General features: G+C 42.3%; 2 protein-coding genes and 1 pseudogene across 6 annotated transcripts; 1 reads left to right on the forward strand and 2 right to left on the reverse strand.

The window, feature by feature from the left end:
* Positions 1–8,230: 8,230 nt before the first annotated feature.
* On the reverse strand, positions 8,231–9,804 carry LOC133709785 (glutaredoxin-C4). Its single transcript, XM_062135654.1, has 4 exons — positions 9,465–9,804; positions 9,284–9,357; positions 8,541–8,639; positions 8,231–8,431 (listed from the first exon to the last, which is right to left on the reverse strand). Exons 1-4 carry the CDS (start codon positions 9,632–9,634, stop codon positions 8,355–8,357), a joined length of 420 nt encoding a protein of 139 aa, XP_061991638.1. The 5' UTR covers positions 9,635–9,804; the 3' UTR covers positions 8,231–8,354.
* A 14,853-nt stretch (positions 9,805–24,657) lies between these two features.
* LOC133711048 (putative glucose-6-phosphate 1-epimerase) lies at positions 24,658–28,648 on the reverse strand. Of its 5 annotated transcripts, XM_062137220.1 has the most exons (6): positions 28,543–28,646; positions 28,199–28,427; positions 27,746–28,014; positions 27,471–27,611; positions 25,018–25,120; positions 24,658–24,928 (listed from the first exon to the last, which is right to left on the reverse strand). In XM_062137220.1, the coding sequence occupies exons 3-6, from the start codon at positions 27,886–27,888 to the stop codon at positions 24,818–24,820; spliced, it is 498 nt and encodes a 165-aa protein (XP_061993204.1). In that variant the 5' UTR covers positions 27,889–28,014; positions 28,199–28,427; positions 28,543–28,646; the 3' UTR covers positions 24,658–24,817. The 5 variants fall into 5 exon arrangements, 1 of the variants encoding a protein (XP_061993204.1); XR_009847041.1 differs by lacking the exon at positions 27,746–28,014 and adding an exon at positions 26,273–26,390 and having other exon boundaries at positions 24,682–24,928; positions 28,199–28,648; XR_009847042.1 differs by lacking the exons at positions 24,658–24,928; positions 25,018–25,120; positions 27,746–28,014 and adding exons at positions 25,378–25,396; positions 26,273–26,390 and having other exon boundaries at positions 28,199–28,648.
* A 3,121-nt stretch (positions 28,649–31,769) lies between these two features.
* LOC133711723 (serine carboxypeptidase-like 3) lies at positions 31,770–38,788 on the forward strand (annotated as a pseudogene).
* The last annotated feature ends 26,541 nt before the right edge of the window (positions 38,789–65,329 follow it).

Consider the following 65,329-nt stretch of genomic DNA (forward strand, 5'->3'; position numbering starts at 1 on the left):
CAAACTTTTTCTTCAGCTTTGTTCCTCTCTTCTTCTGTCAGGTACCCATAAAGGAGGCTCAAATGTGGCCTAACATCTGTGGACGACAGACATTAATTTTGCTCCATCAGAAATCAAAAGGCTGAACTGCAGAAAAAGTAGCAACATTTGATATCTAATCTTTTTTCTCTAAATGCAATGCAAACATGGCCAAGAATTGGCTTCTGTGATATCTTCTTTACACAGGAGTTCCTTTAATTGATTCATTCATACTTCAGGGCATATGAATATGATCTTCCTAAATTAACAGCATTTGTGCTTCAATCTAAAGAAAGTGATAAGTCTGTCGATCATTTTGAAGAGACCAAGATCCACAGCAGAAAGATCCTCATTTTTGTTATAGTCCTAAGATTTTAAATTGCTTGACAACAAATAACCAACGTCAGTGCTTGTAGCCGCTGGTTATAATTGCGTATGCCAAAAATTCCAATACAGAAGTTCTCAAGGATAATGTAACAGACTTGAAAAGTACGTAGAAAGCATGAAGATTATTTTTAATCAATAGATTAATTGTCTCACTCTCACAGGACAAAGTTATATATCTACCCAAACTTACAAAATAGGGAAATTCGTCCAAACAGTGTCTGAACTTTTCCAGACTATTAATTTTCATACCTATACTTTGAAAAATGTCATAATGGTACCTGAAGTTTTGGCCCCGACTCAATTTCCATACCTGGCAACAGTAAAAACGTTAACTCTGTTAACTTTTAAAGGGTATTTTCGTCATTTTACTATTCATCCTCGTATCTTATCTGAAACCATCCTCTTCTTCTCCTCCACCGAAACCATCTCAAAGTTTCAGTCTTTGCACACAAAATCCAAAAAAGTTTTCAGCATTCCCTTACATTTCCCATATACTAATTAGCTCACCATAACAAATTAACAATGCACTAAAGCCAATTTCTCTTACTTTCAACTCAAACCGATTAGCTCATTCATATACATTCCTCCCAAACATACATTATGCATCATAAAGCTTCAAACTTTTTGCAAAATTACACAAAATCAACAACTTTCAGCTATCCCAACACACCCACCAAGCCAAATCCACCTAAAACACCATAAATTCTTCAATTTCTACCAAACAAATACAAAATTGAGCAACTACACAAGTCAAGGTAGCCTGCCGTCACCTCGGCTTCCCCAGACTGGCCTGCCACCCTCCATGCCTGCAGTAGACTCGCGTCCGGCAGCCCGCGCCTTGCACACCCCGCCTCCTCACCTGCAACGGCGCTGCTGCACCTGTACGCATGGCCCAACTCTCGCCTAGCCGCGCACGGCCGGCTGCCCACCTCGCCTAGCCTCGCACGACCCGAGAAGGCCACTGCTCGCCGGCGCTCTCCATCGTCGTAGCACCCAGATCGGATTCGTCAGCTCCCCACCGTCGCAGCACCCAGATCGGCGACGACGTAGCAGCTCACTCATCCCCAGTCCCCGCCAGCCCACACAGGCCTCAGCCTTGTCCAGCGCTGCACCCCAGGCCTCCGCGGCCCCGCGCACGCCTCCCTGCCTGACAGCATCCAAGCTCGCCCGACCTCGCCTCCCTGCAAACCATCCATCGCTGCAGACCAGAAGGAAGGAGAAGGGAGAAAAGAAAGAAGAAGATGGAGATGAGGATGGAGATGGTTTCGGTGGAGGAGAAGAAGAGGATGGTTTCAGATAAGATAGGAGGATGAATAGTAAAATGACGAAAATACCCTTTAAAAGTTAACAGAGTTAACGTTTTTACTGTTGCCAGGTATGGAAATTGGGTCGAGGCCAAAACTTCAGGTACCATTATGACATTTTTCAAAGTATAGGTATGAAAATTAATAGTCTGGAAAAGTTCAGACACTGTTTGGACGAATTTCCCTACAAAATATTGATTCGAATAGCTTATGGCTAAGTATATCAAAGTTACAGTTTGAACAGATAAAACATCTCAAATTCATAAACAAACCAGCTCTAGCTACAATGAAAAGAACTTACCGTTCTAGAAATTAAATTCTGCAGCACAGACTCCAGTTGCAAACGATAACTGAGAAAAAGAAAATTTGATACACGTGAATTACTCTAAATAGTTTAATAAATATGAAGAGTAATTTAATACTAGGCTCAACTAATAGATAAAAGCAAAACTGAGATGCCATAAACGAAAGGTGCATAAATTCTCCAAGAGAAATTTCACTTGCTTGATACTACATTAATCAGCATATATCTATCCGAAGCCAACAACCAAAAGAGAAGTGGAAAATTGATATGTTAGGTTCAGGTCCTAAGACAAAATAGTGAGCAAGGAGCATTTGTCATCGTAACCGGTCTTAAAGTCATTGCAATGTTTGATACCGATGGCGTAGGTGGCCTAAGGCGAGACCCTGATCCTCTACTTTTGGGGAAAAAGAAAAATAAAAACCTTAAATAAGCTTAATCATCAAATATCTAACATAAGTGATAAAGTTGTGATTGATCTAGCTAATCTGAATAGAAAGAGAAAAAAAATTTGACTTAATTACTTTATCAATACAGCACTCACCTTTAATCTTATATAAAATTTTCTTATATCATGAATACACTAATCAAATTAATACAATTTCTATGCTTATTATCATCTCTGAATTCTATTTAGTACATTCAAAATAGTATAATGGCCTTTGAATTTACATATTACAAGGAAATGCTTCTATAATTTTGTTTTGAGTAAAACCCACCACTAGGGTCAAAACTTTTCTTCACTGGACAAAATGATACCCAACTTTCAAAAGTTATCAAAATGATACCTAAATTTTTAAAAGTGATCAAAATGATACCTAAATTTTTAAAAACAAATCAACTTGATACCCAACTTTCAAAAGTAATCAAAATGATACCTAAAGTTTCAAAAACAAATCAATTTGATACCTCGGTTTAATTTTTTGTAACTTTTTGTTAAAATTGATCATGTGTGGTGCAGTATTTTATGGGGTTATAATAATATTTTACACAAAAAAAAAACTATTTTTCAATTATTTTTTATTTTACTTTGTTAATTCTCTTCTTCTTCTTCTATCTCTGCCTCTCTCTCTCTTCCCATTTTTCTTTGTTTCTTTAGAAGTTGGGAAACATCCGAACTTTATTTGTTTCTACGATTGATGGTAGAATTGAAATTGAATGGAAGATTTTTTTTTTAATTCTATAGAAGAAGAAGATTGGGTTATAGATGATTGATGACCCTCTGATCACAAATCACTACAATTTTTGTGCTTGATTTTGCATTTGATTTAACAAAGAAGTTAAAAAAAAAAGGGCTAAATACTGACTACTACGTAGTTGGGGTCCAAAATTAATTCAGTCCTTAAACTTCTAATTTCATCAAGAACACCCCTGCACTTTCAATTTTGATCTAATAGGTCCAATTTGTTAGTCTTCCGACAATTGAGTCATTTAACTTGTTGACGTGGCTCATATATGGCCTATGTTTTATGATGTGGTGTTGAGGTGGCCTGCATAGTCAATTTTGGAGTGAGTCCCACTATTAGAAATCTATCAAATAAATAGTTTTTCAACAAATAATCCAACTATAACTTGAACCCATAACAGAATATTAATGAATTGGACCTATTAGATCAAAATTGAAAGTACATGGGTGATTTTGATGAAATTAGAAGTCCAGGGACTGAATTGATTTTGGACCTAAACCACAGAGTAGTAACCAATATTTAGCCCTAAAAAAAATAAACTGAGGTATCAAATTGATTTGTTTTTAAAACTTTAGGTATCATTTTGATCACTTTTGAAAGTTGGGTATCAAGTTGATTTGTTTTTAAAAATTTAGGTATCATTTTGATCACTTTTAAAAATTTAGGTATCATTTTGTCCGGTGGAGAAAATTTTTGACCCTAGTGGTGGGTTTTACTCTTTTGTTTTTGTATAAGTTTTGTCCTCCTCGAGGAGATATCTATCACGTCACTCACCGGTTGATAGACGAGCTATTCACAAGCTTTACGAGCCAAATATCTGAAATAACTTTGAACTTTTGTTGTATCTATATGGAAATAGCTTTCATGAGAATGCAAGGGAAATCATGATGGGCTCTATCATCAGTTATTTTGTTCACTCGGGGTCACTTCACTCCGTTAGTACCAAAGTGACTGCGGTTGATGTGGTCTCCACTCCAGAACAGAACAAAAACTACTGATGATCCTTGGCCTAGAGCAGCCAGTTATGTCATCAAAAAACTAGAGTAACATAAGCTGGGGGGTCGACTGTTGAAGAAGGTGCCAATAGCATTAGGGTATTGGCACCATGCTCTTCTTTTATCCCAGAGGATCCTTTTCTTTAAAAAACAAGAAACATAAAATGTTACGCCGCAACATAACAGTGTCCATATATTGACCGAGGATCCCTCCCCTCTTTTGTTATACTTGCGGTATTACTTTAAAAATTCAAAAGATGCAAATACTTGTAAGGGAAAATCGTCCAAACAGTGTCTGAACTTTTCCAGACTATTAATTTTCATGCCTATACTTTGAAAAACATCAAAATGGTACCTGAAGATTTAAGCCCGACCCAATTTCCGTACCTAGCAACAGTAAAATCGTTAACCCCGTTAACTTTTCAAGGGTATTTTTGTCATTTCACTATTCATCTTCTCTGAAATGATGGGCCACCACTTGTCTCCATCCTTTTCTTATCTCCACCGAAACCATCACCAAGACCAAACAACAAAAGTCCAATTTTTTTCTCAGTACCCAATCTAAGGCCCACTAGTAATTTCTATACCCAAGGTTTCGAAACTATCACTTTGGTACCCCAAATACGGACCCCGACCCAACTTTAGTACCTGGAGCCGTTATCTCAGTAACGACGTCTGACAGGTGGCATATATTGAAGGACAAATTCATCCTTTCATATTTAATTCATTATTTTTTATATATATCCTATATATATATATATATATATTTTACCTCTGCTCTCTCTCTCTCTCTCTTCCCTTAACCATCATCAACGACCACCACCACCGCCATCAGAACCGTCATTCCTCTTGCCGGCGCTTCTGCCCCGCGCCTCCTCCTCTTTAGCCCCACCCGCCTTGCAGCAGCCCTTGCCTTGAAGCCCCACAACTGGCCAGACCAGCACACTAGGCCGAGCGCTGCCCAGCCACGCCCAGTCGCCTGCCTTGCCTGGTCGCTGCCCAACCTCGCCCAGCGCATCGCTGCCCAACCTCGCCCAGCGCATCGCCTAGCCCCCCCCCCCCTCTGCGGTCACATCGCCCTCCGCGCTGCTGCCCCGCGTCCCTAGCCTGCGCAGCCCACCCAGCGCAGCAAGCCTGCAACCTGCCCACACTCGATCACGTACATGGGTGATGCAATAAGGGCGCATCCAAGAAGTGAAATTAATTTGCCCTAATTCTGGGTTTCATTCTTTTGGCAATGGTCTGGAGAAGATGATGGGAGAGTTGGGAGGAAGAAGAAAACGAAGAGAGCTTGAGGAAGAAGAAGAAATCTAGTGAAAGGACGAGAATACCCCTCAAAGTTTGACAGTTGACTAAGGCTGTAACGGCCAACAGTGTTTTAGGTACTAAAGTTGGGTCGGGCAAGGTATTTGGGGTACCAAAGTGATAGTTTCGAAACCTTGGGTATAGAAATTCGGAGTGGGCCTTAGGTTGGGTACTGTTTGTATTTTTTTCCCTTTTTTTTAACATGAATTCAAAAGATGAATGTTCATCGTCACTTCCTCCTTGCTTATCAGTTCTTCTTTCTTACTTCTTCATTTCAATCATCTCTATCTTACCCCACTTCATCAAATTTCAAACCTCATCTTTCTAGGTTTCTTTCCACCTTTGCTTTTCTGGGTTTTCTTCCCCAATTTGATTCCAATCTCGTCCCACCTAGCTGACTTGAAACTAAAGAAAAATCAAACCCTTCATTGATCTAACCAAACCCAAAAAGTTTACAAAATCCAAGTTGGACCCAGAAGCACCAGAATCCCGCTCAAAACCAAGAAGTACGACAAGTTTGGCACCGCGCCGAAGGAGCGCCGAATCCAGTGGCCGGAGCACCAATCCCAGCTCGCAAAGCCCAAACCCGACTCCACCACTCTTCTTCTTCTTCCCAACGCAACAATCTCAGCCCCACTGCTTCACGAATACGTCAATCCACACAGCTCCGGTCAGAGAGAGAGAATTAGAGAGACCATCTTCTTGATTAAATTGTCCTTGTCCTCGTCCTCTGGCTGCTGCTGCGTTTCAAAGCCATAAACATCCCAGTATCAATTTTATCAATTGGCTATCAACAAATTGGACTCTTTCTCTCTCAAATTTTTGGGATTGCAACTTAGACTTTGATGACAGAAGGCCAAAAATTAATGCCTTTGGATTGGGATTTGAACTACCGCTCCATTTACCATCCACAAACACATAATTATCAAGGAGTATAGCTTGTCTGTGTTGCTTCTACAACAACTTCTCTTTCCTCTACACATGCAGCAAATTAAACAATGGAAGTTTAGGAGATGAAGTTCTTGCTACAGAGCAACCAACATAACTGTAACTATTCGAAAGAATCCTAGAACCACGTACAAAAAAGTCAACCCAAGAAAGCAGAGAGCAATTAGTCAAGAATCACTACTTACCTTGTGAACCTTCTCAAATGAGGAACACCAACAGAATTATCAAAGAAGAGCGCCATACGGGTCCATAAACCCCAGAACCTGAAACCAAACGCCACTGGCACAAATTGGACCCTCCAGCCTTCCCATTCTGGCCCGAATCAAACACACTCAAACACTCTACGAAGCTTCTCTGAAGAAACTGAGACCACAGACACCATCAAGACGAAACCATCCATACCGGTGAGATGCCTCGACTTGGCCGGAATCGGTAACTACATCGGAAAACCCGAGAAGCTTTCGGGCTTCACTCTGCCACCGTCGCCGGTCATTCGAAGTCAGAACGACTGGGTCGCCCTTCGCCCCGCCGAGATGAGTCCAACGGTGCCGGTCCGACGTCCAGGCGAGGCCGGAAAATGAAGGTCAAGACACCCAGAGACATTTGGGTGTCCAAATCAATTTCTGGAAATGGGAAGATCTTGGCCTCCACACTCGCTCCTCCTCCGCTCTGCATCAAAATCAATTTCTCGTTCTTTCTTTCTTCCTCTAAAGAGCACTGTTGTGAATAGGGGTGGGCGCGGGTCGGGTCGGACCGGTTTTGGGCCAAAACCGCATCCGACCCGTATTCTTCGGTGGGCTGAATATTAGGACCGGCAACTGAATGTTAATGGACTGGGCCGAAAATTCGGGTGACCCGAACTTTCAAGTCGCCCTGGTTCGGTTTCGGTTGATCGGCGTCGTCGCTCATCGTCGTTGGAGAGTCGGGATCGTCGTTGCAGATCGAAGGTTGAAGAGTCGGGCTTGGCGTTGTGCAGATCGAAGGCGTCGGCAGGCGGCGTTGGTAGGCTGAGGATCGAGCTCGACGTTGTGCAGATCAAAGGCGTTGGTAGGTGGCGCGGCGTGGTAGTTGTTGGTCGGCGGCTGTGAGAGACAGAGAGAGTGTTGGTCGAGAGAGATGAGAGGCCGAGAGAGATGAGAGAGAGAGAGAGAACGGCTAGCCTCGAATAGGTTAGGGTTTTCTTTATGATCAGGTAAGGTCAAGTTCACATGAAACCCAATCAGAAGCCAATCAGAAGTTGACACGTATTAAAAATAATAAAAATTAATATTTTATATAAATTCGGCCGGTTCGGTTTATTCCGGTCGGGTCAGAGTAAGAACCCGGTTCAAGCCCGGTTCTATCCGGTCCGGTCCGGTTTGATGCATTTTCCTTAACTGTTTCTTCCGGTTCGGTAATCGGAACCCATTTTCCGGGCCGGTTCGGCCGGTTTTCTGCTCCCGGTTCGGTTTCTGCCCACCCCTAGTTGTGAAGTTCATCAATCATTCAGAGTGAGAGAGAGAGAAGAATCGAAAGCATTGGGAAGGGAGGGTTAACTCCAAAAAAAAAAAATTGTTTCGGAAGTACCGGTTTTATCCCTCAACAGTTAACGGAGTTAAAGTTTTTACTGTTGCTAGATACGAAAATTGGGTCGGGCTTAGATCGTCAGGTACCATTTTGATATTTTTCAAAGTATATGTATGAAAATTAATAGTCTGGAAAAGTTCAGACACTGTTTGGACGATTTTCCCTACTTGTAAACTACCACAAATAATATCCCAATAGTACATGAAGTAATCTTAAAAATGAAGAATGAAGCATCCTCTGTAATTTACCATACCCCAATCGATAGAGAAGGAGTTATTTTACAACAATGCATTCAAATTTGATAAGAAATAAGTTGCGAGTTTCTGGTTATTGGTGATTCAGTTTACAGATCATCCTTATGCCTGACCTCAAGGCCTAGAAGCTTAGCCAGTTCTCCACTTTCATATGCTGCAACAGTATCTACAAAAACAGCACAGGATTTATTAGAAATTTTTCCGCCCAATCACATTCCCCAGAAACAAATATAGGAAGCACAAATATTGAAAGGGGAAAGCAGTTACCAACTTACCATCAGATCCCCCAATGTACTTTCCATTTACAAACACCTGTGGAACAGTACGCCTCCCAATAACCTCACTTAGAGCATCTTGGATGTCCCGACCATCAGCTGAAAGACACAGTGCCAACTCCAATCAATACTTTGTAGAAGTAGTACATGTACAGCCACAGAGGCACATGCACTCTTAATTTAACGGAAACAGTTTTCAGTTGCCAAAATTTTTCTCCTGAGCATGCTTTCAAGCTACCATGTTACATTCCCAGAATGCAATCCTGGAAAGTTAATCCTATGAACAAAATCCTGGAGCTAATGCTAGCTGTAATATTGGAACATAAGATTGAAGAATGCACATTCATAGAACTCATTAGCACATTTACTTCAAGTAAAAAGTGTCGAAAGGGTTGTTCTACGACTACAGGAAGCATTTGTAGCTGCCAATTATCCACCTGAATGCAAATGCAAAGCTACTATATTACATTCCTAACCTGGAATTCTTAAAGCAAATCCTAAGATATCAAGGGACTTTGTACCATTGGGTATTTAAAGAACAAATATTTCGTACACATTCATGGAACTCAAGGAGTAAGTTCACTACCTCTGCCCTGAAGTCTCATTTGCTCATTTCTCCAAATTGGTCTCAACCCAGTACTTTTAATCCCACTAATCTCATATTTTAGCAACAAGATCCATACTTTCAATCAATCCATGCACAATATACCAAAATCAGTAAGGTCTAAGTTTAACATACATACCTCTCTCATCAAGCTCAACCACATAGGGCACTTGTTTCAACTCTTTGAAAACAGCCTTTGCCCTTCTACAGTATCTGCAAATCACCCAACATTTCACAAATCACAAAAATTGAATCCGAATTAGGTCAAAAGAGATTCAGATTCAATCGAAATCAGAAGAAGGGTGAGTGGAAGAGAGTACGGGCAATAGGACTTGGAGAAGATGGCGATCTTGTTGGAGGAGATGGTCTTCTTGATGAAATCGATAGACTCGGCGGAAGAAGATGAGGATGAAGATGTGAGTTTCCAGAGAAGAGAGGTGAGTAACACAGTTGCTGCAATTACCGATAACACCGTCTTGGCTGAAGCCATTGATGATGATGGTGGTGGTGATTGGGATCTCACGCGCGGCGAGGTTAGCGCAGTTCGCAAGGCAATTCAGAATTCGATTGAGACTCTTCCTTCACCTTTGGCTGTAATTGAAGCTTGTCGGACTATTCGCCCACAAGGAGGCGGCATGAAAACAAGGTATTGGATCTAGAGTCCAAGTTGAAGCCCACGTAGCACGTAAGTCCAATAATACATTTATGCTCAGAGTAGTTTCTGTCTTACCTGCACTCTATTTTATCTAACCTTAAACGCGGGTCCACAAAACTCATAGAGACATTCTTACTAGCATAGACAATCAAAACTAGGATCATCTACAAGCAACTATAGGTTCCTTCCCCTTAGACGGGTTAGGACCATTGACAACCTCAACTAAAGTAAATTTCGGCAAATCATTCACTAACTTTTCCGCTTTTCTTGGAGACTTTTTACTCTTCTTTGACGGGGACTTTTTCATAGGAGAAGCTTGAACAACCTTGAGCTCCTTGGCTTTGTTTTTTGTACCTTTCGGTCTGCCTCTCTTCTTGTATACCTGCTCGGCCGACTTCACATTGCACAAACCCATGGTCATAGCATCCATGTTAGTTCTGTTTGGACCCAAAATGAACATTTTGGCCTGACAAGGCATGTGTTGGAGAAATTGAGCCAATATCAGTGGCTCAAGCTATATATTGTCGACAAGCTCGAAATATATATTTAGAGGCTAAATAAAGCCTACTATGGAAGCATGGAAGCATGAAAAGTTAACTTTAGCACATTTTCCTACTTCGGCTAGGAGAAACCGAGCTAAACAAGGAAGGAGGGGCGGCCGCCTGACCAAATGAACTTGAAATGAGCTGAAACTCTGCAGATACATTCTAGACAGCCCAAGGATCATTTCTTATGAAGAGTGCAAGAGCTTTTTTTGAGTGGAAGGCCTTCAAACAATCAGCCCAATTTTCTACAGAAGCAAAACTGGAAAACTGGACCTGTAAGAGGTCCAGCAGCATTTTCGGCCCAACCACATGGAATAAAAATCTGAAAATTTGTCAGGATGATCTACACTCATAGTGGAACATTTCATATGAAGAAGTCGAAGGCATATAATGAAGTCTTTTTGGAGAAATAATTGAAGGAATAAAGGGGCAGAAACTGACCTAAAACCAGCTCAATATTCACATGTTCATGTTTCCTACCCACATGAAGAAAGCTAGATGTTTTTCTCTTTTTCCTTGGATATATTTTTCTTCTACAATCTCTTTAATAGATCATCACCACTTCCATGTTGCTGCACCTTCATGCTTTGCTTTCATTCCATCTTTTCTCTATCTTTTCCATATTTTACAAGTGAACTTAGATCTACTTTCATTATTTGTCTTCCACTCATCATTTCACTCTTCTTTTTCTTCCCTATATAAACACCTTCTCCTCTCATTCTAAAAGACACATTCACATTCAACAACAACATCTCTAAGATGATCTAAGTTCTCTCTAGAGCAAACCTCTCTAAGAGCAACTCCTCTCCCTCTCCTTCTCTTTCTCTTACCGGTGATCACACTCCTAGTCCTAGTCTTCTCAGAAGCCGACTTTCAGTGCCACCAAACCCTCTGTCAACGTACTTCGGTCCTAGTCTCCTCGAGAGCCGATTGTAGTACCACGACCAAACACCAACACCAAGACACATTCACATTCAACAACAACATCTCTAAGATGATCTAAGTTCTCTCTAGAGAAAACCTCTCTAAGAGCAACTCCTCTCCCTCTCTTTCTCTTTCTCTTAGCGGTGATCACACTCCTAGTCCTAGTCTTCTCAGAAGCCGACTTTCAGTGCCACCAAACCCTCTGTCAACGTGCTTCGGTCCTAGTCTCCTCGAGAGCCGACGGTAGTGCCGCGACCACAACGGTTACAGAACCAGCCAAGCAAGGGTAACGCCCTAGCAACCCAGCCAAGCTAAAGTCACGCTTTAGCAAGATCTCAACATTTCCCGGTGATGTCGCTCTGCTCGATCTACAATATTGAGTATCGATTGTGTTAACAAGAAGAAACTTCAGCAAAGTCCTCACCACGAGGCACAAAGAATCCCCATGACGAGGTTGGTGCTCTCCTCGTCTACAATCGCTTGAAAAGAAGTCAGGTCAAGGGACATCCCCGACGACCGCACCCGAACGGTGCTGGCACGCCCGCGCAGAAAAGAGACTGTTGACCAGCTGCAGCAAAATTGGAGCCAAACAAGTTCTTCCAACTACCAAGCTCAATCTCATCTTCTTTGGAGAAATCTCATCCTCATCCACATGCTTACGACGCATTCCACAACTAGGAGAATGTATTGCATGATTTGGTGCATGTTCTGTCGAACTGTCTGCTCCGACTGTCTCCTTACCCGAGCTTTCAGACTTTGGCTCACTACCACCATCCTGCTCCGTCGCATTTGAGTCTGTCTGCACCCCAAAGCTACCCTCTCTACTACCAACAAAAGGCCTCCGACGTATTTCTTTCCTCACCTTAGGTTTAGCAGTCGACATAAACCTCTCTAACCCAACCTGGGGGGTATTCTGTGCCCCAAACACCAACATTAGTCCAGTCGGCTGTATCACATCCACCTGGTTCAAGGCACGCTTCAAATTTCGACGTGCTAAAAGAGTATAATAGGATCGTATCATATTAAGCTGTTAAACGTGTTACGATATATATATATATATATTATAAGAAGGAGGTCAGTTTATATTAGAATTCAGCAAGCAGTACAAAAACGTCACTCTTACGGGTCATCAGAAAGAGTTGTTTACAGAGTACACCAAATTAATCAATTCTAGAGCAGAACAAGCTACCCAACACACTTTTTACCACAATATATCCCAGCATATAAAAAGTACGAAATCACATCAATATTCACAAAAGACTTCCACATTATCAAAAAGCGATGGTGCTACTACCTTAACACCAGCATTTTGGCATTGTCGCACTGTATCTCTGACTCCTGGCTGACAACGATCCTGCATTTTATTTTCTACATAAGCTAAACAAACTAAAACAAAGATGATATAAAAAGAAAATAAGCATGTTAAATTGACCGAAGTATCTGCTGGTATGTACATCCGCTATGGCTTACTTCCAGCATTTACAGATTCAGAAGGCGAAGCTAAACTTGGTGCTGCCTAAAAAAGAGCTAGCTACACTGGCGATCAATGGTTTGGAATAGAGCCAGTGTACGAAGCAGCATGGGAGTCTGTTTAACTCCATAGGAGAGCTCATCACAGAGGTAGGTAGCTTTGAACACCTCCTCAGAGAAACTGATGCGAGGAAAAATGCCTCTAAGGGGACATACGTTCCTGGGAAGCACAAGATAGTGGCTGTCATGAGTTATTAGCCAGCCACCTTTGATCCCTATTACCAGGGCCAAGAGGCAATCCTAGAAGAGGACGAGGTTGAGGAAGGCGACGTTTCCACTTTCGAGCTGACTCGAAAGAAAGGCTCTGCGCTCAAGTAATTGAAACTCACCAAAGAACCTGTCAAGCTCAAGTTAGTAGCATTCACCAAGCCTGAATTTGTGACCTATACATATGATGCGAACAAAGCTCATGAGATATTGGATGAGATGATAGCCATGAGGATGATCAAAACTGACTTTCGTCCTTTCCCCATAGCAGATCAGCTGAAAGGGAAGAAGTATTGCAAGTTCCACAATATATGGAATCATAATACAGCTGAATGCGTAAAGTTGAAGGACCAAATCCAGGTTTGGTTGAATTATGGAAGCCTACAGGTAGAGTCACCGACAACCGCAGCTGCGTTGGTTGATTTGAACCTTTTTCCTGACACTGGGGTAACATGGTGGATGTGGCCTGGAACAAGAAGGGCCAACGAAGACAAACTCTTGACCTTACCACTAAGGGTCAGGAGGAGGAGGGGAAGGAACAGCCAGCGAAGAAGAAACCCAATCCTATCAAAGAGGCTTAGCCTGTTGTCCTTTGCTTGCGGTGTAAGGAAGAGTGTGGCATCCAGGTGTCTCATGAAGAGGTCGAGCAAACCTTTCGCTTTGGCTCGTTCCAGCCAATAAAGTTAGGCTCGCCTTCCAGAAACTTCCAGCCATTCAGCCCTAAAGAAAGAAGCAGATCAGAAGAATCTTCCTCTCCAAGAGATTCTAAGTTTCTAACTTGTTCAAGAAGTTGATGGTCGCAGAGGAGGAAAAGACGAAGGAGCTCCTGGATAAGGGCAAGCAAAGGGATATCCTTACCTAGCCATATATTCCTCCAGCCTCGACTTCCATCATCAAGGAAGGACAATGGTATATGAGGGAGAGGGGAAAGGCTGTGGAAATCAGCCCTTTAAAGAAGAGAAAGCTCCAACACCGGTTTAAGAAGGTGAAGCGAACACTGGAGGCCCTAGATCAGGGCCTGATTAAGCCTTTGCAGCTAGTCAAATCCCTAGAACAATATCAGAGACAGATGGAGGCCTTAGGGGCCAAACCCCTCGTTACACCTAGAGCTTTTCAGAAGCACCCTAAATCTGCACCAGGGGTTCCTAAGCCCAATGTGTTTTGCAGAATCACAGAGGGTAGGAAAGATACTCCTCTACCAGCTGCAAAGAAAGAGGCCTCACCGGCAAGGAAGCCTAGCGCCCGGCGCATATTGATCTGCGAAGAGTCAGACCCTAAACCCTCTATTTTTAATAGACTAAGGGGCAAGGGAAATACTGCTGAGAGCCTACAGTGGAGCCCAAGAAGATTCAAAGCATAGTGGTTAAAGCTTCAGAACATACTCTGACGTCGGAGCAGAGGCAGAACCCAATGCGAGCGACCCTTACCCCTAAAGCTCTCGAGCAATACCAAACCACGGCTCTCATGGAGGAGGAGTCATTGGTAGCGTATGTCGCCAAAAAGTTCAGTGAAGAACCTGATTTGAACATCTCAGCGGATGAGCCCAAGTTGGACCTCGGCGATGACATGGAAGAAGAAGAGGTGGTGGATACCACTTGAGGCATGGTGTATGCTTTACCAGCGAAATACGGCTTGCGGGTTGCAGCTCAAGAGTGCCAAGCAGTGGAAATTGAGGAGTCATGCGAAAAGGCACTTGAGATCACTTCAGCAGCTTTAGCACCAGTGGAGGAAGCTGTTTTCCTGGAAACCGAAGACGCCAATAGTAAAGGCTTCTTTATGAGCTTCATTAGACCAACACTAGTAATAGTCCAGCATATAAGGCCTTTGTACATTACAACTGAAGTCAATGGCGTCAAGGTCAGCAAGATCATGGTATACACAGGTGCAGCAGCTAATGTCATTACTATAAGAACCATGCACTTGCTAGGGATCAAGAAAGAAAAGATCCAGTCCACCTCTCTCACAGTCAAGAACTTTGCTGGAATGGTGACCAAAACCTTGGGTCTGCTCTTCTTGCGAATTAAGGTTGACCCGGCAGAAGGCGTTTATGCCTTCTTTGTGACATATTGCTATGCTGCTTATGACTTAATTTTGGGTCGCGACTGGATCCACAGGAGCTATTGTGTTCCTTCAACTCTTCATCAAGAGTTTATCCTTTGGAACAGGGTCACTGACAAGGCAGAGGTGATCAAGGTAGATCCTCGCACTTTCCCTGTCTTCGCAAATTCTGTAGATGCCAGGTATTATTTGGAGCCAATCTCTCTATTGCAGGTTAGTGACAAAACAACAAGGGCCGCCCCACAGGGGCGACGACCTATGACTTGGCACAGTGGGCCTCCCTGAGGAAGAGTTAGAGGTCTTTCAATCCTTGTACCACAGATTATCTTCGATTCTTCGTACTTGGTTGAGAAAAAGGCCTATGATCTAGTGGCCACAATAGAGTTTATCAATGAAGAATTCTCTGATCACGAGGAGGATGAAGACCCAATTTTGCTAGCTCCTGCTGCATTGGATGATACTCCCCCTAAAGTCAGAGACCCTACTGAAAAAGTAAACTTGGGGATAGAAGCTTAGCCAGTGGAAGTGGCTATTAGTGTGAATCTAGAGCCTAGAGAGAAACAGAGGCTCATTGACTTGTTGCGAGAATACAAGGATTGTTTCACTGAGAAGTATGAAGACATGCCGGGCCTATCACCTGATTTGGTATGCCACAAGCTCCTAATCATACCTAATAAGAGGCTAGTGAAACAGGAACCCCGGCGGATGAATTTTGAGACCCAAGTGTTGGTCAAAGAAGAAGTTGAAAGATGCACAAGTCAAGAATCATCAGGGTGGCCAAGTACAATAAGTGGTTATCCAATATTGTGCATGTTCGCAAGAAAAATAGCAAGATGCGAGTCTGCGTGGACTAGACCTCAATAACGCTACTCCTAAAGATGTTTACCCCATGCCGGTTGTGGAAATATCAGTAGACGCAGTAGCTGGTCAAGAGCTTTTATCCTTCATGGATGGGACTGCAGGCTATCATCAGATCCCGGTAGTAGAAGAGGATAGGCACAAGACTGTCTTTCGCTGTCTTGGTTTCGCGGAAGTTTTCAAATACGTGGTTATGCCCTTTGGCTTAATGAATGCAGGGGCCACGTATCAGCGAACAATGAACCTAATCTTCCATGACATTCTGGGGAAGATTCTAGAGGTTTACATTGATGATGTGGTCATCAAATCAAAGAAGCGGGGATACCATATCACGGACCTGAGAAAAGTCTTTGAACGCATGCGCCTTCACAAGTTATGAATGAATCCAGCGAAATGCGTATTTGGCGTTCAGGCAGGTGACTTCTTGTGTTTCATTTTCCATCAGAGAGGCATTGAAGTACCTGAAGACAAGGCTAATGTGATCATCAATGCATCACCCCCGAGGACAAAGAAGAAGTTACAGAGGCTGTTGGGCAAAATCAATTTCTTACGCTTGTTCATCTCTAATTCTGCCGGGATGATCCAGCCTTTCTCCTTGCTGCTCAAGCTTCAAGGGCAAAAAGAGTTTGTATGGGAGCCTACGCATCAAGAGGCCTTCGACAGAATTAAGGCCTATCTTGCAAGCCCACCGGTCCTCGTTCCCCAAAAACCAGGATTCTCACTCAAGCTCTATATCTCAGCCGCAGAAGCTTCTATTGGCAGTCTGTTAGCACAAGATGATGAAGAAGGGGTAGAGCATGCTATTTTCTACCTTAGCATAGACAGATTGCGAGACCAGGTACAACCCTATGGAAAAGCTCTGTTTGACGCTATACTTCTCTGCATATAAACTACGCCACTACATGCTATCCTTTACCACATGCATCATCGCGCAAACAGACCTGGTCAAGTATATGCTTTCACAGCCTATACTCAGAGGCCGGATAGGCAAGTGGGTGCTGGCCCTCTCAGAGTTTTCCTTACAGTACGTTCCCTAAAAAGCTGTTAAGGGCCAGGCCATCGCAGACTTCCTCAAGTATCATCCTATGTTGGATGTGCCAGAGGTCTGAGATCTGGAGGTTGCAGCAGGTTCGCTAGAGAGACCTGATTTGGTGTGTATTCCTGAGTTTGCTCACTCATACTAAGCAACAATTTTGCTGCAACCTTGGGTTTTGTACTTCGACGACTCCAGAACAGAGACAATGGCAGAGGCCGGAATCGTCCTGGAAAACCCATCCGGGGATCATTTCTCGTACTCCTTCCAGTTGGAATTCTGGTGCACGAATAACCAAGCAGAATATGAGGCTTTCATTATAGGCCTAGAAGTGCTACTGGAACTTGGGGTCAGAGATGTACAAGTCATTCGGGACTCGCTACTCGTCATCAATCAACTGCGTGAGAAGTTCAAATGCACAAGTTTCCTACTCACACCTTACTTAGATAGAGCACTAGAACTACTTGTTCGGTTTGATGATGTGGACCTCAAGCACATACCCCGGGAACCCAACTTTTCAGCTAATGAGCTCGCTCAAGTTGCCATAGGGATCACCTTGAAGTATGGGGTTCGCAAGCGACTATTGAAGGTAGAATGTCGAACCTTACCTTTCTGGATGGCTCGAGCATATCCTCCAGATAGATGACACCACAGTGGCAGTCTTGGATCCCATCAATGTGGACTGGCGTGTTCCTTTGATTGACTACCTAAAATAGCCAGACCAATCTTCTGATAAAAAGATTCGCTACCTCGCGCTCAACTACTTTCTGAGGAATAATGAACTGCGCAGGTGAGGCGAGGATAGCATAGACTTTAAATGCATCTATGGCATGGAGGCGAAACGCTTGATGAGAGAAACTCATGCTGGCGTCTGCGGAGCTCATCAAGCCCAACCCAAGATGCGGTGCTTGCTTTAAAGACATGGCTACTACTGGCCAAGTATCTTGAAGGACGGTATCGCATTCGCGAAGGGATGTTTGGACTGTCAAGCTCATGGGCCTATCCACCACGTTCCCAATATTCCTATGCAGCCCATAATCAAGCCCTAGCCTGCGAGAGGCTGGGCATTGGACTTGATAGGGATGATTCACCCTCACTCATCTTTGCAGCATAAGTTCATCATTGCGGCCACCGACTTCTTCACAAAGTGGGTTGAGGGTGAACCTTTGAAGGAGGCTTCCGCTGCCATGATCAGGCAGTTTATTTTTCAGAATATCATCAGCAGGTTTGGCATCCCTGAAGTTTTGGTCTCGGACAGGGGGAAGTTTTTATGGCTGGCGAGGTTAAAAAACACATCAATGATCTGGGTATCCAATTCATACATTCTACTCCTTACTATGCTCAGTCTAATGGCCAAGCTAAGGCCAGCAATAAGATTATTATCACCCTCCTAAAGAAGATGCTTGAGGAGAACCCTCGCGAATGGCATAATACGCTATACGAGACGCTTTAGGCCTATCGTACATCTAAGCGCAATCCTACTGCTACAACCCTTTATGCTCTGATGTTTTGCCATGATGTTATCCTGCCTTTGGAAATCAACGTCCATTCTCTGCGAGTGCAAGAACAACACCAACTCATTGGCGAGGATTATGTCCAAACCATGTGGCAGGAACATGAAGATCTTAGCGAGAGGCGCTTGGAAGCTTTGGACAATCTGGTGATGGAGAAAATGAGGGTGGCTCGGGCCTATGACAAGCACACACGTGACCGCAGCTACAAGGAAAGCGACTTGGTTGGAAGACTGTCCTCCCAGTAGGCGAGAAGCTTGAAGGATAAGGCAAGTGGACCTCGAGATGGGAAGGCCCTTATGTTATTTACAAGATATTGGAGAAAGGGGCTTTTCATCTCAAGGACTTAGATGGAGAAATTCATTGCAACCCCATCAATGGCATGTACTTGAAAAAGTATTATCCCAGTGTTTAGGAGTTCGAGGACCCACCAGCTACTCTTTCGCCAGGGTCTGGGGGGCAAACTTAGCCTTCCTAAGCTCGCCTAGCTCCATTCGCTAGGGTCTATTCCTGAGGCCCCACTCTATTGTATTTGCCTCGCTTAGCAAGACTAGGGGGCAACACTATACCACACTGGGCCTTCAATTTTGTGGCCTTTAAGTTCGATTACAGTTTGTAATTTTTTGTTTTTCAAGCATAATTTTTGTAAACAAATCAGAGTAGTGGCCTAATTTATAAGGGCCAGAACTAAAAGAAGTTATTTGTGCAATTCATTCAAGTTCATTTATTTGACAAAGGTGTTGAATAATTAGTTAAGGCCTATATCTGAGGCTTTATTGTAGTCAAATAACATTCAGAAGGCTCAAAATTAAAAGAAAAATACAATTGTATTCATAAAGTGGCATTGCGGCCAAGAGCAATACAATTCACGAAATTACAAGGCCAAAAGTGGCCAAAATTACAAACATTTAAGTCTTCTGAATCTTCAAGGGGAGGCAGCGAAGGAACCGAACATCGGATTCAGCCACTGTAGCCTCTTGAAACTTGGCAGCTACTATCGTCTGTACGTGAAGTATGGGAAAGGCCATGCTTGAACCCACCTTCTCGGCTTTTGCGACTTCCTTGAGATCACTCTTTTGCTGAGATTTTGTCCCAAGGAAGGACTTCAGAAAATCGCATCCGCCAAGCTACTCTTCCATGAAGGGGACAAAACGAAAGTTCGACCCCTGATGAAGAGCAGTCGACCCTTGGGGGATCTCCCACGCTTTTCCGGGTTGCTCAGCATGAGGGATCCCAAAGAAGGCCTGCACCTAAGAGGGGTTTCCCCATGCGTGAGCGGCTCTTGTTCTTTAGCATCAAGCAAAGTCGAATACATTCCATCCAAACTTTCGTAAGCCAAAGACACAAGGTTGCCTGAGATTAAGCCATAAGGCCTAGAATCTAGAGGCTGAGGGTGATTTCGTGGGGAGAAGATTTCTGGAAAAGAAGGAAGAGAAGCAAGATTTGGAATGCCATTTTTCTTTATTAGGTTTCTACTGATTTTCTCATCCCCAAAGGCACTCATTTATAAGGCCAGCATGAGTGGCCTCAACCCTTGGATGGACATGACGAGACGAGATCAACGCCATCAATAAGCATAAATGCCATAATCTCATAAATGAAGGCGGATTAAAGATGCGTGGAAGACTGAGCGGTTTTCAATGGGGTAACCGCTTAATTTCGAGGTTATCATTTTCAAAACCGTTTCATGCGCAGTTAATGCAAATAAGTTTAAATTTTTTAATGACTGTGAAGAAGAAAAGGATCATTGGGCCAGTAAGTGGACCATAAGAAATAAACTATAATAATTATATATATTAATGGATAGAGGGGCCTAATATCTATGGGCCTAAAGCCTCTTTGCTGCGTAACTTAACCTAAGACAGAGATCATACATGCGGTAGGAGGTGAGTGGGCAGCAGTCTGGGCCTGTCGGGCTTGATCTTGGGCATGGGCCAGGTTTTGTCTCAAGACTTCAGAATCAGCCAAGGGTTGCTCCAATTGGGCCTCTTCTTGCACAATCTCGCCCTGCACAGTGACCAATTGGGCCTGGAAAGTCTGGATCTGAGACTCAATGTGCACCTTCTCGAGTTCCAGTTCGTGCAGTCTAGAGGCTTGATCATCGAGTGAGCCCCGCAACTCATCCATCTGTCGAGCGAGAGCCTAATGTTGTAAGGTAGCGACCCTAGCCTGCGCGAAAGAGACCATTCTTTGTTCATGGAGGTCAGGAAGGGCCCCCAGTATGTCTTCAAGCGAGCCAAGTTGGGCGTCACTGATGGCAGCGTCCGGCAAAGCACTCGAACAGCTTCCCATGCTTGAGCGAGCGCACCGGCCTCTAGCAGATTATAAACAAAAGCTTGCGAATGACTTCCTTGGCATCTTTAACGGCTCCAAGAGGCGACACATCTAGGACCCGAGCTAACCTTTCTAGCCTAGAGAGCCTAGTAGGAGGGGCCTGAGGTTGAGCAGCCGGCCCAACGACCGAAATTATCGGAGGATGAACAGGGACCATCTTCTTGATCGCTTGGTCATGGCCAACTTCAGCCTCAGCCTCATTCACATGGGGGGCATGGTTGCTGGTTGCCTCATCAACCAAGTTTGGATCAGGAAGACCTTTGCCAGCGGTTTCCTCAGCATGTATGGCTACCTCTTCAGTGCGAACATGACTTTGTCCCTGAAAAGAACAAGGTCAGAATAAAATTAAAGGATCTAAAGTAGGAAAAGCTAGTGAGCAAATGAAAGTTACCTCAGCGGTTAGCTGCTCTTTGGCTTTAACCGGTTCATTCTGAGCCTCCGGCTCCCCTTGTTCCTAACCTTTGACCTCAACATGGCCTAATTCCGGGGTCCTTGTGGATTCCTCCTCGTCTTCGCTCACAAGCGGACTGTAGCCAAAAGCGTGGCTCACAGTCGCCACGACTGGAAAAGGCTGAGCGAAGGGAACCTCTGGTTCTTGAAGTACTTAGGCCTGCAAAGAGGCCATTTCCCCCACAGCATGGGAAGGACCAGCTCCGCCTCGGTGAGATGGGTCAGCTCTCCTCTAGCGAACCTAAATGACAAGGCGGTATAAGTTATATTTGAAGAAGAGTAATCTGACAAGCATGGAGGATGAAAGATGAAACTTACCAATCGTGATTCTGCTGGTTCATCATCTTCATAGCTTTCTCTGGTTGGGTCAGGCCGGCTTCTTTTCCTGGCTTGGACTGCAGCGGCTTCCAAAAAATTGAGTCAGGATTCGAAATCATGGGGGTTTTAAAAGTTTGTGAAAAGTGTAAAACTTTATTTCAGCAGGATCCTCATCATCAGATGATTCCTCAACAGCAGACGCCTCCACTATAGTTTTCTGCTTCGCAGCCTGGCCAGTGGCCGCAGTCAAAGGACGACCTTATCTACCGCCAGGTGGTGGTGGCGCACTCCTACTTCTGGTATTAACTCGCTGCAAAAGCGTTGGGTAAGAGCCAAATTCGAAAGAAGGAAATATACCGAAACAACGAAACAAGTTAAAGAACTTACCACTAGGTGAGACTCGTCGAGAATTATCACTCCAGTTTGCGCAGGTCGCGCAGGCCGCACCTTGCGAGCAAAGAATTGAGCGAGTATTACATGAGGAAGTAGGATTAACCATAAGCTATTAACTTTAACAATAAGAATGGTTTTTAACGTCAATGATAACCACTGCAAGTGGCCTAGTGGTTCTTGCCTAGTTGGGTGTGCTCCCCAACCTAGGTTCGAACCCCGAAGCTGTCAAAGTGGCGAGGCACTGTGCTGCAATGCACAGTTGGAGCATTTCACATGCGCCGAAGGGGTTTATCTTGGGCCTAGGAAGCCTTTGGGTTCCCCTTGACAAAGTCAAAAAAAAAAAAAAAAAAAAACGTCAATGATTATCATTTTGATGAGAAAATATAGAGAAAGAAAGAGAAAAGACTAGTTATAAATGGCTGAAACATGTAAATATACCATCTACTATCTTTTGTACAACCATCGGAACTATTAAGCCACTGAAGGATTGATCACCACTAATGTAGAGAAGATTTTCCACATATGCATGCAGGGTGTGCCTCCAGCCACTGTACAGCACCAGAATTTGTCAAATTTAGCCGCTACATGTCACTTTCTGTAAAAGATAAGGTTTAACACATATACCTTTTGGAGGAATTCATAGCCTTCTGCCGCATATTTATATTCGTCCGCATAGTAACAGCTTTGGGTTGTTGAATAGGAGAATACAGTACCGGCTAGTGCATCCAAGAATCATAGTCCCTGAGAAAAATAATGATCCAAACTATCGAAAGGGTATTGTATAAAATTTTTTTTTTTTAATTTTTAATTAATTAATTTTTTTTTTTTTTACAAATTAATACACAAGGACATAGAGCACAAAAAAGCATATATGATCCATAGTAGCTTTGTCCATGAATAAGGGTTATCATCAAGTGTTGGTAGGCTCCCGTTGTAATGTGCAGAATTGAAAGATAATGGACCTATTCAAAGCAGAGTACTTATGTCAAGAACATTCTAATCGAAATAAAACCAAGTCCAATTTTAGTGGAGAGATACAATGCCTCTCTAACCAAATTACTGTCTAAGGTGAGAATAGGAAATAGTAAAATTTGGTTTTCCTTGCTATGTGAAAAAGGAATAAATAATTAAATATTGAGGATGAGAAAAGTACCACTCTCAAAGAAAAAGCCATGAGACCAGACTCACCAGAGCAACCCAGATCTGCACAAAACCGCAACACAAGTGGATCTTGTGCAGGGTTTCTCTCAGACTTGACAAAAATGTAAAATAGCTGGACTTCTTCATTGTCACCAACACCAATATATCTAATCCACAAAAGATGATCAAAATTCTTAAATTCCTAGAAACACAGTAGATTTCTCATGCATTACATAGATATATACACTGGAGTCAGGAAGTACATTTCTCATCAATTAACAATTGTTTCATCTTAAGATAGATACACACACAAAGAATACTTTTACATAATGTAATTTCTGGTATTTACACTTACATTAATACAAATTGTATGTCACTAACACTAAAATTCAGCCCTTCAATCTGTTAAACAGCGACAAGCGTGGCCCGTGGCCCACCATTATACCGATACTGTCCCAACTTAACCACCCGATAGGTGTTGGGTTTTAATCACAAAAGGGTGAGATCCACCCACTTATAAGTTATATTTTATTTGTCACTTTTCCAATGTGGGATCTTTTCTCTCCAACACGCCCCCTCACGTGCAACCTAGCTCTAGGTATGCACGTGGAATTAATTGACAAACCCAATTCCACATTGGAAATCGGGTCACAAGTCTCACATTAGAGACTTGACCAATCACATAACAATCCAAGGCCCACATCGGACACTTGGCAATAATCCAATCGGAGACTTCCGATGGCCAATTTAATGAACCCAAACTAGGTCCATGATTGGAGAGGAGATTGGTGAATCAATTAATGAATGAACCCATATCCGGGTCCATGATGGCGACGTATTGAAGAGCGACCCGCTCTGATACCATGTTAAACAGCGACAAGCGTGGCCCGTGGCCCACCATTATACCGATACTGTCCCAACTTAACCACCCGTTGTGTTGGGTTTTAATCACAAAAGGCCTCGGTACAATTGGGTGAGATCCACCCACTTATAAGTTATATTTTATTTGTCACTTTTCCAATGTGGGATCTTTTCTCTCCAACACAATCTTTATGGCTTTCTCCTAATATAGACTTATACATTACAGTATTACACTAACAACAAATAACAGGTTTTCATCAACAGAGACTCCATAATCCATTCATCTAAAAAGTAGCATGTCATATATTAAACAACTTTTGACTTGGTATTGCCTAAAGCTTGATGAAACTCCTTTGAAACATTTCATCGAACAGGTTGTGCTGACCCCGAAACATCACAATTTTAGCAGTGATGTTTGAAGCTGAAGTGATTAAACCCAATAATGTCACAAGTAGACTCAAACCCATAAACATATTCATTTTGGGCAACATTCAAAAAGCTCTCTCTGTCTCACTACATCTGGAAGCTGCTGCCCTGTAAATTTGGTTAAACTCCAACCCTACATGGTTTATATAGTTTGAATAAACCATGTTTTCCCACCAAATCTTCTTTTTATTTTAATCTAAATCAATATCCGGAAGAAGAGAAGATCTTGTGTGGCAAACTAACCAAACTGTAGAAAACGTGCCTGAACCCGATGGAATTAGTATATAAATTGTCAGCATGACATTTACAATACCCAGAAACTCATTATTTTCATATTAGAAAAACCGCCAACTTTGGTTGTAGCTGCAACTCAAATATTGACAATGTGGTCAAGTTCACAGCCCCTGCCATTTTATATATTTCAGTTGCATTATTTCCCCCCTCCAACAACTCTAGTCACACAAAAGACTCTTTGCTCTTCTCGCTTCTCATGATCCAGAATTGCAATCTTTGTAGGAGTTCTAAGATATATCTTGTCCACCTGATCAGAGTTACATAAATGATAAATAAATAATTAGAACCATATTAACCAATGCAAAAACTAGAAAATAAATAGCCTAGTAGACTTACCTCCGATTCAAATGTTATAGCATCTCCTTGCTCAGTACTACTTTTCCTGTTCTGCATGTTGTCCAGATAATCGAGGGTCTCCAAGCCTTCTACATGAACTTCACTGTAGAGCGAACACCAGCACTAATCAACTTTAAATACCATCCAGAATGAACTTATGTTATAATGAAAATGGCTTGGAAGTTGAGGACAGGCACAAAATAACTGAAATTCCTGGTGGTAGAATAATGACTAATAGAAAAAGCTCTTTTCTTGTGTTACAGTCACGTTGCAAAAGATTTACAGTACTCATCTGATCATAAAATGGAATGGGGCAGGCCATAAACTGATATATTCAGTTTAGGGATTATGATAGGAAACAGCACAACTTATATATGCTCTACAAAATACGGAACAATGGTGATAATCAGGCCCACATCGAAAGTCACAGGCATGTACATCTCAGTTCATTCATCTTGTGCAGAAGGCCCTAGTTAGGATTTTGCTTATTACACATCTACCAAAAAGAACGAATAGATGCTGCAGATCTTCAGAGTATATTAAACGCTCACGTAAGATGTAGAGGTCACATAAATCTATAAATCTAGAAGGTCTAGAGGCTTGACCAATCATTCAATTTGGAATCAAAGATTGATGTTCAGATAACCAAGAATAGCTTATACTTCTGTCTTTTCGTAATATATGAGGGTAGGTGATGGCATTCGTTCTAGGAATGGGACTCCAAAATACTAGGCTTCTTCTGAGTGATTCACATGTCTAAGTTGCGAGGTGTTTCCCATAGCTGGGATTGATTCCTAGTCTGTCATCTCAAAATTCTTTATTATCTGATATTTCTAGCATCTCTGACTATTAGTGCAAGACATTATTCAGCTGTTGTACATCAAACCTATTCAAGTATGAACATGCATGTAAACTACTGACAAAAATTCTCATGATGAAGGAAAAAGTAATCAACCATTCACAATTCATCCGATTGGAAGAGAACCGCCATACAAACCTAATGAATGAAATATATTCGAAATTCCCAAGTGAAATTTTCTTTAGATTTTTCCCAGAAGTTTGTATTACATGTTGACAACCAACCGAGCACGCAAGTTCAATTATTAAGCTTACGATACATAAGAGACAAAGTTTACTGTTATGTTGATACAAAAGCTAGGTCCTGAAATAATCATTCCCAACTTTATGTCCCACAGATGATGACATGAAGTTCTGGCAAATTGTGCATTACGTACAAATGAGAAACAAACCTCACCATAATTCAAATTCCTAGATTTGTGTACTCTTACTGCTGCTAGGGCAGCCCAACCATGTTAGCTAATTGCTAATCTTTTTGATGTGGGGACATTGCGAACAGTTGGTAATACCGGACACTGCGGGAACAATAGTGAAAGACACGAATACATTAATTTCTCAAAAGTGATAGCTTCTATATAAGATAGGCATGATATCAACCCACGAAATAATAACACAACTTGACTAATTACAAAAGAAATAGAAACTTAGAAAAAATAAAAAAAAATAAAAGGACGTCCTGAAATACCGATTCCCAACTTGTATGTCATGCAGATAATGACATGAAGTTGTGTTAGAGAGACTAAATCTTCTCCTGAAATCAAGTCATCTAATTCTTCTCCATTGATTTGTTCATAGGCTGTTTTCATATTGAGCTTTGATACCATGTAGAAAGTAATTTTCCTTGTATTGATGTTTACAATTGTACACATATATAGCAGTAATAAACTGCTGTTACAATGCAGGCATTAAACTATATTTACAGCTAGAATAAAAAACTGATAAGCAATTATAGCCCAGTATGAAAACAGCCTATGAACAAATCAATGGAGAAGAATTAGATGACTTGATTTCAGGAGAAGATTTAGTCTCTCTAACAAGTTGTCGTAAAATTGTGCATCCAATTACATATAAAATGACAAACAATGCCTAACCATAAGTCAAGTTCCCAGATTTGGGTGCTCCAGCTGCTGCCAGGTCAGCCCAACCAGGTCAATTAATTGGTGGTATTTTTGTTTTGGGGATAGTGGGGACTGTTTGGAACAATGCAGACTGATATGAGTAGATCAAAATTTTCTCAAAAGCGACAGCTCCTATTCAAAATAGATAATCAGAGGAAAAGTTTTCACTGTAAGAGGGCCTTTGTATTTTTGGGTTTACACTTTATACTAGCTTAATAACTATGAAGAGTTGAAGACTAACAATTTTGGTGAATTACCAAGTAACATCCTTTATTCTAAAGTCCGATTATAGCTATGATAGTTACTAGGATTACAGAAATGTCAATGTCTTGTTATGACTAACGATTTTTATTCCATGCATAACACTAATATATGACGGTCTCTATGTGATATAAAAACAAAATACAAAAAGTAGTAAAAAAGACATCAGTGAACAGCGCTATAGCAATTCTAACATAAATCAAGTTCAGTAATTACCTGATATCTGAAACAGAATAATAAGTGTAATACGCAAACGTGAATTTAAATGGCTTCCCATCAGAGCTGGTATTCCGGATACGAGATGACAACATTAGATCTCCTGCAGATCCCAAAGCTACTCGCAGCAGGAACTCGCAACTACAAGTCAACAACAAGTTAATTTAAAAGATCCCTTAGTGCTAAAAATGTCTCCGCGGTGAGATTTATAGAGATTCTAATTAAAACTGTCTCCAGAGACTTGAATAATTGAACAATTATGTCCCAGTATTTAGCTGTGAGGCCAAGTCTTAATATCATCTTCAGTAGGCTTAAGGATGAAATCAACAAAAACCTTATTGGAATTATTAGTTGGAAAAGGAGATGGATCGATCAGGGTAAATGCTCCAAAATTTGTTTCTAGCACATCCATGTGCATCAACAGAACCAAGATTGAAAACTACATAGACAGAGTGCAAGTTCGCAAGCAAGAAAGACAACTAGAACAAGTGCACACTTGTGGAAAGCAAATATTGGGAATTGCTTTTCGAGGCTTAAATATAGCCTGCAGAAGAAATTACAAAACCCATTCAGCAATTACAGAAATCTATTCTGCTTGATGAATCACAAAACCCATTCAGCAATTACAGAAATCTATTCTGCTTGATGAATCACACAACTAATTCAAAACCCCAACATACGAACACCTTGTAATTAAGAGAGAGAGAGAGTAAAGTACAGCAGCTTACCCAAACCCAATACGCCGCCGCCGCCAATCGAGTGACTTATTCGAAACAACACCTTCTAATTTAGGATTCCGGGAGCTGAATCAAATTGGGGGAGAAGGATAACGATGAGAAGGAGAAGGGTAATATATCGATCAAGTGCCTCTGCATAACCGGCTGCGGTTAAGTAACCGAGCGTGTCGGTCAGGCGCCGATTTTCGGCTCAGTGCAGGTGGACCTTGGTCCACAGTCCCTGCCATTTTTATATTTTTCAGTTGCATTATTTCCCCCCTCCAACAACATCAGCTAGCAAATAAAAAAAATCTACAGAGAAATTGTTGAAGAAAAAGTGGACATCTCATTCCCACCGAACCACTCCAGATTCGATTATGCACTAGCTGATCGAGAAAGCAGCTAGCTCATCACAGACCCTGCCATTTTATATATTTCATTTGCATGATCTATCTCCAACAAAGCAGCTAGCTCATCATTAGAGTCACAGACCCTGCCATTTTATATATTTCATTTGCATTATCTCCAACAAAGCTAGTCACATCAGTTAGCAAACAAGAAAACCCTACAGAGGAAAGTGCAGAAGAAAAAGTGGACGTCTCATTCCCAGGTCCCAGCGAGCCACTCCAGATTCGATTAGCAATGTTTCTCAAAGTCGACCATAAAAAAAATGCCTCTGTATATATGTGTGTTTGTTTCGAATTATACCTGTATATCAGAACACATGGATCAGCCATTTTTGAAAGACGTTGATGATAAATGATTATGTTGGTGACATCTACAGTGTAATCCAATGTGGTATTACAGCGTTGCCAAAACCTTTTCGTGCCCTGGTTCACACGTGGATCAGCTATTCTCGTACTTGTCCAATTTCATGTAATATTTATCAATTTGAGGATTTTTGATATCACTTCGATAACTCATGTGTTAATTAGGAAAAAAATCTTTGTTAAGGTAATAAGATCCTTATTAGAGTAAAAGAGGTTCTCGTTTGAGTAATTAAGTCTTACAAGTGGTAATTGTATGTATGTCATATGCTATTATATATTGTAGAATTTCCCCTTAAATACTTATGCGAATTAGAGAGCAATTTATTCACCTTATACAGTTGATCCGATATAAGAGACAACTGGTGAGCAATAGGAATTTGTGCATTACCATCGACTGATGTATCAGTTACTGGGTTCCAAATCACATCCCTAATAAAAGTTGAAAGAATTGTTAACATGCAGAAAGTGAGAAACTATAATGCTATGGTAATTAAGAGGAAATTATGTAGCTCTTATGTTTAGATTCACTTACTCTGAAATTCATCATGGGGGTAATTCCATTTTCATTACCTGCAATACATCGATGATCAAGGGGAAGTAAGAACCATAAGAGGAAAAGAATGGCAAGGAAAAAGTAGAGTTATTGCTTCTTCTCAAGCACTTGCAAGTTTGTCGTGTTAACATGGCGCTTGATAATCTTGCTAATTCAGTATTTAAAGCGTACAAGTGCATCATTTAGTAATATCCGCAAGGACTTATAGATTCTAAAGGTTATGCATGATATTTGGAATATGGAGATGCAACAAATCTTACTTCCGAGAAAGTTTATTTTGGACATAAAAAGAGGAAAATTTATAAATGTGTACCATTGATTATTGTTTGCGCAAGCATTGGAACATGCATTCCAGAGTGGAGTTACCACCAATGTAGAGTATGTTTTTCAGGTATGTAGGGTGTGCATCCAACCACTACATAACCACGAAATTTTCAAATTCAAACGGACTTTGTAACACAATTAATACATCTCCTAATACAATGGTATCTATTTGTGCAGTTCTCGAAAGAATAATGTTATGTGATCGAGCTAGTTTTAAACAACATGACATGATATTTGCTGTGGCAGTTAGCCACCGGTCTACTTCATTAGATAATTTAGCATCATCCAATGTTCAATTATCACATCAACTAGTTTATATGTGATCCGCATTTATGGATTAGCTACCATTCAAATGTAACCAATTTTTTGCAGAAATTCATATAGTTGTGCCACAAATATAAGGAACTCAAATTTGGACTCATGATAATTAGACACTCAATTGGAGAGGGACCCGCTCTGATACCATGTTAAACAGCGACAAGTATGGCCCGTGACCTACCATTGTACCGATACTGTCCCAACTTAACCATCCGATAGGTGCTGGGTTTTAATCACTGAAAATACTAAATGGAACTAAGTTAATGAAAAGCAGGACAAACTAACAAGAACAATTTGCTGACGCAGTGTAAACCTCACCACTGAGGAAACATCACTGCAAGCTAGGCTGTTTATGTAGCCCACACAAAGAAGCAATCCACTAAGAAATCAACTCTTTACAAATCACAAGTCGTGGTATTTGACACAACCACTTTACAAGCAATATAGCTAACTTGTATACAACTTTGAACAACCTATTCTACACAATAATAAAATCGTCTGTTGTTTGTAATCAAGACTCGAATGTCGGATCTTCTTCTTGAATCAAGGCCTCACTGATCTCAAGTAGTATATGAGGATTGTAGTGAGCATGTAAAATCAATAACAATCAAAGAGAGTTTTTCATGAAAACTATTTGTGGAGACTATGCAACACACACAACACACTTAGATCTCAAAACCCCACCCTCCATCATACAGTTTCAAAATCTTTTATAGAGGAGCAAGACTCCCCCTCAATCAAATCTCTTCTTATCACCGAAATAAGATAAACAAGGAAGGTTTTAATACTGTTTTTAATATGCAATCAAATCTTTTCTAACTATATGCACAATGCAATCTTTATCTGATATGAAGGTTAAAAACATTTTAATGCATATCCGATTCTCGAAATCAATTTAGCAAACTAAAGATCAAATAAGATCAAATCACACATATGCAGATAGATGTGGAACACCAATTACATTTACCCTCAGATCAGCAAGACCACCGGAAAAGAAGGAGAGAGATACTCTCCTAAACCTTTCGGTACAATTGGGTAAGAGTCACCAATTTATATGTTATATTTTTTTTTTGTCACTTTTTCAATGTGAGATATTTTCTCTCCAACATATCAAACAGCAACAGCTGCATCCATATATAAGAGGTTGAGGCTCTAAGAAGAAATAGCATCATCAATTCCAAAATACAAATACTTGCGTATAAAAAAAGAATAATGTTGGACAATTTTTTTATGTATCATGTATAAATTATTTTATGTAACAGCTGATATGACATAATCAAAATCAGACCCATAAGAAATTTTTATTAAATGTTATGAGTATAACAAATCAACTGACACATAAACTAATTTTTAAGGCAATACTTTAAAGTTACTTTATGTCGGTAATAATTGAACATCGATCACTAAGGTCTAAAAGAATGATGGAAAACAAATAGGGTGTAGGGACATATTATCATTAGAGGGATCTTGCGTGCTGTACATGGTTTGAAGTCCGGTTAGATTTCTATTATTTCAACCAGCTCGTATCAACTACTTTCCGAAAAACCTCGAATCAACTATTTCTAGCTACCTCGTTTCAACTATTTCTTTTGACTTACTGATGGCAAGTTGGCAACGGCAGAGCCCCCGAATGGGGTGGTCCTTTATATGAGCTCTTGATCTCAGTTCCTTAATCACTAAAAAGATCGACTTGTCATAGTTTGCCTAAACACCTGAACCAATGGGTTTCTGCCATATTATTATGTTGGCTTTCACGTCTTTCACCCTGACATTTAGTGCTTCAGCTTCAAACTGGACCATCATCAAAACTCTACCAGGTTATTCTGGTGATCTTCCTTTCGCTTTAGAATCTGGGTACGTATGTGAGGACGTACGACGTATGATTCTTTTTATATATTATTCTATCGTTATGTTCTTTTAGCCAATTTCCTGCATGATGAACTTCTGTCTTTTACTTTCTCTAAATAACTACGTGTATATATGTACGTGCGTATAGATATATTGGTGTAGGAGACGATGAAGAAGTGCAGCTGTTTTACTATTTTATCGAGTCTCAGAGGAACCCTGCACAAGATCCTCTGCTGTATTGGATCACTGGAGGCCCTGGTTGCTCTAGTCTTGCTGGATTTTTCTTTGAGAGTGGTATTTTTAAATCTTCCTGGTTCTCTTCTTTTCTACCGTATATATTCTGCATGTACGTGCTTAAGCATCTGCATGGACGGACTTTTTGTGAAGAAAAAAAAAAATATACTTTTGTCTTTTTGGTTCAATAACCCTTTTATGCACGGAAGAATTGGATGAACTTGACATAATTTATGCTTTGCACATATATAGGTCCATTGGTTTTCAACTACAAAGATTACAATGGAAGCCTACCAACACTTCAGGACAATCCTTATGCATGGACACAGGTATCAAAGACGTTTACACACACAGATATATATATATATATATATATATATATATTCAAAGCGGAGCTCTGCTTTGAAATTAAAGTGCGGATTTAGAGTTTAGGGTCACTTTTCGGTCGCATATCTACATCTCGACCGTTTAGCTTTTAGGTACTAATGTATAAGTCATCTCTGCAAATTTTCAGCCAAATTGATGATCTTTAAGGTATCTAACTCAAAGTTAAACTAAATTTTCATATCTCAAAGTTAAAATTAGTTTTTTATTTTTATTTTTAATTTTTAAATAAGGGTCAGTTCGGTTGCCCTCAAGCTTTGATTAATGAAACTGCAGAATACATGGGGGACATAGTGCCTATACCCTAGATTACAATATGTATCAAGAGAATTTCCTGAGATTATAACAAGAGTCTCAACTAAAACAATATATTCTAACAAAGTTAAAATTAGTTTGATAGTGGTGGTTTGAGTATTTTGCTTATCAAAAACTCATCACTTGTGCATGTTTTCTTATCATCACATAAAAAATTAATCTCCTTAGTCTACAAGTAGTTATGTACCCTTAATTAGTTTTGAAAGTTACAATGATAATGTTTGTCAGGGACTCAACATCATATACTTGGATGCACCAGTTGGTGCCGGATACTCCTACTCAGAAACCCAAAGTGGTTATGTTATGGATGACTATAAATTTGTGGCTCAAATTTATGAATTTCTGCAAAAGGTGTGCCATAATTATTGTTGTATATATATTTAAGAATTGAAAATTTGAGAGAGACGACTTGTTACACTTTATTTAAAAAAATCGATCAATCTATTTGAATTTTACAATCTATGTGGTTAATATGCAGTGGCTAGAGGCACACACTACTAGTAAAAAGGCTATTAGACACTGATTTTAATCAATATGTATTAATCGCATTACTCACTGAAATCTGTGTGGGATAGTCATTGGCCACCCTACACTCACAGATTAGATTTCTGTCCCATTTGAGGGGGGTGGCCATTGGCCTTTGCACACAGATAAAAAAGTCTGTGTTTGTGTTTTCTATGGGACCCACTCATATTTCAAGATTCTCATTTATTTTTTTACCATCATATCAAAATCAGTGTGAATTTCGACCAAAGAAAAAATCAGTGTGAATGAATGCTTGAAATATTAATTTAACATATTTCCATATTTTTATGGTAAATACTAATAATTAATAATTTGGTTTCTTGTTCTAATTTAATGGTAATTATAATGAACTAGTCATCACTCTCCCAATCTGCAATTGTCTTGCAAGTCTTCCTTCCCAAAATCACGTCTGCCATATATGCAGCAGTATCCACCCCAAGAACACTCAAGATATCTCAGTTCATCTTATTCATTATCCCACATGATAAACCATAACCAAACCTGAAAAAAGATCAATATAACAAAACAATTAAATTCAAAGTAAGATTAAACATGATTGACAAAAAAATAATTTTTTGTTAAAATCAAAAAGAAAAACTTCAATCCGAGCTCCTCCCTTACTTGAGATCAAAAGCCATAACCAAGATCATATCAGCAGCTAAAACATCGCTCAATGCCGAGGCTAGAGAAACTAATAGTGCCACAGAAGTGATTTGAGATTTGGGAACGGATCTAAAATTTGAGATATGTATGAGAGATCCCAGATCTGAGATCTCAGAAAAGACAGAAACAACGAGAACTCAGCAGCTATGGCGAAGGAGCAGATATCTCAAGCCATGGAGCTTCCGTTGGGGATGCGATGTCGTTTTCGATCCAGATCTGAAATCGATGGTGGCTAAAGGAGGCTGGTGTTTATGGAAATGTCTTATACTGTGTGCGTAATTGTAAATGAATGGGAAGATAGCTAGGATTTTTAGGTGTGATTGTTGAAATGGATGTATGAGAGAAGAAGATCGGCTAGAATGGCTCAGTTTTTTTTTTCTCTTCTTCTGATAACAACATTCATCGAGTCGCATAATAAATAAGATCAAAAGAATCTGGAGACTTATACAAAAAGAAAAGTATTTAATCCTTGGTAAAGAGAAACGAAGCCTAGAGATACGATAATACTACTCTTAATTGAAGAGAGGAAGATAGTGAAAATGATCTTATTCACACGGATATCAGTAAAAATTATCTTATTCACACGGATGTTAGTGAGTGTTTTCACACGGATATCAGTGAAAATGATTTCAAACAGATATTAGTGAATTAATATTATCTTAATCACACGGATATCAGTAAAAATTATCTTATTCACACGGATGTCAGTGAGTGTTATCACACGGATATCAGTGAAAATGATTTCAAACGGATATCAGTGAATATTATCTTAATCACACGGATATCAGTCCATATTTTCACACAGATATCAGTGAATATTCTCTTATTTACACAGAGATCTATAAACACAATTTTTCACGATTGAAATCTCAATTTATTAATTTTATTACATACAGATTTCAGTGTATATAGTTATAGTCATAGATATCAGTGTGAGTTAACAAATATTAATTTGACATCTTTCACACATATCTGTGGGTCTTCTTTATTCACACACATATCTGTACATACAATTATAATAACTATTCATGTGGTCCCAATTTAGCATATTAGATACAGATATCTGTGTCAGTTAATCCTTCATACGGATATCTGTCTAAAATAATCATTTATACTGATATCTGTAGCTCATATAAATCAGTATGATTAAAATCAGTGTGCATTGATTGTTTTGCTAGTAGTGACACCCGACATATTTGGAAAATCTACTCTATATTGGTGGTGACTCTTATTCTGGCATACCTATGCCCATGCTTGCAGAACAAATAATTGATGGTATATGTCTATATGATACTTTTTTGGGGTTTTGTTTAAGGACAAGAGAATTTGGTAGAATACTTATATGCTGAAGGCCTCTTTATATAGAGGGTTACAAGTACAATATCTTGAAGTACAAGGAATTCTAATCAAATATAGATGTAGATCTAGAATATTTTACCCTATTACAACTAGAACAAGTAATCATATTTAGGCCAAGTACACATAATTCGGATTTCCTTCAACAAGTTTTTAGATAGAAGCCCCAACTTTTTAAATTTTAGACATAATCTTTACTACTACCGAATTTTTGATCAAATATTGAAAATATGGTTGCTACAATCATTAGTAAATATATTAATTATAAAATAACAAAAGTTGACAGTGTCCTTCTTTAGTAAATACTATACCATATGTTTGACAATGTACCAAACTAATTAATTATAAGGATTGTAGGTTAAAGTCCAAAATATTTTTTTTGTTTATTATTTTTATTTCTAGTTTCTATAAAATATCAATCTAGAACTACAATAGTTTTTGTGAGTCAAACTCATGACCTCACACTTAATTACAAAGATTAAAGTTGAAAATGTTTTATGTTGTAAATATTATTATCTATGTGGATGTTCATGTAAATACTCATTAGTTATGTACTTTGATATAAACCCTACCTCTATATAAAGGAGGCTAATGAGACTGAATGATAACACTTCTACTTCCTCCCAACTATTCTCTCCATCTTCTCTCCACTTTATAACATTTTAATATTTTTTTGATTACATTTAAGGGGAAATTAACCCCTAACCTAATCTAGTCTTAACCTCATTCTCAACTTGACCCGTGGAAATCAACTCAAGGCTTATGGACATACCGTAGCTCAGCCCGGCCCAAGATAATGGGCGGGCTTAGCCCGACCCGTTTTTTAAAGAGTAGGGGTTCTGCTAAGCTTATACAAAAACATATAATATTATTAGATTTGATTTCACTTATCATTCGATACACATTATTATTATTATTACTGGGTAGGATGTCTCAGTCAATCAAATTATTTTTTAAGAGAATATTATTCCACAAGTCACTCGCTAAATACAGAAAACTACAAGAATGGCATAACTTTGTATTACCTTTGGGCCTTTCAAGCCCCAACTTTCCCAACCCACGGGCAAGACTTGACTCTCATACCCCACCTATCTAACACTTAGGGCTAAAAAAAGCTCTAGGTAATATTGACCCGGCCCAGCCCGTCAATTTGGGAATTGAGACTTTTAGTCGAGCAAAATTCACAATCCCCCTCATCACCACATGGGATGACCCTAAAGGCTACAAAATTTTTAAAATTAATAATTTGTACTTCCCAAATGCTCTATTCTTTTTTAATGTCAAAAATGAACTTAAAAACAAGATTCTTCTTCGAAACATTTTTTTGGAAGACTACTGAAAATATAAATATCTTAATTAAGTCCACCCATCGTCATTCGGTATGATGCCTACATGTTTAAATTTTAGCTTTGGGAGAAACATCAAACTATTCAACTTGGACATAATGATGCTATATTTGAATTGAAAACCATTGTCAATTGTAAAGTATGTTCTCCACAGGTAGCTTATCTATGGTTCCTAATTCCTCATGATGTTCTGTAGGTAATGAAAATGGAAGTGTGCCTATGATGAATCTCAAAGTGAGTGGATTTAAACATTAATATTATTGGATTACTATTGAAGCCGCACATGTCAGATCTCATTTTCCTAGCATAGCAATATCATTAGAGTTTAATTATTTTCAATTATTACAGGGGTATGTGCTTGGGAACCCAGCAACTGATTCTGTCATTGATATGAATGCAAGAGTTACTTATGCTCACAGGATGTCTCTTGTGTCGGATAAACTGTATAAGGTGATTGAATTGTGCCTTCGCTTCATGTTATATGCCATCTTATATAAATTTTTCTTTTGTGTAGTCAAGACCTTGTATAGTTGGATATGGCCCTTATTGAAGAAGGCATATATATTTCTAAATTTTCCCATTTTCTGATTTCAAGGCTGCTAAAACAAGTTGCAATGGAGATTATGTAAATGTAGATTCAAGCAATGATGCATGCATAGCAGATATTGATGCCATTTCTGAGGTAAGAGGACATAAAATATATAATTTGCCCTTCATGTTTTCATCATCTAAATTAATTTCTTATATATGTGGTGACTGAGTTTAAGTACTATGTATTGAGACCATTGAATGAACATGTAAATTTGCAGCTCACCAATGACATAAATTTGGTACACATCTTGGAACCATATTGTAGTAATGCATTGCCTACAGCAAAGGAGATGTGTCAAGCTCGTAGATACCTCAAAGACTTGTCCAAAGGTTTACTAAGTTCACCACCTAACGGTCCTGCACTTTGGTGTCGAGTGATGACTCTCTCTCTCCAAATAATATTATATCTTTCTTTTCTTTTTTAAAATCTAATTGCATTATTGATAATTGTATGTATGAGATTCATACGTCTACTACAGAATTCTCTTGAGAGTTTCTAGACTTATTATAAATTTGTCCAGCACCTAATCGAGTTCACTTCTTCGGTCTAGAGTTATAATCACATGCTCGCCTCAGTTTGGGCAAACAACAAAGGTGTCCAAGATGCTCTTGGTGTCCGAAGGGTACGTACGTACGTTTAATGCTTAATATGCAATCTATGAGTCGATCTATTCCAATTACAAGCCGGCGGGCTAAAATCATTCTTTTGATGCCAATCAATCAGGGCACCAAACAGTTTTGGCAGTACTGTAATACCACATTGGCTTACACTAAAGTTGCCACAAGTGTAGTGAGTTATCATCAAATTCTCTCAAAGAGGGCTGACCTTCGTGCTCTGATATACAGGTATTTATATAGTTCATTTCCCAACAAGCAGATATGAAAGGGATTGGTAACTATTTAAGTAGCACAATGTTTCACTTTACCCTTGTACAGTGGTGACCATGACATGGCAATTCCTCATATTGGTACACAAGAATGGATAAAGACTCTGAATTTGACTGTGGACGAGTCCTGGAGGACATGGTCAATTGATGGCCAAACTGCAGGGTAAGCATCCTAATTTTCTCATTCTAATCTCTACGTGAAAATTATTGATCATCATATAACTGCAATTTTATTTGATGCAGATACACAAAGAAGTTAATCAATGAGGTTTTCAGTTTGACGTTCGTCACTATAAAGGCAAGTAGTCAAAAATTTTATTGTTACACATAAGTTGGTTTGACACAATATTATTCGTTAGAGGCTATGAAATTATAAGTTGTAAATAAAATTGTGTTTTCTTTAGGGTGCAGGCCACTTTGCGGCAGAGTATAAAGTCAAGGAATGTGCTGCCATGATTGAACGATGGATGGGTTACTTCCCTCTCTAAGTATATATTGTGTTTTGCTAGAAATGTACGTTGAGCTGATTCAAACGTACTTATTTAAGCTTGATGTACTAATAAATGAGACCTAGATAGTTGATGCATGTCTCTGCTGCAAAAGTTTAGGTTTCACTAGTCTTTTTGCTTTTCTTTGTTCTATTGTCCCTTCGATGTTGATTTTTTTTTCTTCTGTATGGGGTAAGGATTTGTGTCCTTCGCTTGACTAAATGTATTATTAAAAAAATTTTGGAATGCATTTTCCTCTTGCTGTTGCAGTTTGCCATAAAAAAAAATTAAAAAAGGATTTTCAGTTAATACGACTTAGTTGCTTATTATTTCAGTTCTTTTTTTTTTTTTTTTTTTTTTTTTAAAAAAAAAGGAGGTACTGGGAAGGACCACAAGGAGGCACGCAATGGCTTTTTTTACCCGAAGTCCAGCACAGTGCCGCGCCAAAGACGCAGCGACACCCCCCCTCCGGGCATCGAGTACACCAAATAGGTGGGCTTGCCCTCCCCGCATAGTCTTTTCCACTTATTTCAGTTCTTTCTAATCACACAAAACCTGTTTTATTGGCAATTTAAACAAAAACTTTAATTTCATTAAAACAAATGAGAAGTAAAAAACACAAAACCTAAAAGACTACACAAACTTAACAAAACAAAAAACAAGCTGGTATTGGAATGGAAAATATTGGGAGGGCATCTGGAGTGCAAGCTAGAATTCCCCCAAAGTATTGGATTGGAGAATGGGCTCCATATTTTCAGAGATTGTGACATTGTTAAGTGTTTTTGGGCACTTAGTAGTTTGGGGTTGAAGCGGTAAGCATGCCAGGCTTCTACTTGGAGGATTGGATTAAGAATGTTCTGGATAATCTCACAGGAAATCAACGTGATGCTTCTTTGGGTTGTATGGTGCGAACGCAATAATGTGGTTCGGAAGAGTAGCAGCTTTGTTGCTTTCATTTCCCACTTGGATGGAGTGCTTGATAGTCTTCTAGAAGCTTCTGGCCCCAAAGCACTGCATTGTAAGCAATGATCATGGGTATTTGTATGGCTACATTGGCTCGATATGTGCCCCGTGCTTTATCTGCTGCTCATGTAGAGGCCGAGGCTTTCCGGGCGGGGCTACTGCTGGCTATTCATCAAGATTTGGATAATTTCGACTTAGAGTGTGACTGTGCCTCTATGGTTACTGATCTACTTCAAGATAATTATTGATGATTATAAATCATATTTGAAAGCTTCCCGTTCTACTCAGGTTAGACATATATTCCGTGAAGCAAATGGTGTTGCTAATAAATTAGCACACCTTACTAACCTAAATTATATTAGTGATGTTTGGTTAGATAAATCTCCTGTTATTATTCAGGATGTACTCTACGAGAACTCTTGTATTGATGCTAGAGGTCAAGGCCTTATGTCCACCTTGTGCCTCCCAGCTTGGTTGGGTTACAAATCCCTTCAAAAAAAAAAAAAAAAAAAAAAGCTTGTTGACCAAAAACATTGTCAGATGACACGATACAATCTAAGCTGGAGAGGAAGGAAGCGTTCCAAGTCGCCGTTATAGGAGCCGCATCAAAGCTCTCATCAGATGCCCAAACCAAACCAAACCAAAGAGCTTGGTAAGCCGTGTGTACATACATGTACATTTACAAGCATAATTAGCTATATTGGGCTACGCTCATGGTACCGCCAGAGGTACCGATTCCCGCCAAAGGAGTAGCCTACGGATACACAGCTAGGCGAGCTACCGCCTGAGCCTCGGATCACCCCCAGATCACCGCCGATGCGCCGCCATGCGCCGTGCCAAGATGGCATCAGAAGCTCCTGACGCTGGGAACTGAAGCACATCAGTCCCACATCGAAAACAAGGAGAAGATCAGCCTTCTCCTCACCTATAAAAGGTTCTCTCCTCTCTTCTCATTAATTACGCATTTACTACTCATTTATTGTTATGCTGTCTATATGCATCGACTGACTTAGGCATCGGAGAAGTGAAGACCGCCCAACGCGGTCTCCCTCTGACGCCCTGTCTTTCATTTGGCAGCTAGCGAAGATCACCGAGTCTACAGAGTAGCGGTCCGCCCACCAGACCCGCGTTAAACGAAGGTTCGGCTACCGCCGGACATTGAGCATTAACATTGGCGCCGTCTGTGGGAATCCTTGAACAAAAGGTCATCCCACCACAATCACCATGACTAACGGTAGCGGGGGAAACGCTGAAAAGCAGGCGGACCAATCCGCCATTCCCCAACCCTCCAACCCAGCGGTAGGCGTTAACCGCGCACTATTCAACACCCCAGCCAACCCCGGCGGTGAGGCAAATCCAAGCAGCAGCCGCCCACCGGGCCAGGATCTCACCGCTATGTACGAGCTGGCGCTGGCGGACCTTCACAAGGCAAACAGAGAGCGTGAAGAGGAGCGCAGAGAGAAGGCCGAGGCTCAAAAACAGGTGGCTACGCTGATGTCACGTTTTGATGAACTAAAAAGGACGCTGGAGATAACCGCCAATCCAGCACAGAGCGAGCAATCCCGCAGCACCAGGCGTAGTCGGCCCAACACTGGCACATTGGTACCAGGACCAGTCATACAGATGCAGGTACTGCTGGACCCACCTGAACTATTGGGGATGGGACCACCGCCCATCCCCCAACTAATGTTGGAGCAGGAGGCGGAGTCACTGCCGCACACCAACCGCTCGGAAGCTAGGGCGAGGACTGAGGGCAATCCGCCTGCGCCAAGGCGCAGACAGGTCCAGCAGAATATCCAGGCAGGTTCCGCCGGCGATGCAACAGCCCAAATACTGGAAAGGATGCAACAATTGGAGCAGAGATTAATCCGGGCGGAGTCGGGCGCCCCAGCGCCAACTCAAAATCCGCTTTTCGCGTCCAGACCAGGGCCCTTCACCGCTGCGATTCTGCAGGCTATCAGACCAGCGTATGCAAAAACCCCAAAGATGTCACACTACAGCGGCATGTCTGACCCCTTCGTCCATATGGACACCTTCAAGAAGGTCACCAACAACAAGGGATTTGACGACGCCACCCTGTGCCACTTGTTCAGCGAAACGTTGGATGGTGAGGCAATGAACTGGTTCTTCGAGTGTCCGCGGGGATCCATTGACTCATTCCATGCACTATCACACTCCTTCCTCTCTCGGTTCATCTTATTGTCCGCCGGACATCACAACACAAGTCAGCTGTTCAGCGTCAAGCAAGGGGCAGACGAATCACTGAAGGCATTCGTCACAAGATGGCGGGCGGCAGCATCTCAGTGCCGCGATCTAGACAAAACAATGGCATCGGCGGCCTTCAAGCAGGGACTCCTTAAGGGGCCATTCCTCTATCACTTCAACTACAATCATCCAAATGCGGCATATGACCACGTCATGAGTGAGGCGGTCATTCACGCCCAGGCGGAATTCATCACATATGGAGAAACCCCACCGCCACCAGCAACACCAACAAAGACAACACAGCCCTCCTCCAGTCATCAGGAGACCGCTAACAAGACCCCCGTTGCGCCGCCAACTGACAAGAAGAGGGAGTGGCAGCAGGGCCACCACCAGAACAAGCGGCAGAAGGACCAACACTACAACAAGGGCAACCGCCCATCCCATGGGGATAACCGCAACAAACAAACGGAATCTTCTCAGTGGTATGCAGTGTTTACAGTCCTCACAGCCTCGTATGAGGAAATATACAATCAGTGCAAGGATCAGATCCCACCGCCACCCCCAGCAAAGTACCCAAAAACGGGAAAACCTAGAAACACCGGCAGGTGGTGTAAATACCACGAGGACAGCGGTCACAATACCAACAGCTGCAACGCTCTAAAAACGGCCATTGAGACCTTGTACCGTGACGGCAAGATGGAGCAGTTCAAGGTGCGCCAACCGCCACCTGTGATCGCCAACATTGAGACCTTGGGCCGCATCAACACCATCGACGACGGTGCTCCAATCACTAACATGTCTCACAGGGCAAGGAAGCGCCATGCACGCGCTAATCACCCAAAAGAAGTCTGCAACATCCGCTACGAGAGATCCGCCAAACTCCCAAAGTCAGGTTGGGAACCTATTACCTTCTCAGAGGAGGAGGAACGCGGAGTGCATCTACCCCATGATGAATTGACGACCCATTCTTGGTCGACGCCATTCTTGGTCGACGCCATTCTTGGTAGATTTTCAGTGGGGAGAATCCTGGTGGATAGCGGGTCCGCTGTCAACGTCATCTTCAGCGGTTGCTACAACCACCTCAAGCGGAACAGGAAATTACTCCAGGATCATGAGCCTCTGCTCAGCTTCTCCGGCGACGTCACGCAACCACTGGGTTCTGACTACATGCGGTTGACTATTGGCACTAGTCCATGTATGGCGGAGATACATACAGAGTTCATAGTCGTCGATTGTTTCAGCTCGTATAACGCCATCATCGGACGGCCGGCACTCAACAAGCTCAAATGCATCATCGCCGGATACATGCTTCTCATGAAGTTCCCCACACCCAATGACACGGGCTCTGTGAGGGGAAGCCAGCAGTTGGCACGAGAATGCTATTCAACGACTATAGCGCGGTCAACGCGCCGCCATGAAATCCTGACAGTGGGAAACCATGCACCGCCACCAAATATCTTCGAGGACCCTAGGGATGAGGAGAAGAAGTATGTAAAGAAGGAGCCAGTCAACCCAGAAACGTCGTTGAAGGTTGTCTGCATCTCGGACGAGCACCCTGAGCGGACAGTCCGCATAGGCGCCCAATTGGACCCAGAGGTAGCGGCGGAACTCACTCAATTCCTACGTGACAACGCTGCCGTTTTTGCATGGTCATACGCAGACATGCCAGGTATCTCCCCTGAAATCATCACACACAAGTTGACCATCAAACCATCCTTCTATCCCATCAAACAGAAGCGGAGGGCCTTTGATGAAGAAAAGTACCGGGCAATAGGAGAGGAGGTTGCCAAGCTCCAGGGCATTGGGTTCATCCGCGAAGTCATCTATCCCCAGTGGATTTCCAACTTGGTTATGGTCAAGAAGCCCAGCGGAAAGTGGCGGATGTGTGTCTACTTCAAAAATCTCAACAAGGCATGCCCAAAGGATAGTTTCCCGCTACCCCGCATTGATCAACTGGTTGATGCAACCGCCGGGCATGAGCTCCTTAGCATGATGGACGCTTTCTCCGGCTATAATCAGATCAAGATGCATCCCGGCGACCAGGAGTGCACCACTTTCACCACCGACAAGGGCCTATACTGCTACAATGTTATGCCTTTCGGTCTGAAGAACGCCGACGCAACTTATCAACGACTGATGAACGCCATGTTCGCGGAACATCTCGGAAAAATAATCGAGGTCTACGTGGACGACATGCTGGTCAAGAGCATAAAAGCCAGCGGACATGTGGCAAACCTCAAGATCATAGTAACCATTCTCCTGGCCTATGGTATGCGCCTCAACCCAGAAAAGTGTTTCTTTGGCGTCACCGCCAGCAAGTTTCTGGGTTATATCGTCAGCGAACGAGGCATCGAAGCTAACCCGGACAAGGTACAAGCCATCCTCAACCTGGAGGACCCTGAGTATAAGATACACGTCCAGTGCCTCTAGGGCAAGTTAACCGCCCTTTCTCGATTCATCTCTAGACTCACTGATAGGTGTGCCCCATTTTTCAAAGTCCTCAAAACGACTCACAAGAAAGTCATCAACTGGAACCCAGAGTGTCAGGCGGCGTTCCAGGGCTTGAAAGAGTACCTGGCGGCAGTCCCACTCCTTTCCATTCCTGTGCAAGGAGAGACACTGTACATATACCTAGCGGTATCAGTGTCAGCGGTAAGCTGCACCATTGTCCGGCGTGAGGGCCAGGAGGAACTCCCAGTGTTCTACGCCGGCAGGGGCATGAACGGAGCAGAAACAAGATACCCTCCCTTAGATCAACTCGCTCTCGCACTCATCGTTGCCGCCAGACGCCTCCGCCAGTACTTTCAGGCCCACACAATCCATGTATTAACCAATCAACCGCTGAAGCAGGTAATGCAGAACCCTGAACACTCAGGGCGCCTCAGCAAGTGGGCCATTGAGCTCAGTGAGTTCGACATTGAGTACAAACCAAGAACCGCCATGAAGGGCCAGGCGGTGGCAGACTTCATTGCTGAACTCACCGAGTGTCAACTCGAACCAGGCAGGGAGACAGAGCCCGGAACGAAAATGGTAACCGCTGAAGAACCAGCTCCCCAGCAGTCAGACTGGAACCTGCATGTGGACGGCTCCGCTAGTGCCAAGGCCAGCGGTGCCGGAGTCATCTTAACAGGACCAGGGGGGCTGAACGCGGAATACGCGTTGAAATTCAACTTCAAAGCTTCAAACAACATGGCGGAATATGAAGCACTCATCGCCGGCCTACTCCTCGCCATCGACTCAGGTGCTGACAGCGTCAACATCTTCAGCGACTCTCAATTAGTCGTTAACCAGGTCAACGACAGCTTCCAAGCCAAGGACCAACAGTTAGCGGCATATTTGGGGTACGTCAAGACACTGCTCAAAAAATTCAAATTTCACACTATCACACAGATCCCCAGGGAAAAGAACGCCAAGGCTGATTCACTGGTGAGACTGGCTACCGCCCAGCCACATCAGAGTCCAGCGGACACAAGAGTGGAGTGTCTTGACAAGCCAAGTATCACAAAAACCCTGGTGGAGATCTTCAACATTGAGGTCAATCCCAGCTGGATGGACGAGATTATCGAATACAAGCGCAACGGGACATTGCCAGAGGACAAAGTCAAAGCACGACAACTTCAGCGGAGAGCAACCCGCTACAACATCCAGAATGGCAAGCTTTACCGCCAAGGGTTCACCCACCCCAACCTCCGCTGTTTAACCCCAGAAGAGGGAAATGTCGTGCTGGCAAGGATACACGGCGGAGAATGCGGAAACCACTCGGACGCCAGATCCTTGGCCAATCGCACAATGCGACAAGGCTACTTTTGGCCCACACTCGGTGATGACGCCCGGCGGATATCGAGATCTTGCCACAAGTGCCAACAATATGCTGATCTCCCACATGCACCGGCAGAGCCGCTGTCAATCATCATCGGCCCATGGGTTCACTCTACGTGGGGCCTCGACTTGATGGGAAAATTCCAAACCGCCAAGGGCCAGTTCAAGTACATCATTGTTGCTATCGACTACAACAGCAAGTGGATAGAGGCAGAGCCACTGACGGCAATAACCACAGCCAAGGTAATTCACTTCCTCTGGAAGAACATCTACTGCCGCTATGGTGTCCCACATACAATCATTACAGACAACGGCACACAGTTCAACAACAAGGAACTCATCTCTTTCACCGCCAATCTTGGCACCAAAATGAGTTTTGCATCTGTCGCTCACCCCCAAACCAACTGCCAGGTCGAAGCAGCAAACAAGATAATCAAGAAGCTGCTAAAAAAGAAACTCGACACCGCCAAGGGTTTGTGGTCGGAGAAGCTCCCAGAAGTTCTATGGGCCATCAGGACAACCCCAACTTCCGCCACTGGCGAAACTCCCTTTTGTATGATGTTCGGAACTGAGGCTGTCCTGCCTGTCGAGGTAACTCAACCTACCGCTAGGGTCGAAGGCTACTGCCCCGAGACCAATAGCGACGGCATCAACCTCGACAGAGACCTCCTAGAGGAAAGACGACACAAGGCCCATTTGCACAATCTGCAAAACAAGCAGCGGACATCGCGTTTCTACAACACCAGGGTCAAAGCCCGGAACCTCCAACTGGGGGACTGGGTAATGAAGGAAGTAATTCCACCGCCAACAAAACTCCGCCCAACTTGGGAAGGTCCATACAAAATTATGGAAGTCGTTAGCCCATGCACATTTTACTTAATGGACAAGGATGGCGTCACAACGACCCACCCTTGGATACTGAACACCTTCGGTATTACTACAAATAGTCATGCAGCTACCCAGGAGCATCTTGACTTAGCTAAATTTTTGTTCAATATTTAGCTAAGGGAAGCTACCCAACGGGTACTACCCCGCTTCTGTAAACGCTGATCAGTCAGCTATCAATGAAACGAGGAATTATTCAAACCATTGTTACCAAGTCTAGCACTGAGGGCAACTGGCAACGCCAGCAATCGTCAGCGGACCACGTCCGCTACATTGTGCACTTGGACCAATCTTAATTCCTTTAATGTTTCATTGATTGGCAAAAGAAAACCCTAAGTCAAAACCCTAGCGGTACAAGCATATCATGACAAACCCTAAGTGTTCATTACAAATTTTTTTTACGCCTCAGCGGCTACAAAAAGGAGTTCAACATCTCTCAGGGGTTGGCCTCAGCATCTTCACCTTCGGCATGCGGCGGCGGGTGTGCGCGGCTTGTTTGGTCAGACCCTCGGGCAGTGGGACTTGGAGTCTCTATTGTACCATCCGCCCGAGTATGAGCCGCCAAGAAACCAGCACGGGACACCTCTCAGCATGCTGAAACAGAAGGGCGCTATCGACTGGGTAGGAGGAGGAGTCCGCTGGGAACCATCTGCCGGGCGTGCGCCACTCTCTCCGCTTCCCGAGCGAGCGCCTTTAGCTTGGGCGGGGACCACACCCTTCGCCGGCGGGGCATTCTGAGCTGGCGGAACGTTGGGCTGGGACGCCTTCACCCAGTCGATAGCGCCCTTCTGTTTCAGCATCTCCACATTGGCTAGGGCCCCAGCCTTCGCCGCCTCAGTCATTGCATTTTTATAATCCGCCGACTGTTTGAATGCCTCAACGACTCCCTTCAGCTCTCAGGCGGGTGATCTCACCCTCCAGCTTCTTCACCTCGGCTAGTCTGGCGGCGGACTCCCGCTGCATGATATCAATCTTCTTATCCTTAGCGGCCACCCGTTCCTGCAGCAGGGACATGTCTTGCTCCAGCTTGGAGACATGGTCATTCCGCTCCAAGTCCCGCTTGACGGCCACAGCCAGCTTGCCGCGGGCATCTGCGGCATCACAATCCGCCTTTGTCAGGCGCCGTTCCACCTCCGCCAGCCTGTCCTTGGCCTCCACCAGCTCTCTCTGAAGACCCTGAATCTCCTCCCTGAGCTCCCGCTCAACCCGGGGCTGCTTCGACGCCGCCAGGAACATTTCGTGCAGCCCAACCGACAGGTGACCAAAGGCCGAGATAAAGGGCGACTGGTCAATGGCCGTTGGGCGCGAAATCCCCGCTAGGCCGCCAAACCGCAGCCGCTCGCAGAGGTGGTAAAGAAATTCCCGCTCACCGTCGGTCATGAACTCTGCGTATGCGGCAAATGAGTCCAAGTCACTCGTAGGCGCCTCTGTCTCAGCAACCACTGGCGCCTTGGGCGGAGCTTGTCGAGCCCTCTTCTGCTGGCGGGCCCCGATGGTCTCCACATCGTCCCCCTCTTCCTCATCAGCGAAGTCATTCTGCCGGCGCCTTCGCTGAAGCACCCTTGTGTTTCCAGCAGCAGGCCTCAACCCCTTCTGCGGCTGCTCCAACCCGGCGGCGGTGACGGTCCCCGCCGGCTGCACCACACTCTCCTTCTGTGACCAGCGCCGAACGGCAGGCTCTCTCTCTTTCTGCGGCGCGGTGGTAGCAGACCCCTTTTTCCCGCCGGCCACATTGGCCCCCGCCTGAACGACGGGCAGGCCGTCACCACCAAGGTGGGAGTGATGCGGCATAGGTAGCACCACTGGAACCTCGGACAGGCTCAGTGCTAGCGTTTCCGGGTTCACGACCGTTTGCTGAGCCGCCAGGCCGGAGGCATACATGGTCTCCAAGAAGTTATCGATCTCAACACGGTCCATTGCTTTGTCAAAAGCGTCGCGGCTCGCTTTGTTACCTGGCGGAGTTTCTAAAAAAAAAAAAAAAAAAAAAAAAAAAAAACAAACCAGTCAGCCTGAGATAGTCTGATCGAAGGTACAATGTGGCGGAGATTTCTTACCAACGGCACGAGTCAGGTGCTGATTGGTGCTGATTGACCAACAACTCCCAACCGGTAAGAAGGCGAAAGTCCAGCAAGTTACGATTTCGCCAACAGCCTCTGATACGTGCCACGCGACACTCTTCTTCACGAGTCAGGTTATAGCGCAAGCCCGCTGCACAAGCAAAAACAGTAGTCGTTAGTAGAGTACAAGGCTATGCATAAGAGAAACCGCCAGCTATGTTCAGCGGAGACCGACAAACAACCTCGGATAGGCTGTAACTCCTACTTAATCCTAAACGTCGGCTCCCCCTCGTTGGACCCAGCTTGGTATTCCCACCCCGCCGTGGCAACACAGAAGGTCCCCCGCCAGTAGGACATGGAATCCCTCAGGTTCTCGATCAGCTTGGGCGCCCCCTGGCGGCGGCTCAAATTCACCTGCCCTCTGCAACCTTGGCGCTTCACATACACCAGCTCGTAGAAATGCAGCACTTCCGCCACAGTTGGCCCCTCACAACCGGACAGCCGCCATAGTGAGTTCAGCGCCAACATTAACCGCCACATGTTGGGACAAATTTGCCCAAAAGCAAGGCCAAACTCGCACATCAAGATTTGAAGATTTGGCACCAGCGGGAGTGTCACTCCTTAGCGGAATATCGCCTCGTGCACGGCGGCAAACCCCTCTGGAAGAATAGATGTCTTCTCGTCCACCGTCGGCGGACGCAGCTTCACCGCACCTGGCAACCGGAACATCCGCTTCACCCGGTTGACGGCGGCAACAGTCATCCGCCCTCCTGCCTCGTCAACGGGAGTGCCTTCCTGGAGGACCCAAGCTGACTCAGCATCCTCCCCCGCCACCTCTCCCCCGTCAGCGGAACCACTGGCAGCGCTGTTACATGCTAACCGCTCATCACGCTTATTTTTGGCGGCGGCAGTCTCCCCTGCCCTAGAACTCTCTGGACGCGAGGCACGACCCATAGCTACTTCCTAAGGTATGGTTTGTAGCGGCTCAACCTCTAGCGGTTCTGGCAGTGAGGTTCCTGCATGGGCAGACGGACGCAACGAGTCAATAAACATTCTATCCGCCACGCCGAACGACACGTCAGACCCGGAATCCTCACTGCTCGAAATCTCTACGACGTTAGCCATCCCAAACCCTAAAACCCAAATCAGTTAGCTCAAACAAGATCTAGCCTATGCCTATATCAGTTATAGCCAAGAACATCAAGAACAGTTACCCAGAAAATGCCAAAACAAGAACAAACACACTCAACCCAGATTCGACCATCTAGCAAATCCCTAAACACCAACTCTCTGCCAAACACCATAACCCACCCCCAAATCTCACTTTACATCCTCAGAGCACACCAGAGAAGAACAGATAACACCCCAAAAACAGAAACAACAAAACCCAGAAACCAACAGACCCAATGAAACAGGGAAGAGAATCCAGATACCAACCTCAAAGGCGAAAACTCCGGTGTGATGGTGAACAATAGTCTTTGATGAGGGAAATCTTCGTCTTTCCGGGTACGATAACTCCACGAAATCCCAGCAGCCTCTTTCTTGAGTCTCGGACGAACAAAGCTTGAAGACGACGAGTAGAGTTTGAAGCTTTAGTAAAGTGTCAAATCTCGCTAGGTTCCCCCCCTTTTATGTCAACGTCAAAGAATCCTAAACCGTCCACTGAAAAACGACATCGCGCACCGGCCGTACAGGTGTCCCACGTCTCCACTTACTCTCCGGATTAACCGAGGCGTCGCCTCGGTTACAAAATCCATAATTACTCGCATTAACGGCGAGAAGACGGCTAGGCTTAGGAGACACGCCTCCAAACGCTAACCCTCTAGGAGTTGGCCACGTGTCGACCACCATCAGACGAAGCGTCTAATGGAAGTAACCACTTGGGAAGAAATCACCAACCGACGGAAGTCTCCGCTGAGCGAAACCCCGCCAGCGGAACTTCTCCCTCGTCACCTTTCAAGTGACGGAGTCTCCGCTGAGCAAAACCCCGCCAGCGGAACTTCTCCCTTGTCACCCTCCAAGTGACGGAATCTTGGCTGAGCGAAACCCCGCCAGCGGAACTTCTCCCTTGTCACCTTCCAAGCGACGAAGTCTCCGCTGAGCGAAACCCCGCCAGCGGAACTTCTCCCTTGTCACCCTCCAAGTGACGAAGTCTCCGCTGAGCGAAACCCCGCCAGCGGAACTTCTCCCTTGTCACCTTCCAAGCGACGAAGTCTCTGCTGGGCGAAACCCCGCCAGCGGAACTTCTCCCTTGTCACCCTCCAAGTGACGGAATCTCGGCTGAGCGAAACCCCGCCAGCGGAACTTCTCCCTTGTCACCTTCCAAGCGATGAAGTCTCCGCTGAGCGAAACCCCGCCAGCGGAACTTCTCCCTTGTCACCCTCCAAGTGACGAAGTCTCCGCTGAGCGAAACCCCGCAAGCGGAACTTCTCCCTTGTCACCTTCCAAGCGACGAAGTCTCCGCTGGGCGAAACCCCGCCAGCGGAACTTCTCCCTTGTCACCCTCCAAGTGACGAAGTCTCCGTTGAGCGAAACCCCGCAAGCGGAACTTCTCCCTTGTCACCTTCCAAGCGACGAAGTCTCCGCTGGGCGAAACCCCGCCAGCGGAACTTCTCCCTTGTCACCTTCCAGGTGACGAAGTCTCCGCCAGCGGAACTTCTCCCTTGTCATCCTGCAAGCGGGGCGTCTTCCGCTACACGACACACCGCTAGCGGAATCCCCTTTTCATCTTGCAAGCTGCGTACTTTGTTCAGCGCAATACCGCTCAATAAAATACCGCCAAGCACGTCTACTGGACGCTGCTCCCTGCTACAACCAACGGGGGAATATCCGCCAGCGGCGGATCCCGAGGCTACGCCTCACTCTGACAAAGACCGCCACGCGGCGTTACGGTCAGACCGTCCCTAAGGGACACGGGGACTTGTCAACAGTCTACGACGGCCCTGATCAGGTACGTTGACCCCCGTCACTTGGGTACTAAAGATTGGGCTCGCTATCCAACACCCTCTGCTCCGTGCAGCTCCCCCTCAACAAACAATTTACCGACCATCCGGAGGTCCATCTTAGCCGGGGAGTGGGGGACTCCCTGGGGGGGCCTAGTAGGGGCCCACCCGAAAGGGTATAAAGCGTTTGCTCAGTAAATCCATAGTTGACAACGCACTGACGCTAATTATGCTATTGCAAGTCTAGCGGAAGATAACGCTTCAAACCGCTGAGCAACTCCCCAACCAAGATTGCCCTCCTTGACTGGGGACTTGGGGGACTTGTACATACATGTACATTTACAAGCATAATTAGCTATATTGGGCTACGCTCATGGTACCGCCAGAGGTACCGATTCCCGCCAAAGGAGTAGCCTACGGATACACAGCCAGGCGAGCTACCGCCTGAGCCTCGGATCACGGCCGACGTGCCGCCACGCGCCGTGCCAAGATGGCATCAGAAGCTCCTGACGCTGGGAACTGAAGCACATCAGTCCCACATCGAAAACAAGGAGAAGATCAGCCTTCTCCTCACCTATAAAAGGTTCTCTCCTCTCTCCTCATTAATTACGCATTTACTACTCATTTATTGTTATGCTGTCTATATGCATCGACTGACTTAGGCATCAGAGAAGTGAAGACCGCCCAACGCGGTCTCCCTCTGACGCCCTGTCTTTCATTTGGCAGCTAGCGAAGATCACCGAGTCTACAGAGTAGCGGTCCGCCCACCGGACCCGCGTTAAACGAAGGTTCGGCTACCGCCGGACTTTGAGCATTAACACCGTGAAAGAGTTGCAACCGCACAAAACACCATTCCATAGATTTCCTACGCTAAGAAACATGCAATCTCCAACCCAAAGAGCATGCAGCTACATGGCTACATGCACAAGAAGAAACGTCTCTCGTGCTGCCACCGCATAGCATGGAGTAAACAACCATCAATAAGAACCAAACAAGAACTAAAAAGATCTATAAAATGATTGAAGAGGGAGCCACTAGAAGGTGAAAACACGATCTCTGTTTGACTAGTTGGTAACCGTTAAATCGAAAGCTCCAAAGACCAAGAAAACGGCGATGATGGTTGAAAATGATAAAAGCGATTCCAAAATCTCAATTGTGCCCATATTGAAACTCAGATTAGGAAAAAGAGAAGAGGATTAAAATTGAAGGAAAGGAATGGAAAGGTGAAAATTTTGCAGAAGATGTGGAGAAACAAAGCAAGAAGGGAAGAAACACTAAGGGAGAAACAAAGAAAAATGAAGAAAATAAAGGCACAAAGCCTCATAACTGGGAAAAACCTAAACAAAAATCAGTCAGCGTGTGAAGAGAACGCCGCTGATTCTCAAACTTGCTAGAGAGAAATACCCACATGAGAGGGTAAGAGCGTTGGAGAACAGTTGCTTTGCCATCTTAGAAGAGGTTGATTTTAATCAAATGAGCCTTTGGAGACGAGGATATCCTTGCCCGGTATAAATTTTAGAGGTGTAGAATAAGAAAAAATAAAAAGACCATCCAACCCTTCAATGCTTATGGCTTCCTCTAACACACTTAAGGGACTAACAGCAAAATTATCCTTGAAGGTAATTTCCATAATTATTATGATCATGGAAGAAACTTTCAGACACTAGATCAATAAGGTACCACAATGAAAAAAATATATATATATATATATGTCAAGGCTCTAGGCCATCTCCAATGGCCGGTAAGCCAACATTGCCAAGGGTTAGAATAAAGCTCAACAATCACAATTTCATATTCAATAGCATGCTATGCTATATACAAAAAAAAACAAAAGTAAATTGAGTGTATTCTTTATTATTGAGAGTATTTTTGCTCACATGCATCCCTTAGCTAAGTGTGAGACTGTGAGGCTCACATCCCATTCAAAACTCGCCACATATCAATATCAGGGGCGGATCTAGGTAGTGGCTTGGGCGGGCTCCAGCCCGTCCGAGATTTTTGAGCTTAAAAAAAAAATTACATGTATACTTAATTGGGTATTGTCCATATTGAAGCCCAGTCCCTACTCCCGTCTCCAGAACTCTACGGCCTATTCGAACTGCCGAACTGGAGAATCGTCTCTCCTCCTCCTCTTCCTCTCGCCTCCTGCAGCTCTGCCCTTCTCCACTTCTCTTAGAGATCAAGACATCAAGACATCAAGTTGTATCTACTTCTCTTACTCTCCCTCTTCAATTTGGAGCAATGAATTCAATGTAAGTTCAATTTTGTTTAATTGAATCAATCCAATTTGGGGCAATTTATAGGGTTAAGGAGTGATGTGAAATTCAATTTCGTAGGTTGTATTGGATTGAAGATTTCGTGGATTGAAGAATGAAGGTTGCAGTCAAATTCTCTTGCTCTGGAAATCTGGTATGCAGCATTCTCTCCGTCTCCTTGTTCTGCAAATCTGCAATTTATTGTTTAATTGATGTGGGTAAGTGGGTTTAATTGATTTCAAAACTTATCAAGGTTGATCAGTGGATCTTCTTTCTGCTGTGCAATTGTTGTGGGTTTAATTGATTTCAATGCTTATCAATTGTTGATTTGTTGTGCTATCTCATTATCTCGGCCAGGAGCTTGGCCTCATTCGAATGCCGAGTAATCAGTTCAAGTTTATAGAGTTAACTTTGCAGATTGGGGTTGCGTTTATTTGCTAGCTATTTCGTCATATCCATAGCTTTATATTCTGAACTCGTCATTGTTTTGAAAATGGCAAAGTACTATATTCAGGGTACTTAGTGGTAGGTTTATGCATTTTTTGTTTTCTGTTAAATTGTGAATGACTCCTTGTGTAATTTTGAGGCTCATCTTCACTTCTTCAGTGGGTTTAATTAAAGTACAACGCAACAATTGTTGTGCTAATGAGTAATCAAGTTTGGGTTTAATTAAAGTGTTGTGCTGATCAACTTTGTGCTTCAAACAGGAGGCTTGTTTCTGTCTGTTTGTTTAATTGTGAATCACTATGAATTGGAACTACGAACTGGAACATAAAGTGAATGGCAAAAGCTTGAGTCCATTATTAGAGTAGCTAAAATTTTTTTGTTTAAGAAATCTAAGCCCGCCCAAGGTTTCAATCCTGGATCCGCCCCTGATCAATATGTAACTCCAGCTTTAGTTGATGAGTTAACCTTGTATCATATATTTTAGTTTATTACATTGTAAAAGTGATACCAGCTACCTTATTGTGGGCAAAAATGCTCTCTCGCCTTTTTTGTTCAAATCGATACACTTGGCCGAAGAAGATGAGGATGAAGATGCAATAGCACGTTTATTACTTGGAATAGGTATGACTTTATTCCTCTTTTTTTTTCCAATAATTAATTTCTCCTGCGTTTATTAACATATACGAATGGGTATGGGAATGAGCGTGAGTCCCACATTAATATCAGGAATCGATTCCTAAATACCCTAGAGTTTGATAACTAATGAGGAAGTAGGTATTATGAACGAATCCCTCGGAATGAAATTTTTCTACCAAAATATCCTTACGTATTTTCATTAACATAGATTTTCATTACCTCTACTTACATCGACTTTTTTCTTTCTCTTTATTTACCTCTATTTACATAGATTTATTGTATAAGTACGATTCATAGTATAAATAGGATTACTAGAATATTTGTTAGAAATAGGATTACTAAAACATCAAGGTTTGGTAATCCTATTTCTATTAGGGCTGGGCACGGGCCGGGTTCAATTTATCATTTGCTGGGCTAGGGGCCGGCTCGTTTTTTAAGGTTCGAGCCCAAAGCCCGTTTTACATCCAATAGGGACCGGTCCGGGACCGACCAATTTCATTTCGGGCCGGGTTTCCGGGCTTTCGGGCCCAAAATACATGTTTTTTTTTCTTTTTCTTTCCAGATCTCAACCCTCTTCCAGCTTTCCTCTTGCTCATTGGTAGTCTGGGAGGACGAGCACATGTCGGAGTCAGCCTTCCCATCAGCAACCATGGTACAATCTTAACAGGGAGAAGAAAAATTATATCAGAAACACCCAAATGAACTGAAAATTTACTTCAATCTACATCAATTTCGTGAAGACGAATCGAACTGAAGACGAAGGTGTGAACTGAAAATGAAGACGAACTCATCTGAGATGAAGTATGGAGATGAAGATGATGCAATTCAATTTACATCGTCGCTACCCATATGAGATGAAGACGAAATTAGAAGAATACGATGTGAACTCTCTCCGATGAAGACGAAGACGAAGAGTTGAAGACGATGCAAACTCAGACGAAGATGAACTCGGACTAAATTCTCTTCTGTCGGCAACGGTCTTAGTCTCCCCAGTCTGCACCTTTGAACTCGGACTCGGACTAAACTCTCTCCGGTCGGCAATGATCTTAGTCTCTTCGGTCGGCGTCTTCGATTTTGGGAATTAGGGATTTAGGGCTAATTGTGAATTGGGAATTAGGAATTTGAGTCATGGGTTCTGATTTGGGGGCTAAATGGATGTTGTATGAAACTTGGATTCAGTGTGCTCAAGTATATGGAAAGGGTTTTGAGCCCTTCACTACTGCCAATCATATAAAAACACATGGCTCTTGCTAATAAATACGGGCCTGACGGGCTTTTTTCTTTTTAAATTTCAAGGCCCGGGCCCGAATAGTTTAGAAAAAAAAAAAAAATTGGGCCCGGACCGTATGGGCTGGGTCTTGATGGGCCGGTGCGGGCTTTCAGGCTAAAATGCCCAGCCCTAATTTCTATAATGTAATAACGTAACGGGTCCGGATCAAGGGATATCATATTTTACACAAATTTTGACACACCTTGTGAGCAATTAGATTTTAAAATGTTCAATGGTTCAAATTCATTGTTTGAGTGATGTGGAAATTACATAGCATTACATATTTCTAATCTAAAATTAAATTTTTCTTCATTAAAAGAAAAAAAATTAAAATTTAGAAAATCAAAATCACACAAAAACTAGGTGGCCGTCAAATGATCTCCAAAACCCAGTAGGTCCCATTGTTGGAGGTGGCCGGAGCTGAGATTTCCGATCGGGTCGGCCTGAGCGAGATGCCGAGATGGTTTCTGGGTTGCTGTGCTTTCTACATTCCAAAACAAGCGTCGCCACCGCTTGAGGGATAAGAGCCAGCCGGCGCGCGTCGAACACCACTGGTGCAGCGCTGAACTGAGGCCAGATGGCGAAGAATCAGTCGGGTCGGGCCATGGGTCGAACTGGAGAGAAATGAATAGGGTAATTGGTTGATTTTCCAGAAATAGTAACTTTTCAAAGTGGGATTTTCTATTTATAGTATTTTTTTAAATAGTAACTTTAGTTTGTTGACCGTAACTTATTCATACGAACTCTGATTTAAGCGTGCCTTGTGTCCACGAACTCGGTTTAATGTCCTCTATAACTTCTATGAAGAAAATTTTCTCAAATGACGAACGAAACAAAAAGTCAACTTTTGGTCCACTAAAAGTTCGAAACAGAAGTAAAAAAATAATAAGTTGTCGTTCACCGTCCAAATGATTAGTAACCTGGTAAATCAAAGTATGGGACGTAACATAAACACCATAGCAAACATGTAATTTATATTTTGTTTTTTGGTCATAATATAAAAGTAATGAGTAAACATATCTGTAAACATATCTAGAATTTTGTCAATTTGTTCTATATTACCAAGCTACTATATGATTAGGGAGTTTCTATTCATACCTCCAAAATTGGCATTTAGACCTCTCACTTTTTTCAAATTATAATTGACTTTGTCAACTTATGTCAAATAACTAATAAGGACACAAAACAAGAAAAAAAGAAGAAGAGTTTCTTCTTACCTCCAAGACAATATGTAGTCTTCAACTTGGAGAAAACATGATGAGGGGAAGACCCTAGCATCCCAGATTTTATTAAAAGAAACGAAGATTTTCACCGACATGAAAATACCTAGACGGCTTGCTCTGCTAGGGTTGGGAGAGCGCCGTCCTCGGCCTCTCTGTATCTTAATTTCTCCACTCTTAATGGAGAACTCTTTCGGTGTCGGCTATTTCGCGTATGACGTCTGTCGTGCCCTGTATCAGGTCGGGGTTTGCATCTTGGTCTGTGGTAAATTCATCTTCTCCAATCCACTTTGACCCTGCCTCTGTTCAGTGGGGACACGCAGAGGCTACACTGCTTTACCGGATCGGGTTGGCACCTAGAGTCCGGCGTCTTCAGCCAAGCCGAGCGCGTCTGAAATCGGCGTCGTGTGGTTTTGGTTTGGTGGCTGGGTGGACGAGTGAGATCTATTTCAACCCAGTTCCCCGGTGCGCTGGAGCGGCGGCTGTCGCCTGTCTTCGCTGCATCTTAGATCGAGGTGGTGATCAGGCAACAGAAGATGAGCGAAGCAGGGTTAGGGGTTTGGGCGGGCTCTGCGTTCCGGTCGGTGACATTGGGGGCGGCAGGTGGCGTCGTCTTGGTGGGACCGAGATGATCTTTCTCCAGCCAAGGGAGGAGGAGCAGCAGACGGGATCGCCGTTAGGGAAGGTCGGGGTGCCCAGAGAGATCTTGGGTGCCCAAAGGAGAATTATGTGGGCTTGGGCTTGTTCTTTGTTGGATTGCTCAAGTAGGGTTTTTGGTTGGGCCTTCCTTCTTGGGGATTTGCAATTGGTGTATGAGCCCAATACTGTTAGGGTTCGCATCTGGGATCCAGGAGATTGTTTATGAGTTCAATATTTTTTGGCATGTTGGAATGGGTTTTTTGGCTACTCAGGTAGAAGATTGCTCTCTATTCGACGTATTATTTTGCGTGGAGTAGGTAAGGTCGGTCACACTACCGCTGGTTACCTTGATAGAAGGTTACCCTATCTTCGACGTATATCTTTGCGTAGAAGTATGGTCGACCATACTATTGGTACCATTTTACATAGCCCGGATTCTGTCCGGTGCTTCATCAAATGCTTAAGTGCATCACTTAATCTTCTTATTAGGTTTTATTTCCAATGCTTTGTTGCATCTAATTTTGTTATTGTTATTTCATATTTCGATGTAGTTTCTACATCTATAAGTTGTAATATTTTTTATTATTATTATCAATAAAGCGGTTGACTATTACTCTAAAAAAAAAAACTTGGAGAAAACATTCTTCTCCAACGTAAACCCTAAAATATACATCAAGGTAAAACCTTTATATGGTACCCGTACTATCACGAAATGCACTTTTTGGTACATACAAATTTTCAGAGAGTCTAATGGTATTTGTACTATCTCTCCGTTAGCCCCTATAGTACATCTGTTAGTCTTATAAAAAAATTGTAAAAAATAGGTTTTTTACGATTTTATCTCTATTTTAACGGAATAATTGGCAGAAGTACTAGTTTCATGAGCAGAATAACAAAACACGCACTTGGAGTCAAGAAGAGGAACTCTTCTATCAACCAAGGCAGTACGCATAGGCACAATCCCGCGCAACAATCTCCAGATAAATAACTTCACCTTTGTCGGCACCTTTGCCTTCCAGACGGCAGACCAATACGCACCCAGTGCACCACCGGTGGCCGTACAAGAAGTAGGTGCCCAATTGTCTCTCAGAATGGATTGTCTTAATACATAATAACCACTTTTAACATTGTAGATACCTTCACTATGAAATTAACCATTTTAAGAGAAATTTCATTTACTTCCTTTGCCTTTGCACCCTAAATCATTTTTTGCCTCTGAATTTTTAATTTCATCATGGGTATTCCTGTACTTTACCAGTTTTAATCAATTTTGTCTAATCCTTAGCTTTTTCTCTCTATATGCAGATCTTTTTTTTCATAAAATGGATGTAATAGATTTTAATTAACCAATACCACTTTTTGAATCATTTTAGCATGTTGTGCATTGAATCTTCATATCATCAATTAAGTTTGAATTTACCAGAAATCTGAAAGCAGGGGTAGTCTTTGTTATTAGAAAAAATAGTAGAAAAAATGACTCGAGGCATAGGGTTTTTGCGTTCTTGTTTATCTGGGAATTGACGGCATCCATGCATGGTTGCTTCCATTATTAACTTAATGAGCAAACCAAGATCGTTTCACAAAATGCATAAACACAACCAAATGATCAATACAATATGAACTAGAATACAACAAGAGGAGATGCATCACCTGCTTCATGCACAACAACCATTCCTTCAAAAGCAGTAGCAGCAACACAGCTATTCAACACAAATAATCCGAGCTCCAAAACTTCAAGCAGCCACACGCAAGAAATCTTCTACTCAACTATGTGTTTAACTCCTCTCTATGGGGCAAGACTGAATGTTTTGTCACACAGTGAATAGGGACTTCAAGCACCTATATATACAAGCTAGATAGGTCTTCCCATAAAAGAATCCTTGATTCTAGCCAATGAGTTATTTCTGAAAGATGCTATAATTATCATATCAACTAATTAGATATTAATCTTTATCAAAATGGATTCCTAACCATATGAGTGACATACCAAAGCTCATTAGGTGTCTAGGTAGATAATTCATATATTTCCCATTTATTGTAATAAGTTTAATCAGTTTGTTATTTACTTAATGTAGATAATATTAGGTCCAAATAATATTTTACAATCTCCCCCTGCTTGGACCAATATTGTCTACATAACAACTGAACCAAAACTCATTTCAGAAAATAGCCAAAGTGTGCACTGAAATATATGGTTTCTCAAGATCCATTCAGTTCTGTCAAGAACGCAGCAGCTAAAATAGAACTTGGAAATAAACATGCTTATGTAAACATATTTGTTCCAAATTACCAATAATAACCTCTGCATCTCACATGAACTACAAAACTGATATGATGAAATCAAGTGGTAAAGTATGTCATTTTGCAGTAAACACTTGATTATAGTCCAACTAAAAATTTTGAATATCAAAATCATAATGCAAACATTATTTACTTAAGCACCAGTGGATTGCATGTTTGCCTCTTACTGAATATATGCATATTTCCATCCACCTGATAATCAACAAAACAAAAATAGCAGCAATCAAATATTTTCAAAATAAGATCAAGCTGTGAAACAATATATCTGAAAATACCTCAAGCTTTATTCATTTGACCAAAATATGAATACATATTGTTTCTGACATGAACTGCAAACTGAAATAAAATTGAAACTTTCAAACTAAGAAACTGAAAACATAATATTTATGACTTTTGCTCTTTTTGAACTCAGGAATCTAAACTAGAGAGAATTCCCATGTCTTCAACATGCTTCTTGAAAACTGAAACTGGTAATGCCTTGGTAAAAGGGTCTGCAAGCTGTGCATCTGTGCTAATGGCAGCTATTTCAATCTCTCCATCTTTTACCCTCTTTCTCACACTGTAGAACTTCAAGTCTATATGTTTTGAATTATTGGACCTTTTACTATTCTTACTGAAGAACACAGCAGCTTCATTATCACAATAAACTTTCAGCTTCCCATCAACAAGATTACTTAAAATCTTTGTTTCCAAAAGAAAGTTTCTGATCCATAGGCCTTCACATACACCTTCATATATGGCTATAATTTCTGCTTGCATGGTGGATGTGGCTATCAATGATTGTTTCATTGTTTTCCAAGCCACTGCACCACCTGCCAACATATATACATAGCCACAAGTAGACTTCATTGATGCAGGATAATTGCCTGCAAAATCTGAGTCTGTGAAGCCTACAAGTTCAAGTTTCTTCACACGCTTATACACAAGCATGTGACTCTTAGTCCTCTGTAGGTATCTCAATACCTTTTTGCCAGCAGTCCAATGCTTGTGTCCAGGATCAGATTGAAATCTAGACAACATGCCAACTGCAAAGGATAAATCTGGCCTAGTGCACACTTGTGCATACATGAGACTGCCAACTAATCTAGCATATGGTACAGACTCCATTTCCCTTTTCTCAACACTTGTTTTAGGGCATTGATCCTTATTTAATTTATCTCCCTTAGATATTGGAACCTCCCCATGAGCATAAGTAGCCATATCAAATCTCTGAAGTATTTTTGAAATGTAGGCTTGTTGAGATAATCCCAATAAACCTTGTGCTCTGTCTCTCTTTATCTCAATTCCTAATACATAAGAAGCCTCTCCTAGATCCTTCATATCAAAAAATTTCGACAGAAATATTTTGGTATCTTTCAGTAACTTAATGTTACTGCTAGCAAGGAGAATGTCATCTACATATAGGATAAGAAAAACAAACTGGTTTCCAACAACTTTAAGATAAACACATTCATCTACTAGATTTTCTGTAAAACCAAAAGATGCAACCACAGAATCAAATTTTCTATACCATTGTCTAGATGCCTGTTTAAGTCCATATATAGATTTCTTAAGCTTACAGACTAAGTTTTCTTTTCCAGTTTCAATATAGCCTTCTGGTTATGACATGTATATCACTTCCTCCAGTTCACCATTTAAGAAGGCTGTTTTTACATCCATTTGATGTAACTCCATATCATAGTGAGCTACCAGAGCCATTATGATTCTAACAGAGTCCTTAGTTGAAACTGGTGAAAATGTTTCTGTAAAATCTATACCCTCCTTTTGTGTGAACCCTTTAGCTACAAGTCTTGCTTTGTGTCTCTCAATGTTTCCCTTGGCATCTCTCTTAGTTTTGAACACCCACTTGCTGCCTATAGGCTTGTGATTTGGATCTGGCTTCACAAGCTCCCACACTTCATTATTATACATGGATTCAAGCTCTGCATCCATGGCTTTCTTCCATTGTTTTGACTCATTACTTTCTGCAGCTTGCTTAAAATTTACAGGGTCATTATCATCTGCTAAAGTGCTCTCAACTTCTTGCAGATAAACCTCATAAATATCATTTTGACCACCAAAAGTTGGCTTCCTAGTTCTTTGTGATCTTCTAGGTTCAGCTACATTTTGTTGAGGTTCAGGAACATTTTGATCTGGTATAGGTTCAGCCACTTCAACATTTTGGTTTTCAAGTTCTAAGTCACCACCTACTGCATTGTGAACTTCACTTTCATTTCTGCATTATTTTTAAAGTTTGGCATTTCTATTTCTGTATCCTCACTTTCTGCAATTTCCTCAAAATCATCAGTTAAATCTTCAAATTTTGTATTGCAAATACTCTCCCCCAGAAATTTAACCTGATGAGTTTCAAAAATTCTAGGTGAGTAGTGAGGTGCATAGAGTTTATAACCTTTAGATTTTTCACAATAGCCTATAAAATGACAAGTTACAGATTTAGGGTCAAGTTTTCCTAAATTGGGATTGTAAATTCTTGCCTCAGCTTTACAACCCCATACATGGCAATGTGCAGACTAGGTTGCCTACCACACCAAGACTCAAATGGTGTTTTATCCACAGACTTGCTTGGGGACCTATTGCAAAGATAGTTTGCAGTTCTTAAAGCTTCTCCCCAAAACATTTTTGGCAACCCAGAAGTAGACATCATACTTCTTACCATATTCAACAGAGTTCTATTATTTCTCTCTGCAACACCATTCTGTTAGAGATTGTATGGTGTTGTATATTGAGCTTTTATACCTACATCCTGCAGATATAAAGCAAATGGACCCTTTTGTTGTCCTTGCTTAGTATATTTACCATAAAATTCACCCCCCCCTATCAGACCTCACAGTCTTAATTTTCATTTCTAGTTGATGTTCAACTTCAGTTTTGAAAATTTTAAATGCCTCAAGTGACTGTGATTTTTTTGACAATAGGTAGATGTAACAGTACCTTGAATAGTCATCTATGAATGTAATGAAATAAACATTTCCACATATTGTTCTATGCCTGAAGGGACCACATATATCTGTATGAATTAGCTCTAGCAATTTTGTACTTCTGCTAGCATTTTTCTTCCTTAAGTTTGTCATTTTACCTTTAAAACATTCAATGTAGTCTGCTAGGTCTGAAAAGTCTAGTTCTGGAAGTGTTTTGTTCTTTACTAATATTTGTTCTTTCTTTTGAAATGTGGCCTAGTCCCTATACCACAAGTAAGCTGATTTATCATTGAACAAGGTCCTTTTAACACTTGTGATGGTGTTGTTACTTAATGTGTTATTTCTGTGCTCAACAAGTGAGATTACTTGTTGAGGTATTGAACAATTCAATTTCATATAATTATCCAAAATAACACCATAACCATATAACAAGGAACCTTTAGAAATTTTTATTCCATCCAAATCAATGTAAAAACAGCAACCAGTCTTAACCAAAAGAGACATAGAAAGCAAATTCCTCTTAATCGAGGGAATGTAATAAACATCATCCAAAACTAAAAAATTTCCAAAACCTAGATCTAGTCTTAAGGTTCCTATAGCCTTCACTGCAACCCTCATGTCATTTCCCACACAGACATTGGTTTCCTCACTTCTTGGTGCCCTCTTCTTTGTGAATCCCTGTAAAGAATTCGTAATATGCAAGGGTGAGCCAGAATCTAACCAATAAGTGTGAGGTTCAATATTGACAAAATTAATTTTTAAAGAAAAAGTTTCTGTAGTACTTAAGAAATTCTTACCCTTCTTCACCAACCAAGCCTTAAAACCTGAGCAGTCCTTCTTCATATGTCCTACTTTCTTACAAAAGTAGCACTTGAACTTAAAAGCTTTGGTGGTGTTAGGTGCTGCAGTGCTTCCAGATGGCTTAGTGATGGTTTTGGTGACCTTAAGCTTGTTCTTCTTTTTCTTTGGCTTTTCCACCAGGTTCACAGAGGTTGCAGGCTCTCTCTCTTTCTTAATTCTATCTTCTTCACCAGCACAGATAGATATGAGCTCATCTATGGTCCATGTACCCTTTAGAGCATTGTAGCTAGTTCTAAGCCCACTGAAGGTATTTGGCAAAGAATGCAGTGCAACATGCACCACTTGGCTATCATTCACTCCCATCAGTAACTCTCTGAGCCTAGCATTAATGTGGATCAGCTTCATTATGTGCTCTCTAACTCCCCCAGATCCTTCATACTTCAGCTCATGGAAAGCCTTAGACAATCTTGCAGCCTCTTCTTTCTCACTCTCTTTAAATTTTCTCTCAATGGCCTCCATATAGTCAGTAGCCAAGTCAGGTTTTTCTACACTACCTCTTACAGTGTCAGACATAGTGTTTCTAATGGTGTTCTTGGCCATTCTATTTGACCTATGCCAGGCTTTAAATGCCTTAACCTCCTCAGCTGAACTATCTTTAGTTAATGCCTTAGGTTCATCCTCATGAAAGACTAGGTCTATATTCTCATGCATCATCATATAACGCTCTACCGAATCTCCAGGCTCTAAAGTTTGTTCCAGTGAGCATCAAAACATTGTTGAGATTCATGTAAATACTTCCTAATAAGCAAAGTCAAAAAGAAAAATTCTGTAAGTTTCAGTTTCAAAACTCAAAAAATACAAAGTTTAAATTTAGCAATATTTCTGCAGATTTATGTGTTAGTTCCAAAAGCAGTTCAAAAACACATAAAACACCAAAACAAAATATCAACCATAATGGCAACAAGTACCACAAGATACTATGTCAATGAAAATACCCCAAATCTGAATTTCACATTAGGCAACACTTTTGTAGCAGTAGACATAATGTACTTAAGTTTCTGAATCTTCACCCCATAATTAGAGAACTCAAGTTATCCACAAAAGACAATCAACATCTTATGACAGTAGAAGAGTCTTTAAGTATCAAAATATGAATTCAAAATCATGTGTGAAGCTGTTTGTC

Source organism: Rosa rugosa, chromosome 5 (genome assembly GCF_958449725.1).
Source record: "Rosa rugosa chromosome 5, drRosRugo1.1, whole genome shotgun sequence".
Lineage (NCBI taxonomy): Eukaryota > Viridiplantae > Streptophyta > Magnoliopsida > Rosales > Rosaceae > Rosa > Rosa rugosa.

Coding starts and splice junctions, on each gene's coding strand:
- LOC133711048 (XM_062137220.1), bottom strand. CDS start 27,888: ATGCACATGGATGTGCTAGAAACAAATTTTGGAGCATTTACCCTGATC. Junction 27,612..27,745: donor ATTAAGACTTGGCCTCACAG/CTAAATACTGGG, acceptor GTTGACTTGTAG/TTGCGAGTTCCTGCTGCGAG. Junction 25,121..27,470: donor TATTCTGTTTCAGATATCAG/GTAATTACTGAA, acceptor TTCGCTCTACAG/TGAAGTTCATGTAGAAGGCT.
- LOC133709785 (XM_062135654.1), bottom strand. CDS start 9,634: ATGGCTTCAGCCAAGACGGTGTTATCGGTAATTGCAGCAACTGTGTTA. Junction 9,358..9,464: donor TTCTCCAAGTCCTATTGCCC/GTACTCTCTTCC, acceptor GGTGATTTGCAG/ATACTGTAGAAGGGCAAAGG. Junction 8,432..8,540: donor GTACATTGGGGGATCTGATG/GTAAGTTGGTAA, acceptor CTGTTTTTGTAG/ATACTGTTGCAGCATATGAA.